General features: G+C 39.2%; 2 protein-coding genes across 2 annotated transcripts; both read right to left on the reverse strand.

Moving 5' to 3' along the window:
• Window positions 1-23,415: 23,415 nt before the first annotated feature.
• Window positions 23,416-24,128, reverse strand: LOC121968415 (filament-like plant protein 5). The gene is made up of 3 exons (XM_042518800.1): window positions 24,025-24,128; window positions 23,620-23,752; window positions 23,416-23,534 (listed from the first exon to the last, which is right to left on the reverse strand). The coding sequence occupies exons 1-3, from the start codon at window positions 24,100-24,102 to the stop codon at window positions 23,422-23,424; spliced, it is 324 nt and encodes a 107-aa protein (XP_042374734.1). The 5' UTR covers window positions 24,103-24,128; the 3' UTR covers window positions 23,416-23,421.
• Window positions 24,129-24,188: 60 nt separating this feature from the next.
• LOC121968416 (G-type lectin S-receptor-like serine/threonine-protein kinase B120) lies at window positions 24,189-25,454 on the reverse strand. The gene is made up of 5 exons (XM_042518801.1): window positions 25,250-25,454; window positions 25,063-25,179; window positions 24,835-24,974; window positions 24,564-24,774; window positions 24,189-24,490 (listed from the first exon to the last, which is right to left on the reverse strand). The coding sequence occupies exons 3-5, from the start codon at window positions 24,907-24,909 to the stop codon at window positions 24,267-24,269; spliced, it is 510 nt and encodes a 169-aa protein (XP_042374735.1). The 5' UTR covers window positions 24,910-24,974; window positions 25,063-25,179; window positions 25,250-25,454; the 3' UTR covers window positions 24,189-24,266.
• Window positions 25,455-52,681: the final 27,227 nt, after the last annotated feature.

Raw genomic sequence — 52,681 nt, forward strand, 5'->3', positions numbered from 1 at the left:
TCAGCGCTTCCCGCCGCCTTTTACTCCATTTCCCGAGGTAGCCGCATGGAATTTTCGATCCTTGAGGCATGGTCCCAATGAGGCATGGTGACATTGTTCTCATATCAACTTCATGATTTCCCTGTCATTTTCATTATAAATGCCACTCATAGGAAGCTAACACGTGTCCCATGAGCTTCCCTTGATATGATGCCTGACGCACGCTTTCTGCACATGGCCCGATGTCGCTTCCTTCCCTTGATCCGACAGCTACCTTGTGCCCCGCTATTTTGATTGCCCAGTTCAAATCCCCGTGTTTGTTAAGAGTTTTGGTTTAAAAACCCTAAAAGCCTCCAACGGTTGTTCATCAGAACTTCGTCTTCCTTCTACCTTTCCTTCTCTACTTGTTTCTGCTCGTTTGCTTTCCTCTTCGTGCATCTCTTTTGTAAGTGCTTCTCCTCCCTCATCTTCTGCTCCATTTTTTTTATTCGATAATGGATGGAGAAACGGTAGTACCGTGGTACACATTCTTTCATTCTGATTTTGATAGAAGTGACCTCAGGTTAGTACAATCTAGCTTGCGGTTTTCGGAAACATACCAGTTCTGCCTTCCGGGACCCGATGACTATCCTCAGCCTCCTCCCACCTACTTCATAACCTTTTTCAAAGATCAGCTTCTCGACGATATCTGCTTTCCTATCTCTTCCTTCTTTTCCTCCTTAAGTCAGTATTTTGATATCCCTTTATCCCAGTTCACCCCCAATGCCTTCCGTGCCATGTGCAGAATGGTAATTCTGTGTTGCCTGTATGAAATTCCTTTGACTCCTCAACTTTTCCACCATTTCTATTCCCTTAATCGATCGGAGCCGGGTGTCTTCATGGTGCAATCCCGGACCGGGTATAATTTTTTCAAGGGAATGCCTTCTTCCAATAAAGGCTAGAAGTCCCATTTTTTTTTATGTCCAGTTGCCTGAGTCCGTGACTTGGCCTATTGAATGGTGCCTCAATCTTCCCTCTCCTTTTGAGTTGAGTGACCATCAGCACTGGCCTGACTGTTTCATGGCTTTTGAGAAATTGGGTGGAGTTTAACTTCGACTCTCTTCTCTGCTACAGGAGAGTGTGTTGTACACTTTCGGGCTGAGCCCCATCCTGACGCCGTTGAGTGCCCCTTTTAGTAAGATTACTCGCATCTTCTTTCATATCTTCACTAACTAAGGTATTTTCTGTTGGTGCAATATCCCTCAGGTCAAGGCTGACCTGGTTGACCAAGCTTGAGTCTTGGTTTGGGTTTCGATATTTGACAATACAAGACTTCGATGATATGGACAAGTGCATGTGCAGTTGTTCATTTGGGGAGATTGTTTGGTGCAATTCCCCTCTGATCAGGGTCTGATCAGGTTGGTTGAAGAAGAGTCAAGTAGGTCAAGGTTGACCAGATACTTGACTAGGAAGTCCTAACTGGGATGTTAGGCAGAAGGAAAATCTTGGTGAGTGAAGTTAGGTGAAAGACCTAGTGAGTGAAGCTAGGCAGTTTGAAAGTCTTGGTGAGTGAAGTCAGGCAGAAGGAAAATCCTGGTGAGTGAAGCCAGGTGAAAGACCTAGTGAGTGAAGCTAGGCAGTGAGGAAATCCTAGTGAGTGAAGCTAGGTGAAAGACCTGGTGAGTGAAGCCAGGCAGAAGAGAAGTCCTAGTGAGTGAAGCTAGGCAGAAGTGAAAGACCTAGTGAGTGAAGCCAGGTAGAAGAGAAGTCCTAGTGAATGAAGCTAGGCAGAAGGGAAGTCCTGGTGAGTGAAGCTAGGCACGAGGAAATCCAGATGGGTCTGGTGCATCTGGTGAAAGTCCAAGTAGGTCAGAGGATTGACTAGATACTTGGCACGAGGAAATCCAGATGGGTCAAGGTTGACCAGACATCTGGTGAAAGTCCAAGTAGGTCAAGGGAGTGACCGGATACTTGGCATGATGAAGAAAAGTCCAAGTGGGTCAAAGGGATTGACCGGACACTTGGTGAGGGAGTTCTAGCAGGTCAAGGGTGACCGGATGCTAGGCATGATGAACCAACAGGTCATGGATTGATCGGATGTTGGTTTGGGGACTTGGGACTTGGTTTTGGGCAAAAACCAATGTCTGGATCGATCAGTCGATCGATTGGCTGATACCCAATCGATCGGCCGATCGATTGGGAAGGTCCCCGCGACAAGCCTCGAGTGGGCAAGTCGCAGAGCGCACAGAACGCCTCTGGATCGATCAGCTGATCGATCCAGAGGTCCCAATCAATCAGTGGATCGATTGGGAAGCTGCGTTTTGTCGCAATAAGCCCTGGATCGATCGGCCGATCGATCCAGGCAAATTCCCAGAACACAGAGTCGCTCTGGATCGATCGGTTGATCGATCCAAAGCCTCCCCGATCGATTGGGAGCAATCCAATCGATCGGGATCCGACCGTTGACGCAGATAAAGGTCGTTGGCGTGCGTCTTCTTCGCAAGAGCTCACACTGTTCATCTCAGATCATCTCAGCAACTCCACAGCTTCTCCACAAAGTTCAGATCGCCAGTTCTTGAACGTTCTTGGAGGTTTTCCAAGTCAAGAGGCAGATCTACAGCTGAAGAAGAAAGCTAGGGTTAGAGTTTCCTTGTAAGCTCGTGCTATATTTTGTTTCCCTTTCCCTTTCTTCTTGTAGTGTGAACTTGTAGGGCTTCTCCGCCTTCGGTAGTTACTAAAAAGGAGTGTTTATTAGTGGAGGTGTGTGTGTGTGCGTGAATCCTTGGACTAGTCACCTCCTTTGGAGGTGGATACCAAGTAAATCTACTTGTTAGCGTTGTGTGTATTATTTCTTGTATATTTCCACTGCACATCTCTGAAGAAACAAGCAACGCCGACCACGAGCACGCGACGAGCTATTCACCCCCCCCCCCTCTATCTACATTTCGGTCCCAACAAGTGGTATCAGAGCGAGGTCGCACTTCACCGGAATCATCGCCGGAAGGGGCAAACAAAACAAGCAAAGCTAGAGGGTGAAGAAGTTGGAGCAAATTCATCAAAGTCAAAGAATTCAAGAAGCTCAACTTCAAGATGCAATTCCAAGATGGACTTGGATTTGACACAAGGGTGACTCCACCGTACATATCTACAAGCTTCGATCTTTGGAAATCAAGGATCGAAAATTTCTTAATGGTGGAGATAGAGCAATGGTTTGCTCTTATGGAAGGTTTCGAAGCTCCAACGAATTCAAAGGGCAAAGTCCTCAAGAGGAGCAAATGGAGCCCGGAGCAAGTCCAAAGGTACGAAGCAAATGACAAGGTAACCAAATTATTGGTTAATTTATTGCCTAGCACAATTCTATGCAAAATTGGACAATATGAAGATGCCAAAGAGCTTTGGAGCAAGTTGGCTAAGCTCCATGAAGAACTCTCCACTGTACCGAATCAAGAGGAATCCAATGTAACGACCACCCTTCTTACTACTACTACTCTCTAAGGATGACCGTTACTTAACTACTAACTCTACTTAACCGGTATGATTAAAAATCACATGGAAACCCTACCGAAAAATTCCGGCAGAGTCTCCCCTGTACCGGTGACCATAATCATTAATACATAACATAATATACATCAGCCACAGGCGGCTGGAACATTTATCAAACAACCACGCAGTTAAATAAGTATCAAACACGCAAATATCTACTTACTAAACTGAACTCATCCTACATGCAATCTAAACAGAATAATCTCAAATGACATGAACTTAAAATACAACTCAAATGTTTACAATAACTAAAATGCGGAAACTAAAATTAAAACTTCTTTCCTAGTCCCAAGGCTTCCATAGTCCTGGCATCACACATCCTTCGACCACCTCCTTGTCGCCTTCCTTTCTATATCTTTTCCTTTCCTGTATCTGCAATAAGAGGAAGTGTAGTCTATAAGCAAAATTTGCTTAGTAAGCGCTATCTAACTCACAAAATCTCGATATGCATGAGGATATACTGAAATCTAAAACTGAATGCTTAAAAGGAAAACTACTCATGCTCATCTACTAGTAAAAGAAAGATACTGAAAGACTAAACATGTAAAGCAAAGCTATATAATCATGCTAGCATAAAGAAAGTTAAACTTACTGAATTCTAAACATCTTCTGAATCTTATTTCACTTGCTTTTAGACTTATTATTTAATACTTATGTGAAACTTCTTTTACTTGTTAAAAAACTTATACTTATAATACTTCAAAATAATAATCAACTTCTTCTTGGGCCCAGGCGTAGTACCATCTTATGCGCGTTCCCTAATAGGTTAGGGTAGCGAGCCACCAATCCTAAAAGAGCAGACCTCGGTCTACCAGGGCCAAGACCTCGGAATTGGACACCTGGATTTGTTTAACGACAACCTCGGAAGTCGGGTACTAGCCTCTTCTTAAAAGTAAAATACTTATAATCTTAATTACTTCTTCTTTAAATGCCTTGGCATTTTAATAGACACCTTGTGTGCCAAAAATCCCTAAAGTCTTGACTTTGGGATCTACTTAAGGCCTCGGCCTTTTCTTTCTTTTCTTTATCTTTCTTTTACTTTTCTTTATCTTTCTTATACTTTTCTTAAACCCAAAATACTGTTAGGGTATCTTTCGTATGAATCTATGAATGAAACTAACTATGTAACGCATAATCATGCATAGAATACAAAAGAAATCTACACATATAATAGTTATCAAAAATCTGTACTAATACTTAACAGAAATCTACATACTAGCTTAATAAAAATCTGCATACTAAGCTTATCTAATCTGCTCACTATACTAACTAACTTCTACATTTGAAAGCCGAATAAAATTCTGCATATTAAGCTTAATAAAAATCTGTTTTATTAAGCTTATCTAAAATCTGCATACTAAGCTTAATCAAATCTGCATACTACTAACTAGGACAAAGCTGCATGCTCATAATACATGTATAGAAACTATGTAAAGCTTAAGCTCATGATCTATGGACTGTTCTTGTAATAACACGCCTCTAATTGCATCCATGCTAAACCTAACTATTCTTAAACTAACTGTTCATGTCAAGTCTGATCATCCTTGATTTACTTGGTTAAATTATATCCATAAAGTATCTTATCAATCTTAACTTACTTAACAAACGATATCAACTTTGGAAATCCACTAACCTGTCCATAGAGAAAGGAAATTCTGAAATCATCAAAATGTGCAGGAGCCTTAGATGAATTCACACTTCACCCTATAGATCTACTACCAAAACTATAACAAAAAAAAAAACTACAAGACCAATTATAAGCCAATCATGCACATTAAGGCTGCACTGCTCATCAATTACAAGCTGATCATGCCTAGAAGAAATAAATATGTTACAGCATGTTCTGAAAGCAAGGAAAAGGACTAAATCCCAACAATACTTCAACTTAGCCTTTCTTAGAGCACAACTACTTAAACAATTATGACTTTCCAACATGAACAATACAACTCAAATCCTCAGATCGCAGTTTAATAAAACTCATCAACCTCATAACATTCCAACTAACAATCCTCTTCTATCGCTTAACCTCACTATCCGAATCTCATACTCAAGTAACTGGAATGTAATTGCAATGCTAATTACAAGGGCTTCATCTATACCATTTAATTATTTTCTTTTCTTTTTCTTTGTGGTTCACGGCAACTAAATCTGTTCGTGCTTGCTAGACATGATAACAAACTAAAATCTGTTCAGGCTAATAAGCATGTAAATCTGGCAGTTTATTTAAGGTCAATAATTCAACACAAAACTACATGCTTAATCTAACCACTTTCCTCCTTTGCAATCCAAAGAAAGAATCAACAAACAGGAATTAAAATCCCTAGCGGCAAGCTTCAAGAATCAACACAGCAGCAAGCTTCGGAAATCATGAACACAAAAAGATCCGAAAACTGAAACCACAAGAAAATTCATGCAAAGCTTCGGAAACAAGAAAAGAACAAGGAATAAAACCTCGGAGCTATCCTACTGCAGGTGAGTAGCAACTTACCTTGGGTTTCTTGGACTTACAGCCGAAGAAGAAAGCTTCCAATGCTTCTAAGGCTTGCGGAGGATCTCGCAAACTCACCCTCTTCCTTGTGCCTACTGTTCCTTCTTGACGAGAGGAGCTCGAATCCGAGAAGAGCTCGCGGAGAAGTCCCCGCTGGCCGGTTGTCGGAGAAGCCCTAGCTGCGGCTTCTGCTTTTTCGCCCGCAACGCCGTCGCGAGAGAGGAGAGAAAGGGTTTCGGGAGAAAATTAATTTCTCTCTTAACTTATCCCTTTTTATAATCTAGGGTTATTTCTGTTATCAACTATACCTTAAATAATTTTACTATCTATTCTTAAACAAAACCGCCCGCAGCACACTTGGTTAGCCAGGTTTTAACCAAGTCAGAGATCTCGGCTTCGATTCCTCAGCTGCGCACTTTTATTTCCAATTTATTTTACTGTTCCTAACTACTACTTAAATATATATCGCTCCATATATGATTAACAAAACATCCGTAGACCAGATGGTTGGGCTGAGTTCGTTAAGACTCGGGTTCGGGTCCGTGATCTTGGGTTCAAAACCCGGCTTCAACATATTTTTTTTTTTTTACTTCTTCCTCTTGGTAAAAATACCAAACGAACTCCAAAAATTACATAAAAATACTCTATAAATTCCTAAAAATCTCTAGAATTTTTTAAAACATTTCTAGATTTTAATAAGGTCTTTTAGAACTCTAAATCATGAAATTTGGGGTGTTACATCCAAAGAGGGCGACTCATTGGAGCAAGACCAAGAGGAGGACTCCGAAGTTGAAAGATGCTCAACTTCCGAAGAAGAAGTCCAAGAAGCTTCATCTTTAGAGGAATGCAATGAAGAGGGCAAGGAGGGAGCATACTCCTTGTTCCATGTACAAGATAATGAAGCCTCCACCTCTAAGATTGAGGGGGAGTGTAGATCATTGACCCCGGAGCAAAAAGAAGTTTCTACATCCGGGTCAAATGGAGAAGAAGAGGATGAAGTAGCTTCCACCTCCACAAGTCAAGCAAAATCAAATGGAGGAGTATCATCTTCAGATCAAGAGGAAGCCTCTACTTCCAAGTCAAATGGAGGAGCAAGTGTCATCCCTACACAAGAAGGTATAAATATTTCAATTAATAATAAAAGTCATATTATATGTTTTGAGTATAGGGAACATGGGCACTACAAGAGCAAGTGTCCCAAATTGACCAAGAAGAAGGGCCAAGTGGCACTAAAGGGCAAGGAGAAGCTCAAGGAGACCATCCCCAATACAAAGAAGAGCAAGGAGCACATTGTGTGATTCTCTTGCAATCAAAAGGGGCATTACCGAAGTTAATGCCCTAAGGGGAAGAAGACGGTCAAGGCTCAAGGAGGAAGCTCAACTCAAGGGAGAGCCTCCAAGGTAAAAAGAAAGGTAACTTTTATTGAGCCTACCCCTTTAAATTATGGTAAAAAGCATGCTAGTTCTAACTTATATCATTTTAATTCTATTTACCATAAGAATAGAGAGCATGGTAACATTAAAGAAAAACATATGGCTCTCCATACTAAGACTACCACACCTAGGGTTAGGAAGATAGGTAAAAGTCTAGGCAAGAACTCTAAGGATTTTAGCTACAAGCCTAGAAACAAAAATGCTCATGGATTTAATGGAAAACCAAAAACTAAGGACTTAGTGATGGAAAATCAAGTCTTGAGGTCAAGACTTGACAAACTAGAAAAGACCCTAAAAAGGATGGACAATATCCTTAAAGGGCAAAATGAGCAAAATCTAGGTTTAGGACAACAAGGGTCATCCAAGGGCCATAGAGGTTTGGGATACAAACCTAAAATCAAAAAGGATGTACCTACTTACCATAGGGTTCCATATAGTTATGGAACCAACCCTAAGTCTAGAAGTCAAGTCAAGGATACAAGGGAAGTTATCCCTAGAAGTATCTTTGCAACAACAAATGTGACTAAGACTTCTAAGAAGTCAAAGAAAGTCACAAAGAAGGTCACAAGGGAAGCAATCCCTAGAGTTGACTTAGAAAAGGTGACCAAGGCTTCTAAGAAGCCAAACAAGGTCACTAGGAAGGTATCTAGAGAAGTTATCCCTAGTGAATACCTAGAGCATCCAAGGAGCACCAATAGGTTTTGGGTTCCTAGGAGCATCTTCTCTACCCTATAGATGGGTTAGAGAGTGTCAACTCTAAGAAGAAGGGTAGTTAACCCAACTTTGAAGAAATTGACACTCAAGGAGCATTTTCAAGGTTATTATTAACCTTTGAAAATGAAATGGATTTATGATTTACTCTTTGAAAGAGTAAAATGTGCCAAATTTGAGAAGTATTGATTTTATTTTAAAATGACACATATTGGGAAAATCATAAGAACTATCAAGTTGGGATTTTGGTATGTTCTTAGGAAATTAAAGGAAATTTAAGCCTTAATTTAAAGTGCAACTCTTGAGGAAATTGGGCAATCTAGGGTTTAAGTTTTAGGATTAGCTATGTGCTTAAGGATACTTAGATAGATAATCTAGGTATATTTTATTTATGCTAAACCTTGCCATGATTGTTTGCCCATTATATGTCATGGCATCATGATTATTTTTGCATTCATACATTATGATGAAAAACACAAAAATACCATGTCATGACATACATACATCATGTAGTTATAGGAAATTTTCTTTTGAAAATTATTTTCTTTTTGATGTATGCCATAACATTATCATGAATTATGTTTATTTCCTTAAAATTAAGGATAAATGGCATTTATCAACAGATGGTATCAACAAGTAACATCCTTGGTGGATGTCTATAATTCAAAAATGCCTAAATAGATATGCATGATCCCTAGATTAGGGCAAAACCAAACTTTACATCTCACAAAGACCTATAAGATGACTTGTATATGTTTTAGTGCACATTAGATACAAGTGAGATGTTAGGATGATGAACAAAACTCAAGATGTTGATTTAGTGCATTCTTTTGAGTTTTAAGTTCATCAAAACACATAGTTATGTGTTTTCCTATCATTGGGAAAGCTAATGTACAAGTCATGTACATTAAGCCCAAGGAACATGGTGGGATATTGGTTTTGAAAATATTTTTAAAATGATTTTGGAAAACCTTGGTGAAGACTATCTTTTGATAGTAATCACCATTGAATAGTTAGACACAAACTTGAAGAAAACACTAAAGTTTTTGTAAGTTTTCAAGTTTGTGTCAATCTTTGAAAATATGAAGTATTTTCTTAGAAAACTATTTTTCCTTGATAGTATATACCTTAAGAAATGTCTACACAAATTTTTATGATTTTTAGAATTTTTTAAAATTTTCTAGGGGTTTCTGAAGTTGACTGAAATGAAATTTCAGCAACTATCAGACCTCAATCGATCACCCGATCGATTGAAGGGTCTCAATCGATCGGCCGATCGATTGAGAGAAAGCTTCTCGCGAACAGAAGCTTCCTGGATCGATCCACTGATCGATCCAGCCCTCCTGAATCGATCAGTGGATCGATTCAGCATGGTCCGATCGATTGGGACCCAACTCCAATCGATCGAAGTTGCTGATTTTGGCTGGGAAAGACTGATTCAGCATTTTTGAACCATGGTTAGTCTAGGTAACCATTCCAAACCCCTCAAAATACATTTGTATACATAATAAGGGTATTTTCATGTTGAAAACAAGGATGGATTGGTTAAGGGAGACTAAGTAGAAGTTTAGGTTGAGGTTTGGTTTCAATATTGAATTTTTGAACCTCAAACTTCTAAATTTAAGTTTCCTAAAGTTTTGGGGATTCCAAGTCATTGTTGGTGCAATGACAGAAGTCACGACCATGTCTTTAGGGGGAGTTACTCTTTAAGGACATGAAAATCTAATTTTCATACACCTTGGAAGGTGGTTAACCTTCTGTCGTGAAAATACTCAAGGTTGAGCATTTGTTTACAATGGAGAGTGGATATCTTCATTGTTTAAGTTAAAAATGCTCGAGGATGGGCATTTGACTACATTGGGGGAGAATGTAGGGTTAAGGATAAATGAAGGGTATGGGACCTTCATTATCGTGTTGATCACAACGAGTGAAGTTGTGAACAACGATGAGCAACTCTTCAGGGGGAGAGTCTCAAAGGGAAGAGGTTTCAACAAGTGAATTTGTTGATGTGTGCCAATAGGGGGAGAATGTAGGGTTTAATTTAGGACTTCATTACCTAGAGAGAGTTTGCCCTCTTAGGAGGAGAATGAAGGGTTTAACTTATGCCTTCATTACCTAGTGGCATGAAGGAGCTTGAGGCTATGGGAATTAGCCTAACTTAAATGTGGTATTGTCAAATATCAAAAAGGGGGAGATTGTTGGTGCAATATCCCTCAGGTCAAGGCTGACCTGGTTGACCAAGCTTGAGTCTTGGTTTGGGTTTCGATGTTTAACAATACAAGACTTCGATGATATGGACAAGTGCAGGTACTGTTGTTCATTTGGGGAGATTGTTTGGTGCAATTCCCCTCTGATCAGGGTCTGATCAGGTTGGTTGAAGAAGAGTCAAGTAGGTCAAGGTTGACCAGATACTTGACTAGGAAGTCCTAACTGGGATGTTAGGCAGAAGGAAAATCCTACTGAGTGAAGTTAGGTGAAAGATCTAGTGAGTGAAGCTAGGCAGTTTGAAAGTCCTGGTGAGTGAAGCCAGGCAGAAGGAAAATCCTGGTGAGTGAAGCCAGGTGAAAGACCTAGTGAGTGAAGCTAGGCAGTGAGGAAATCCTAGTGAGTGAAGCTAGGTGAAAGACCTGGTGAGTGAAGCCAGGCAGAAGAGAAGTCCTAGTGAGTGAAGCTAGGCAGAAGTGAAAGACCTGGTGAGTGAAGCCAGGCAGAAGAGAAGTCCTAGTGAGTGAAGCTAGGCAGAAGGGAAGTCCTGGTGAGTGAAGCCAGACACGAGGAAATCCAGATGGGTCTAGTGCATCTAGTGAAAGTCCAAGTAGGTCAGAGGATTTACTAGATACTTGGCACGAGGAAATCCAGATGGGTCAAGGTTGACCAGACATCTGGTGAAAGTCCAAGTAGGTCAAGGGAGTGACCGGATACTTGGCATGATGAAGAAAAGTCCAAGTGGGTCAAAGGGATTGACCGGACACTTTGTGAGGGAGTTCTAGCAGGTCAAGGGTGACCGGATGCTAGGCATGATGAACCAACAGGTCATGGATTGACCGGATGTTGGTTTGGGGGCTTGGGACTTGGTTTTGGGCAAAAACCAATGTCTGGATCGATCAGCCGATCGATTGGCTGATGCCCAATCGATCGACCGATCGATTGGGAAGGTCCCCGCGACAAGCCTCGAGTGGGAAAGTCGTAGAGCGCACAGAACGCCTCTGGATCGATCAGCTGATCGATCCAGAGGTCCCAATCGATCAGTGGATCGATTGGGAAGCTACGTTTGGTCGCAATAAGCCCTGGATCGATAAGCCGATCGATCCAGGCAAATTCCCAGAGCACAGAGGCGCTCTGGATCGATCGGTTGATCGATCCAAAGCCTCCCCGATTGATTGGGAGCAATCCAATCGATCGGGATCCGACCGTTGGCGCAGATAAAGGCCGTTGGCGTGCGTCTTCTTCGCAAGAGCTCACACTGTTCATCTCAGTAACTCCACAGCTTCTCCACAAAGTTCAGATCGCCAGTTCTTGAAGCTTCTTGGAGGTTTTCCAAGTCAAGAGGCGAATCTACAACTGAAGAAGAAAGCTAGGGTTAGGGTTTCCTTGTAAGCTTGTGCTGTATTTTGTTTCCCTTTCCCTTTCTTTTTGTAGTGTGAACTTGTAGGGCTTCTCCGCCTTCGGTAGTTACTGAAAAGGAGTGTTTATTAGTGGAGGTGTGTGTGTGTGCGTGGATCCTTGGACTAGTCACCTCCTTTGGAGGTGGATACCAAGTAAATCTACTTGTTAGCGTTGTGTGTATTGTTTCTTGTATATTTTCACTGCACATCTCTGAAGAAACAAGCAACGCTGACCACGAGCACTCGACGAGCTATTCACCCCCCCTCTAGCTACATTTCGGTCCCAACATTTTCTTGCCTGCAGAAGTCATCGTGTTCCGAGCCTTTATCCTCGACTCCTCCGCGATGCCCAGCACAATCCTGCGGAAGCGAGGCAGAGAGATTATGTCTGGCCAGGAGGTTCCCCAGGCCAGTGCCTCAGCAGGGGCCTCCTCTCAACAGTCGAGGGACCCTAAGGCCCTTGAAGATGAATCTCTTCCTATCGAGGTAGTGGCCGGTGAGCAGGCTTCTTCTCCAGCTCTCGAGCAGCGCTTGCGCCTTCAACGCAAGAGACGGCGGGTTACTCCATCAGTCCAATCTTCCCCCCAGAGGCCTCCTATATCGCGGGCATCCTCTAAGGCCAAAACTCCCACCCGGGTAAGCACTCCCACTTCGTCGGAGGCTGCAGCCTCCTCTCCTATCCCTATCCTAGTTCAGGAGTAGACAGCCTCCCGAGCAAAAGGCCAGCCCAGAACTTCTACGCCTTCTGCTCCTCCATCCTCAAGCTAGCAACTGCCTTCGTCTCCTGCTTCCTCTTCTCGTCCTAAGAAGCGACTCAAAGGAAGGTATGCCTTCACTTCTTCATTTCAACTGCTATCCCTCCAAGTGTTGGGTCCCATCCCTTCCTCTAGCACTTCTCCCAACTGCGGCAGGTGCAACTCCATGGTGCCCTGGCCTATTCATGGAAGAGCACGACCGACCAGATTTTGGAATACCGCCAACTGGACTTGGCTGAACAGTTCTCCTAACGACTAGTGTCAGTAAGTTTTATCCACTTCCTCTTCATGTCCTTGGAATACAGCTAATCCTGCTCGCGCTCTTTACAAACCTGTGTCATGGAGTTGAGCCTCTCCTAGTATGTAGCCGGTCTTCATCGGGAGAATGAGTCCTTGAGAACTCGAATTCAGGAGATGGTGTCCCCTTTAACCACAAGTCGTGCTTTTGACCTGACGACTCTTGAGAGCCTGATTCAGTCTCACCTATAGATGGTGGAGGAGCAAACTCGAACTGCCCGGGACCTAGCCCATGCAGAGTCGGAGAAGGTGCAGTCCTTGAAGACAGCCTTGAAGAGTCTAGGCTTAAGTCCGAGGGCCTGAGGCGCGTCCAGCTCTTGGCTGATTTGGAGGTGATGGACAAAGAGGTTACCAGCCTTTCCTCCCAACTGCAAGACCTCCAAAAGGCACATGCCTCCTTGCGGATATACCTGATGGCTAAAATAGCAGATCTGTCTGCCAGTACCGATCAGGAAGCCGCCATTCAAAAGCAGGTGGATGCGGCTTAGGCTACCCTCAAGTTTGTGCAGGCAGAACTCTCAATGGCCAAGGCAGAGATAGTAGTTGCTCGCTAAGAGTTGGCTAAGGCACGGGATGACACAGACAAGGCTAAGGAAGAGCTAAAGGACTACCATACGGGCAAGGACTCTCATCTAGCAGCTCACAAGACCTCCTTCCTAGCTTCCAAAGATTTTAGAGCTAAGATAGTTCACCTCATTTCCAGATGTTTTGTTATGGTTTGTTGCAGCTGCAAGAGAAAGGCTTGCTCCAGTCGACTCCTCTTGAAAACTTATTGGACCAAACCCGTCTCCTCGACGAGCTCCCTGACGAAGCCTTCCCTATTTTGAATAGTTTGTGTCCCCTTGTACCTATCTTCGTACATTTTGAATGATGATGTAAGGTTTCACACCTCTCTATGACTTTGAACTTGAAATTTCTTAAAATGTTTTGTAAGTGTTGTGTAAATCAACATGTTACCAGTGTGCAATGTGGTGCTTAAATATCCATTGGGCTCATCCAAGTGTTGTAGTGTATACTAAAAGCCTAGCTTTTATAAACATTTATTTTTGAAATAAAAAAATCACATTGGTCAATATCTACATTTATTTGTTAAATGTAATTGTTCAATTAATTTATATAGTAGACAACATGGTGTGTGGTGTCACATACAGAAGATCATGTTGACGATTCTTTATAAATTATAAACAGTTGCTCACGACTAAGATGGAAAGGAACAAACCATCGGAATAGTCATAGTGTAATTAAGTATTAGTTTATCTTGATTAATAAATTACACTGGTACACTCTAAGTGTATTGAGTAGGACCATTTAGGTAAGTTCTTTTTGTACTGACTTAGTAAAAGAACTAGACCTTAGTTATTATGGAAGTGTGTGCTCTTAATCCTAATATAATAACAAGCACATATATTTAATATTTATTTCTTTGACTTATCAAAGGGTGAGTTTTAGCTCGATAAATCAATATGCCCGATAAATTGGGAAATGATATTACTTATAGTGTGTGTTGATGATTATAGAAGAAATCTGTGTCCTAGTTATCTAGGTTGAGAATGTCCCCAAGAGGAGCTCATAAGGATTGTCATGTTAAACCCTGCAGGTGGACTTAGTCCGACATGACAATGAAGTTGAGTGGTACTACTCTTGGAGCTAGATATTAATTAAGTGAGTTGTCAGTAACTTACTTAATTAGTGGGCATTCGTAATCTTAAACACAGGGAGACTAACACACTCATGATAAGAAGGAGCCCATAATGTAATTTGGGATTGGTGCGGTAGTACGATAATAACTCTCTAGTGGAATGAGTTATTATCGATAAACTTGAGTTGTGTGTTCGGGGCGAACACGGGATACTCAAGCTCATCGGAAGGACAAAATCAATTTCTCCTCTAGGTCCCTGTCGTAGCCTCATTATAGCCTCAAGTCCATCCAAATATAAGCCCATCTTGATGTCCAAGAAGGGGGCCGGTCCAATGCTTGGTGACCAAGCAAGGGTCGGCCATATCCTCTTCTATAGGGGTCGGCCCTTTGCTTGGTGACCAAGCATGTAGGGGTTGGCCACAATAATTCAAATAAGGAGGGGTGTTTTGAATTTTTTAAAATCTTCTCTTTGTAGAAAACTATAAGTTTTAAAAGAGAGATTTTAATTTCAAAAACTTTCCTTATTTGAATTAGGTCACATGTTTTAAAAGAAAGTTTAAAAGATTTTAAAACTTTCCTTTTTTAACCATCCTCATGGTTTAAGAAAAAAAGGAAGATAAGTTTTAAAATTTAAATTTTCTATTACCATGTTAAAAAAGGAAATTTTATAAGAGAAGTTTTAAATTTTAAAATATGGTTTTAATTTTTTAGAACTTTTTTTTTAACTCCAACTTTAGGAAAGAGAGTTTGTAAAATTTTATAAGAGTTTTTCTTCTTGTAAAATTTTATAAAAAAATTATTTCCTTCCTCTTATAGGGGTTGGCCACCCTTGCTTGGTGCCCAAGCAATGTGGCCAGCCAAAACAAAAAAATAAAATCACCATCCAACTAATTTGGTAATTGATTCAATCAAGAGGAAAGAAAAGGAAAAATAAAAGGAAAAATGAAAAACTCTTGGAAGATTTTAATTTTTGTAAAAATTCTTCCCTTATTTGCCTTGGGCAAGTATTATAAAAGAAGGGGTGAGGAGGTTTCATGAGACACAATTCTTATTCTCTTGGAGGAGTCTCTCTTGGTGGTGGTCGGCCCTCTCTCTTCTCCTTTTCCCTTTGCTCTCTTCTCCTTGGTGGTGGTGGTGGCCGGATTTTAGAGGAAGAGGAAGAAAGTTTTGGGTGGTGTTCATCTTGGAGGATTGTTGCCCACACGACGTCCAAGGCGAGGCGAGGAATACGACAGAAGATCTCAAGATCATTAGTTTACAAAGAGAAGGTATAATTAGCAATTGTTTTCCGTATCATGCTAGCTATTTCTTTTTGTAAGAATTCCAAACACAAGAGGCATTAGATCTAGTTTTACGAATTAGTTTTTCGAATTTGTGTTTTCTTCTTTTTTGAATTTGTGATTCGATTGTTCTTTTTGGTTAACCTAGAGTTATTTAAGGAAATTAAATATTAGCTTTCCTTAAAAGGCTTTGTCTAGGCGGTGGTGGTTGCTCCCATATCCAAGAAGGTCATGTGCCTCGCTATGCAGTCCTGGAAGTCAATTTTGGAAATTAATATTTAATGAAATTAATAACATAGGTGGATTTGAATCAATAGTGTTAAGTTCCGCTTGCGATTTAAATCTAAACCATTAAGAACAGATAAGTTAAATTTGGAATCAATGATGTTAAGTTCTGTATGCGATTCCTAATTTAACTTCTAAAGAACACAATATGTTATTTAAGGAAATGTTCGACACTTGTACAAAAAAAATTTGTACAGTGGAACCGGTACGTTTTCCTAGGACTAACCAACAATCGGTATCAGAGCTAGGGTTTGCCTCTGTGTGTTTTGGTTTTCAAATTAATTATGCACATGTCATACATAATTTAGGCAGGATAATAGTAGGATGTGCTAACTTTGTGGTTGCAGACTCCAATTATTATGACTTTTAGATATTGTGTGTGATTGGACCCTTGGACATGTCAAGAGCATTATTTTGTGTGCATGATTGTATGTATCAAATACAGCAGGAGCTGTATTATTTTTAGAATTTTATTTTTTTCGATCTAGAATACATGCACATTCCTTTATGGAATATAGGATCGATATATGTAAAATTCTATATTTGTCGTGGATCGTATCTTTGTGAGGCGTGGTCCTATTGGAGGACCAGAGGCGCAGCGGAATAAGAGGCAAGATAGATGCGACAACTCGACCCGATGGCGGTGGTTAAAGATGACAGCAGCTAGGATTGGAGTATACTGAAGACAGTGATAGAAAAGGTCATAATAGTTGGAAAATTAATTTTCAAATTTATTGCTTTTATTTACTGTGATGTTTATGTGCATGTGATGTATGCTAGCATAGGTTAAAATCCTCATTTTAAATAACTAAGTGGGAGAGGGATTTTAATAATCCCATGGTCTCCATTACTGGTTTGTAAGTGATGCAACAAGCTTGCGTGTTGGCTCTGAGTGCCTCCCTCCACAACGGATGAGTTTGTTGCGGATCACTAGATCAAACTTCCTTTATGGATGATTATAGGAAATTATTTAAGAGCGTGTGATCTTCTCCAACTGAAGGGGCACAATCCTATTTAATGGAGTTAGTATCAAGTAATTGTATACACTTAGACGCATTCAATAGTATCCTCCCCAATGGAGTCACTGCTATTGTTTTGTGTGACCAAAGTGAAACCAACTATTAATTTTATTTGTCATAAAGTTAGGATGACAAGATAATAAAATTAATGGGTCACACCCTCCTCTTACAAATGTTGAATTTGTATACGTCCACAATAACGTGGCATGCAATATTCACGGTGATTTGAGGTGTTGGTTAATTTAAAATAGTATTGTTTGAGGAATCAATATTATTCTAAATTTAGAGTTTTGACCAAAGTTTATTTTTGTGATTCTTAGGATGACTTTCAACCCACTGACCATTATACTGAAAGAAAACAAACTTACTGGTCCCAACTATATTGATTGGAAAAGGAACCTGGACATTGTTCTTACTGCTGAAAGCTATAAGTTTGTACTGATTGAGGCTTGCCCTGATGCACCTGACGGTGACTCTACCCCAGAGGAGATTGAGTATCATAAGAAATGGATAAAAGCAGATGAGATGGCGCGGTGTTACATTTTGGCATCAATGTCAAATGTATTGCAACATCAGCATCAAGATTTACCAACAGCTTATAATATAATGAATAATCTCAAAGAACTCTTTGGGCACCAGAGTCGGACTACTAGGCAAGAGGCAATGAGAAAGTTAATGACAACCACCATGTCTGAGGGAACACCCGTAAGGGATCATATCCTCAAAATGATGGCCTATCTAAACGAAATACAAGTTCTTGGAGGAGAAATCGATGGGGAAACTCAGGTCGATATAATTCTCCAAATGCTACCCAGAAGTTTTGAGCAGTTCCGCCTGAACTATAACATAAACAAAAGAGAGTATATGTTGGCGGAACTTCTGACAGAACTACAGGCAGTAGAAGGTATATTTCGTCAAAGTTCTCAGATTCACTATGCTGAAAATGGTTCTACTTCTAAACCTAAAGGCAAGAAGAAGAAGAAACAGGTCTTTTCAGCAAAGAGAGTGAATAAACCTCAGGGATAAAAAGCTGGAATGAAGAAGCCGAAAGGCAAGTGCTTCATCTGCAAGCAGTCAGGACATTGGAAGGCGGGTTGTCCTCGTAGGAATCAGAACAATAAAGGTATATCTCATGCTCTAGTAGTTGAAACATGTTTAGCGGTGTTATCTACCAGCACCTGGTGTGTAGATACGGGAGCCACTGATCATGTCTGCAATTCTTTGCAGGGGTTCCAGGAAACCCGACGACTATTTGATGGAGAGATAACCTTCTACATATGCAATGCTACTAAGGTGGCGGCTGTTGTAGTGGGAGACGTCTACTTATCTTTTGATAGGAATAGAAATTTGATTTTAAGAAATTGTCTTTATGTACCCAGTTTTAGAAATAATTTAATTTCAGTTTTTAAACTGTATTTAGATGGATATTCCGTTTCCTTTAGTAACAATATAGTTATAAAGAGAAATAAGGTAATTATCTGTTCTGGTGTATTGGTTGACAATTTATACACTTTAAATCTAATTTCTCCCACAAAGTAAAATATGAAAATTAATAACACATCTTCTAACTCTAATAAGAGAAAAGAACCTTCGGAAATGAACCAAACGTTTCTTTGGCATATAAGGCTTGGTCATATTAACTTAAGTAGGATTCAAAGGCTTGTAGCTGATGGACTCTTGGGTTCATTAGAGTTGGAAAACTTTCCAACATGTGAATCATGCTTGGAAGGTAAAATGACCAAGAGACATTTTAAGGCCAAGGGGTATAGAGCCAAAGATGCGTTAGAACTGGTTCATTCTGATTTGTGTGGTCCTATGTCTATCCAGGCAAGAGTTGGTTATGAATACTTCGTCTCCTTTATAGACGATTATTCAAGATACGGATATATTTACCTGATGCGCCGCAAGTCTGAATGCTTTGACAAGTTCAAAGAATATAGGGCTGATGTGGAGAAACGTCTTGGTAAAAGTATCAAGACACTACGGTTTGACCGTGGTGGCGAATACCTCTTTGGAGAGTTTAGAAGTTACTTATCGAAAGTCAGGATTCAATCCCAATTGTCTGCACCTAGTACACCCCAACAGAATGGTGTGACAGAACGAAAGAATAGGACTCTTATGGAAATGGTTAGATCGATGATGAGTTATTCAGAATTACCAAATTCGTTTTGGGGATATGCTCTGGAAACAGCAGTGTACATTCTGAATATGGTACCTTCTAAAACAGTTTCTTCTACTCCCATGGAATTATAGAATGGGCATAAGCCTAGTCTGAATCATATCCGGATATGGGGTAGTCGAGCACATGTGTTGAAGGGAGATACTAACAAGTTGGAATCACATACAGAAGTTTGTCTGTTTGTGGGATATCCTAAGGGAACGAAAGGTGGTTTGTTTTATAATCCTAAAAATCAGAAGATCATTGTTAGCACCAATGCTCGATTTTTAGAAGAAGATTATGTAATGAATCATAAGCCCATGAGTGAAATAGTTCTAGAAGAAATAAGAGAGGACACGTCTACTTTAATACTAACAGTACAAGATGAAGTACCACAAGAAACTGCAACACGTGTCACACATGATACACAACCAGAGATAGTGCCTCGTCGTAGTGGGAGGGTTGTAAGGCAACCTGAGAGATTCATGTTTTTGGGAGAGTCTTCGGACTTGATTCCGGGTAAACATGAAACTGATCCCCGGACATATGACGAAGCACTCCAAGATAAAGATGCAGTATCTTGGCAAAAGGCAATGAATTCAGAAATAGAATCTATGTATTCTAATAAGGTCTGGGAGCTTATAGAACCACCTGATGGTGTAAAAGTCGTTGGATGCAAGTGGATCTACAAAAGGAAAAGAGGGACAGACGGGAAGGTAGAGACCTTCAAAGCAAGGCTTGTTGCGAAAGGGTATACTCAGAAAGAGGGAATCGATTATGAGGAGACTTTTTCGTCGGTAGCTATGCTTAAGTCTATCCGGATATTCTTATCCATTGCCGCTCATATGGATTATGAGATTTGTCAAATGGATGTCAAGACAGCTTTCCTTAACGGAAGTCTTGAAGAAAGCATTCATATGAAGCAACCAGAGGGATTCATTGAAAAAGGCAAAGAGCATCTAATATGCAAGCTGAATCGGTCCATTTATGGACTGAAGCAAGCTTCAAGATCTTGGAACATCCAGTTTAATGAAATAATCCAATCATATGGATTTATTCAGTATCCGGATGAGTCTTGTATATACAAGGAGTGTAACGAAAACGTGGTGGTATTTCTTGTACTATACGTAGATGATATTTTGTTAATTGGCAACAATGTCAAGGTATTATCAGACGTAAGGGTATGGTTGTCCAAACAATTTGATATGAAGGACTTAGGAGAATGTGCACATATTCTTGGGATCAAAGTTATAAGAGATCGCAAGAAAAGAATGGTGTGTCTATCTCAAGCTTCATATATAGACACGATCCTTGCTCGTTTTAGCATGCAGAACTCCAAGAAAGGTTTCTTACCTTTTAGGCATGGAGTATCTTTATCTAAAGAGATGTCTCCAAAGACATCAAAGGAGATGGAGGATATGAAGACACTTCCTTATGCTTCGGCTGTAGGAAGTCTTATGTATGCAATGCTGTGTACGAGACCTGATATTTATTTTGTCGTGGGCATGGTTAGCAGATATCAGAGTAACCCTGGACAAGGACATTGGACTGCTGTAAAGCATATATTAAAGTACCCGAGAAGGACTAGAGATTATATGCTAGTCTACCAAGCAGACGATTTGCTCCCTGTGGGTTACACGGATTCGGATTTTCAATCAGATAGGGACAATAGTAAGTCTACGTCACGCTATGTGTTTACTCTAGGAGGTGGAGCTATTGCATGGAGGAGTGTTAAGCAGAAATGCGTCTCGGACTCAACCATAGAAGCTGAGTATGTGGCAGCCTCTGAGGCAGCCAAAGAAGCTGTATGGCTCAGGAACTTTCTAATGGACTTAGATGTGATTCCTGGTTTGCCCAAGATCATCACAATTTATTGTGATAATAGTGGTGCAATTGCAAACTCGAAGGAACCACGAGCCCATAAGGCAAGTAAACATATAGAGTGCAAGTACCACCTGATACGAGACATCGTCAAGCGAGGAGAAGTTGTCGTCGCCAAGATTGCATCAGCAGATAACCTGGCAGATCCTTTCACTAAGGTCCTTCCGGCGAAAAGCTTTTGATCGGCATGTGGAGGGGATGGGAATAAGATGTATGGCAACAGATATGGCAGCTTAGTCTTTTAGTATAAGTGGGAGATTATTGGAGTGTATACTAAAAGTCTAGCTTTTGTAAACATTTATTTTTGAAATAAAAGAATCACATTGGTCAATATCTACATTTATTTGTTAAATATAATTGTTCAATTAATTTATATAGTAGACAACATGGTGTGTGGTGTCACACACAGAAGATCATATTGACGGTTCTTTATAAATTATAAACAGTTGCTCACGACTAAGATGGAAAGGAACAAATCATCGGAATAGTCATAGTGTAATTAAGTATTAGTTTATCTTGATTAATAAATTATACTGGTACACTCTAAATGTATTGAGTAGGATCATTTAGGTAAGTTCTTTTTGTACTAACTTAGTAAAAGAACTAGACCTTAGTTATTATGGAAGTGTGTGCTCTTAATCCTAATATAATAACAAGCACATATATTTAATATTTATTTCTTTGACTTATCAAAGGGTGAGGTTTAGCTCGATAAATCAATATGCCCGATAAGTTGGGAAATGATATTACTTATAGTATGTGTTGTTGATTATAGAAGAAATCTGTGTCCTAGTCATCTAGGTTGAGAATGTCCCCAAGATGAGCTCATAAGGATTGTCATGTTAAACCCTGCAGGTGGACTTAGTCCGACATGACAATGAAGTTGAGTAGTACTACTCTTGGAGCAAGATATTAATTAAGTAAGTTGTCAGTAACTTACTTAATTAGTCGGCATTCGTAATCTTAAACACAGGGAGACTAACATACTCATGATAAGAAGGAGCCCATATTGTAATTTGGGATTGGTGCGGTAGTGCGATAATAACTCTCTAGTGGAATGAGTTATTATCGATGAACTTGAGTTGTGTGTTCGGGGCGAACACGGGATACTCAAGCTCATCGGAAGGCCAAAACCAATTTCTCCTCTAGGTCCTTGTCGTAGCCTCATTATAGCCTCAAGTTCATCCAAATATAAGCTCATCTTGGTGTCCAAGAAGGGGGTCGGTTCAATGCTTGTTGACCAAGCAATGGCCGGCCACATCCTCTTCTATAGGGATCGTCCCTTTGCTTGGTGACCAAGCATGTAGGGGTCGGCCACAATAATTCAAACAAGGAGGGGTGTTTTGAATTTTTTAAAATCTTCTCTTTATAGAAAACTATAAGTTTTAAAAGAGATATTTTAATTTCAAAAACTTTACTTATTTGAATTAGGTCACATATTTTAAAAGAAAGTTTAAAAGATTTTAAAACTTTCCTTTTTTAACCATTCTCATGGTTTAAGAAAAAAAGGAAGATAAGTTTTAAAATTTAAATTTTCTATCACCATGTTAAAAAAGGAAATTTTATAAGAGAAGTTTTAAATTTTAAAACATGGTTTTAATTTTTTAGAACTTTTTTTTTAACTTCTACTTTAGGAAAGAGAGCTTGTAAAATTTTATAAGAGTTTTTATTCTTGTAAAATTTTATAAACAAATTATTTCCTTCCTCTTATAGGGGTCGGCCACCCTTGCTTGGTGCCCAAGAAATGTGGCCGGCCAAAACAAAAAAATAAAATCATCACTACAACAAAAACCCTCATAGACATCGGTTTTCCACCGGTGTCTATTACATTTTCGACCGATGTCTATGAAGGCGATGTAAAAAGTCTGTCATTTTAGACATCGGTTTAAAACCGGTGTAGTATCACTTAACGACACCGGTGTTCGAATCGGTTATTAACCGGTGTAGTATCACTTAACAACACCGTTTCATCAACGGTGTAAAACCGATGTAATATTATATGTTAATAACACAAGTTTTGGCAGCGGTATACGACCGATGTAATATTAGTTAATAACACCGGTTTTGCAGCGGTGGAAAACTGATGTAATATCAGTATTTTTTAACAGTACAGATTTGATTTTCGAAACAGTAACCAAAAAAATACACAAATATTCACAAATTACACAAATATTCTTCATTCAACAGTATCTATAAAATACATAAATATTCATAAATTACATAAATATTCTTCTTACAACAGTATCCATAAAATACACAAACTAATAAATTAGTTACTTTGATTTTGCAAAGTAACTAATATTCTTCTTACAACAGTATTCTTCTTACAACAGTATTTACAACTAATAAATTAGTTGCTGCCTGAATTCTTATAATTCTGTATCCTGTTCGACTAATCTTTCTTCTGCCATTTTCTTCTGAAGCAAGGCATCATCTAATTGTTTCTGTAAAGCCAGAGCTCGAGCTTCTGCTTTTTCCCATCCTAACAAGTAGATCATGCATGGTTTGTTCTTAAAACAACATAGTTTCTGTGTTGGGAAGAAAATGAAAGGAAAAAAAAATCTAACCTGAAATTGCTTCCTCAGCTACTTTTGCTTGCTTTGCCGAAAGATCATCTTTAGCATTGGACTCGCTGCGGACAGAAGATAGTTGTTCGTTCAAGTTTTCTACAGATTTCTCCAACTCCAGGGTCTTCCCTTTCTGAGAGAAATCATAGGCATTTACAAATTGATTCCCAACATAAGAAGAGACATATGCTCAGTCTAGAAGAGCTAAAAATTTGTTTGGTACTGATGAGTTGTTGCCTTCTTTATTTATAATCCAAAAAATTAACAATAAAAAACCAGTAATAAACAATCAAAATCAGTAATAGAAGATATCGATCTTTGAGTCCGAGAATTGTTTATACTGAAACATTAGTTGTGCAAAAATCAGTAATAAACCATCAAAAAGATGATTTGATTACTGCTAACCTCAATGTTCTTCCCTGTGGACTTCCTATTCCATATCCACGTCTTGCTCTCCATGATTCCCACAAATTGTTGAAACATAGAAAGAGCTTGAATTAAGAGGCCAGTGAAAAAAATGTCTTGTTTAAATTAAGAATGAAATTGAGAAATCCTTTGACTCTTCAACAGTAATATGTCAAATAACTTATACACCACTTGATGCACCAAGTACTACAATTCACGTCACATCTAATTTATTGCGAAGTTCAACTCTTCAGATATTTACAAATATTAGCTCCAAAAATCCTCGCCATACCAAAATCTGATATTTTGGGCATCATTTCTTTATCAAGAAGAACATTACTAGCTTTTAGGTCTCTATGAATAATTTTAAGTCTAGAATCTTGATGAAGGTAAAGAAGTCCTCGAGCAATCCCAAGTATAATGTTTCGACACTTTTTCCAATCCAACAATGCCCTTTTAGCTTCATCTGCATACAAATTCGGAATAACATTAATATGAACCAAATAGGAGAGGGGGGAAAACAGAAGGTATAATCCAACCAAATAGAAAAGCATCCAAGCTTCCATTGGGCATGTACTCATAGACCAAGATCCTTTCTCCTCCTTGAATGCAACAACCAAGAAGTCGAACGAGATTTCGATGTTGCAACTTAGCAATTAGCATGACCTCATTCTTAAACTCGTCGACGCCTTGCGATGATGTTTTGGATAGCCTTTTCACAGCTATTTCTTGTCCTTCAACCAGCCTCCCCTGTAATACATGCCAATCAAATTGATGCTCGATTCATACATTTGTTCAAATACATGATACCTTATATACAGGCCCAAACCCCCCTTGGTCAAGCTTATTGTTCACCGAGAAGTTGTTAGTCGCTTCAGCAATCATGTTCAAATCAAATAACGGCAAATCCAAGTCCTTTCCTTCAGTCTCTTCCTCATCACAATACAGACCTATCATAATGTAAAATATGAAATAAGTGATTCTTCACACCCTGAAAGACTGAAATAAAAGAAAACAAGAACAAGTGGTCATGTTTACTTCTCTTCTTTCTTCTCCAAATCCAGCACGACAAAAGTGAAAGGAGAAAAGCCACAAGTATTACTGAAACAATGATCAATGCTGATGCTCTCCGGAGGAGAGAATTGGTCGATAATCCTGAAAAAACTAGAGATAAAAGACTGAAAGGAATAGTGGAAGGTAAGCAATGGAGGGACTGAAGAAATACCTTTGTTCAAAGGTCTTGATTCTACTTGTCGAACATAGAGATCCTGTCCTGGATCTTCGTTGTCGTATAGCGTGAGATCGTAGAGGTCCGATGTCCAGATCAGGCATCCACTGACATTGCTGCTGAGGTTAGAAGCGGCATAAGCAGTGCAAGAGCATAGCTTCTGTTTTTCATTTTTCTTATTGATAGAATTGAACCCAAATCCATCGCTAAGAATTAATTTGTCTCTAGAGCACAAAAAATTATGAATTTTCATAACCTCAATCAAAGCATTAGTTTGCTTTTTGTTCTAGCATCTAAAGCAAAAGAAAGTACATAAAGGATAGAGGATAAGGAATAACCATGACAAGAAACCAGGAAAATATATAATAACAGTAGTCCTTCAAAGACAATGAAAATAAAGTAACTAACTTAAATCTGAAGGTGATGCGTAAGTTCAAAAATCTTAATAAAATACTTTGAGTGAGGCCATATTGATAACAGGTAGTCGAAGATTGTAAACCTCAAATTTCATTCCCATGCTATGATGAATCAAGGTATAGCAAGATTTTAAAATTTACGAACTACTAAACAAAAATATCATGAGGAAGAATCTATAGAAGTACCTAGACAACATGGGAAAATTCATTAAGAAGTACTTTAAGGCATTTCTAAAAAAACACATAAAGCTTATAAATTATCAGAACGTTTGTTCAAGTTTGCAGACACACTAGCCTCATTAAATTTGCAAATGCACAACACTTGTACATACAGTGAGAAAGGAACTGCAAATTCTATGGGTACATGATTAGAGTGTTAGTCCTTCATTGGCAATAATAGATAAAAGCTCACACACTGATAACCGAAGCTAACAAAATTAAAGATTTTAGTAAAAATTAGAAAAATTAACATATACACTGACCGGGAGAGTGAGGCCACCCAAGATGCCAGCAAGACTAGACAGGAAAGGAAGTGCTACTCCAATGAAGAACGAGATGAAGTCATAAAATACTCGGAAGCCAGATCGAACCCAAATCGAGCAGGGTCGATTTGTTCAGCTTGTATAACCTACTTCAAAGCTGTCAAAAACAGGCATGGAGTATATCTGAAAAGTGCTGAGGCAGTTAAACACAACCAAGAGGAATGTTGTTGCTAGAAGCCCTCTTGGGATATCATGGCTGTGATATATATAAAGGGCATTTAGTATTCCTCCTTGAGGCATCTGTAAAACATATAAAGGTGTAAGAGGCAAATCATAATTCAAAAAATCTTTTAACAAGATGCAATATTCATTATCGACTGGCATACTTACTAGGTTACCATAAGCCCAGAAGCCTCCAATGGCAATAGGGAATAAACACATTGCTATTAGAAGATAGGCGACCTTGGCTCCCCTCCACATTGGAACATGTGCAGGGTGTTTGAAAATTGATGCCATTGTTGCCTGGAAACCAAGATATAACAATTTCTATAAGGCAGTAAAGAGGGTAAAGAATCTGTACCTTTCAATCCCACCACACTTTTACTAAAAAACTAGAAGCAATGTGACTGAAGCAACAAGAGCTCCATCTGTTCAAATGATTACTTGAGATCAGGAACTAAATACCTGGATTTCTAAAGCAAGATTGTGTCCCCTGAATGCAAATCCTATTATTCCAAAAGCATTCAAGATCAAAAAAGCAGCGGAACAAAAGGAAGATGAGGGCAGTGGCTGATAGGAGATGGAAGGGTGTCTTTCTTGGCTAACAGACAGTACCAGGAAAACGAACTCTAGAGGGTGGAATTAGGCATCGAAAACTGAATTAAAAAAAACCCTAGAGGGTGGAAATTAAATTACAAAAACCTGGAGGCGGTGGAGAAGTCGAAGAGCTTGCCGCGGCTGGAGAAGATGATGAGGGACAGTTCGACGTCGCAGAGAACAGAGAGCTCGTAGGCCTTCTTCAGCAGCCCGACCTTCCTCTTAGAGAAGGTCACCTGCCAATTGATCTTGTTCTCTATTATCCTCACCTCAACCCTCCCCCGCCCCATCCTCAACCTTTAGCAATCAGATGATTAAGAAGAATGAAAAGAGGAAACGAGAGGTTTTGAAGATGACCGTGTACCCAGCGAGCGAAGAGGCCGAGAAGGAGAAAATGAAGCACGGAGAGCCCTTTATGCCTGCAATTTTAGGGTTTTAGCAGGCAGACATACTTCGTTATTCTCGTACTGCACTCGATCTCTCTGCTTCAGAAGAAGGAGACCCCTTTACACAAGATCAGAGATCTCGGTGTTGTTCTCTCTTCCTTCGGATTCCCTCACGTTGCCGACCAACCGTGCCATGGTGGTCGTGGGCATCCTCTCGCTGTTCGGATCTCGTCGGCCCCTACCTTAGTCGGGAAGAGCGAAGAGAGGAAGGAGGAGGAGGAAGAGAGGATCGGACGAGGAGGCAGAATGGAACGATTTATGCTGCGATTTTGCTTAGGATCGAAGCAGGTGGTTTTGATCCTAATCGGGAGAGGAAGGGGCGTCGATCCAGGAAGGAGAAGAGGGAGATGAGGCTGAGAGAGATGGTCCGAGGTTTAGGTTTAGGCTGAGAGAAGGGGCGCGATATTGGTTTAGGTTTGGAGGAAACTTTGTGAAGAGTTGTAAATTTTGGCTGGGGGAAAAATTAAATTATTTTTTTTTAGTTCATTAACACCGGATTTTAAAAACCGCTGTTAAAACCGGTGTCTATTAACAAAAAAAAAAAGGCGCTCATAGACATCGGCTAAAAAACCGATGTCTATGAGCGAAAATCTGCGCTCATAGACACCGGTTTTTGGAAAAACTGGTGTAAAATACTCAAAGACATCGGTTTTTGCTTAAAAATGTTGTTGTTCCACCGATGTCTATGAGGGTTTTTCTTGTAGTGCATCATCCAACTAATTTGGTAATTGATTCAATCAAGAGGAAAGAAAAGGAAAAATAAAAGGAAAAACTCTTGGAAGATTTTAATTTTTATAAAAATTCTTCCCTTATTTGCCTTGGGCAAGTATTATAAAAAAAAGGGTGAGGAGGCTTCATGAGACACAATTCTTATTCTCTTGGAGGAGTCTCTCTTGGTGGTGGCCGGCCCTCTCTCTTCTCCTTTTCCCTTTGCTCTCTTCTCCTTGGTGGTGGTGGTGGCCGGATTTTAGAGGAAGAGGAAGAAAGTTTTGGGTGGTGTTCATCTTGGAGGATCGTCGTCCACACTAGATTTTTCCAAGGCGAGGCGAGGAATACGGCAGAAGATCTCGAGGTCATTAGTTTACAAAGAGAAAGTATAATTAGCAATTGTTTTCTGCATCATGCTAGTTATTTCTTTTTGTAAGAATTCCAAACACAAGAGGCATTAAATCTAGTTTTTCGAATTAGTTTTTCGAATTTGTGTTTTCTTCTTTTTCGAATTTGTGATTCGATTGTTCTTTTTGGTTAACCTAGAGTTATTTAAGGAAATTAAATATTAACTTTCCTTAAAAGGCTTTGTCTAGACGGTGGTGGTTGCTCCCATATCCAAGAAGGCCATGTGCCTCACCATGCAGTCCTGGAAGTCAATTTTGGAAATTAATATTTAATGGAATTAATAACATAGGTGGATTTGAATCAATAGTGTTAAGTTCCACTTGCGATTCAAATCTAAACCATTAAGAACAGATAAGTTAAATTTGGAATCAATGATGTTAAGTTCCATCTGCGATTCCTAATTTAACTTCTAAAGAACACAATAGGTTATTTAAGGAAATGTTCGACACTTGTACAAAAAAAAATTTTGTACAGTGGAACCGGTACGTTTTCCTAGGACTAACCAACACCAAGACCCTTATACATTTCACCTTGTCTGCTTAAGTGACCTGTTAAGTGTTTGACCCCTTCGTGGATGCCTGGTTGGCTTATCACCCAGGCAGGCATTAGCAAGGGTCATTTCACTTGCTCGGGCTTTAATCCTTACTTGCCACCCCATCTCCCCAAATGGATTACGTAGTATAACTACTCGATTGGTCGCGATCCATAGTGATTCCAGGGTCCTCTTACTTACCTAAGTAGGGATTATTGTAGCATTGGCTGCCTCCGATGTCATAAAGGCTTCCAACTCCTTTTTACCACGTGTCCTTCAACCCATCTTTTTCTGACAAGACCCTTCTGCACGGTTTTCTAAGGCGATCCAACGACCAACATCACTTACGCGCCTACCCCTATCACCACATACATTGTTTACAGATCACATGATTGGTGTTGATATCGAGATATTTTTTTCAACGCCCCTCCTGACAGCTATAAATAGTCTACTCTACATCTCCTTCAGACTCCTTACTGTTAGCTTGAGCCCTCCCCCCTTCTCTTCTTCCTTCCGTGTTTTTGCCTTCTCACCCTCCTTTTGCACTCCATGGGTTCTTCAATACCTAGGCCCGCGCCTGGCATGTCAACCTTTAGTGGCGTAGATCTAGACGATCTTCGCTTTAACTACGAAGTGTCCATAACCATGCACACTATCATACCCTCCGAGGTCCATCAACTTTCCCAGCCTCCTCAGGGTTATGTGATTTTTTTCAAAGAACAGATTGTAGTTGGCCTCCGTTTTCCTATTCACCCTTTTCTCTCTGAAGTGAGTCGCTGTTTCTGCATTCGCCTTTGTCAACTTACCCCTAATTCCATCCAAATTTTGTGTGGGTTTGTTCTTGTCTGTTAATTATGTGACCTCCGTTAGACCCCCTCGCCTGTTCCACTACTTCTTTTCCCCTCGACACCCTTCCGAGGGCTTTTTTCGCCTCCAGGCTCACCTTAGGACCACTCTTTTCGCTCCCTTACCTTCTTTAGGGCCTGAGTGAAAAGTAAAGTATTTCTTCCTTCACTTTTCCTCTGTCGTAGACTGGCCCACTGAGTGAAGGTCCTCTCTTCCTTCAGCACCTTTCTTGGGCAATTATCACGCAGGCCCTACGTTTATGGAAGTAGAGGCACAACTGGCAGGCAAGCACTTCGACTTACGCGTGCTATTGACGGAGGATGTGCTGCACCTGTTTAGGCTGAGCGTCGTTCCTTCGGAGCTTCCACATTCCCTTGGTAAGTATTACCCTTGTCCTAATTTACTTTTGCCTTCTTATCCTGACCCTTACTTTGCTGCAACAGACACTCTTGTCAAGGCATCTTTGATCAGACCTCTTCCATTGAGCGCTCTGGAAATAAATCATCGAGGGCGAACAATCTTGAGCAGGTGACGCCCCTCGTCTTCCAATCCGAGCGCTCCCGGGATGGCTGCGGATAGTACTTCATCTCATCCTGCCGCCCCTCTCACGACACATCCTGGTAGCTCTATACCTGAACTTTCTCAACAAACTTCTCGTGTTCCTCCTGCTCGTCGCCCTCTTCCTTCGGAAGAGGGGTCAGACTTAGATGATCAGCCGCTTTCGCTTCGGTCGAGGCATAGGCCTGCTGTAGTCTATTCCAAAACCACAATCCCAGGGCAGCCCTTCCATTCCTCCAGACGCTCGACCAGAGCTTGACCGAGGGAAAACCCCTGTCGTTAAGGAAGAGATCGATCCAGAGGGGGATCCATGCTAGCTGCATCGACCGAGCCTTCCTCTCCTTGACCATCCACCTCCAGTAGTCCTACCCCCAGCAGGACCGCTCCTGGACCTTACAGGTCCTAGCAACGGCCTGGAAAGACTCTATGGATCAGATAAATTCTATCCCACTTCATGGCCTGGCAGACATGTTCACGGAAGATGCTACTGCGGTAAGTCCTTGACTTCTTTTATTGTTCCTCCCTTCCAATTCTGATTGTCCTTTTCTACGGCCAGCTCTATGCCATATGATGTTGCACTTGATCAGACATCCGTAGACATGTATCAGCAGAATAAGATCTTGAAGGAGTGCATTGAAGACCTGGAGTCTCATCCTCCTGACTCCTCTCCAGCCATGCTTCAGCTAAAGGTGGAGGTGGCATCCTTAAAAAAGTTGAATGTTTCCCAAGAACAACTCCTCAATGAGGCCTTACTAGAGGCCCGACAGTTAAGGGATGACAAGAAGAAGCTTGAGGCCCTCCATCAATCAGCTGATGCTAAGTATCAGGAGGAGCTAACCCTCAAGGAGAAGGCCCGGTCAGAGTTGGCTCAACAAACTGCAGCCCTAGAGAACTTCAAGCTCATGCATAAACAAGAGATGGACCGCCTGACCAAGGAACTTAACTCCAAGGGCGTGCTCCTCATAAATCATAGAAGGGATCTGGAATCTCAAGCTACAAAGCTGGGCTCCTTTTAGACAGAGTTGTCTCAACCCCGATCTGCCTTGTCTTACTCAACCCAGGCCTTGGAAACTTATAAGGTGGGGAAGAAGGAGTATCGCTTGGTTGATTAGGCAGAGTACCTGCGCTCTCCGAAATTTGGCTCTCAAGTAGGAGATCGCTTCGTCCGATCGCTGGCCTATGGAGCAGTAGGAGCAATCCAACAACTCCAAGAGGGAGGGTACTTGTCGTCCGACCCTCCTGAGAATTTCCTAGATCATCATCGGATAATTAAAGAAATGTTCGATGATGTTTTTTCCGAATTTAAATGATTCCTTGTCTAACAATTTATTGTCCTGTTTTCTTTTTATAGGTGCAGCGGGGACCGGCAAGAGGGGGGTGAATTGCCTGCAAATAAAACTTACCCTCCTCAAAGCTTTTCAACTCTAAAATAAAGCAACACTAAATAGAAAGAGAACTGAAGACAGAATTTTAACCTGGTTACAACCAAGAGGGTTGTTAATCCAGGGCGATGGAAAACGCAGTAAGAAACTCCTTCTTTGAAGGCGGAGAAGTCTTTTACACTTTGACAGCACAGTAGTTGCTAAGAGAATGAGATTACAAGAGTTGAGTTTCGCTCAATTTCGTTGTTCTCTAAAGCTGCCCGAGAGCCACCTTTATATAGGGGTTCTAGAGCTTATCGGATGACCTGATCTTCGGGATCAGGTTTTGACTCGAGAGGGATCGGTCGACCGATCCCCAGGTTCGGTCGACCGAACCTGCTGTACCTGCCCAGCTTTTCCGTCCAGGTGCAGTCTCTGTGGATCGAGCTAAGTTCGGTCGACCAATCTTTTGTTCGGTCGACCGATCGGCCAACGGTCTCCAGCTGAGTTGGTCCGATCAAACTGCTCGACTTGGTCTCTGGATTAGCTTCGGTTCGGTCGACTGATCAAGATGTTCGGTCGATCGATCAGCTTCACCAACGGTCAGCTTCTGACGTGGCATTCGACGTGTCTGCTGCGGTTGGCTTTGGTTAATGAAGGGTTCGGTCGACCGATCAATAGGTTCGGTCGACGGAACCATTGACAAGTCAACTCCAGTTGACTTGCTCCGGTTTGGCTCCTTGGGTGATTGTGGCCATCCGGAATAGGGCTCACCCGAACCCAGTTCCCGGCCTTCTCCTCGAGCAGGCTTCCGTCCAGCTTCTCATCCCTCGAACGTCGCGCACGTTCTTCTCGCTCCACCGGAGTACTCTTCCGCAGCTCTCTCGTCCTTCGGACGCACCGAGCCCGTCGGCTCCCTTCCCGTGCCGTCCTTCTCGCTAGCTGCGTCTTCCGCTCGACTTCCTGCGCTCCTAAGTTCCTGCACACTCAGACACAGGGTTCAGACAAAACGCAGGACCTAACTAACTTGGTTGATCACATCAAAACTACCACGGGGTCCAACAATCTCCCCCTTTTTGATGTGCATCAACCCAAGTTCACGTTAGGGTAAAACAGACACAAAAAGTAATTTTGAAGAAAAATTACTAAACTAGCATTTTAAGCATAAGATTTACACTAAATAAAATTGCAACACTATTTAGAAAAATATTAAAAATTTAAACTTTTAATTTTCCTAACTCCCCCTAAACTTGTACTTTTCTCTCCCCCTTTGATCACAGCAAAAATGGGGAAGCAAGTTCTTAAGATAGAAAAAAAATTTCTAATATGATTTCTTAGAATTTTTCAAAAGGAATTTCTAAGTAAAAATCTATTTTCTAAGTTAAAAAATTTCAAAAAATCTAAAACATAGAAAAGTCACACAAAATGTTTGTACACTTTCAAAGCATTTTAATTCTACTTTTAATGCTTTTTCAGAAAGTTAATTAAACATATTGTTTCAATATTTCAGCTTCCAGGTCGTGGCGAGGCACTAGGCCTTCTTGGTTATTGGAGCAACAACCACTTCCTTAGACAAAGCCTTCATAAGGAAAATGTTTAATTTTCTCTCTATAAAGTTTTTAATTTTATTAGTTTAGCACAGATTTTGGAACCTAATAAAGGTTCCTTCCTACAGGATTAGTCAAAAACTTAGGGGGTATATAATTCTTAGGAATTTTCCTAAGTTGACCCTGATGCTTCCTTATATACCAGTTTAATTTTCCATAAATTTTAAGTTTTGATTTTGGAAAAACATTTATCTTTAAGCATGCATCAGATTTCAATTTTTCAATTTCCAATTTTAAATTTCCATTTTCTGATTTCAAATATTCATTTTCCTTTTCTACTTTATCTAATTCTTTAGAAAGAGCTTTAATAAAACGAAAGGACTGTTTAGGGTTTAGGGCACGTACCTTACTTACCTCATCTTGCGATGCTTCCCCTTCATCACAGCTTTCTTCATCTTCTGTTGTTCCTCCCCCTTCATCTATGCTAATTTCTGAGCTAGACGTTTCTTCTAGCTGATGGTTGGCCATCAGTGCTAGTCCCGAGAATTCTTCGACTTCGGATTCGGAGGATGATGAATCATCCCACGTGGCTTTTAGGTTGTATTTGGGTTGAGCTAGCTTCTTACTCTTTTCTTTACTTTTGCTTTTCAATTTTGGACAATCATCTTTGATATGTCCTTCTTCGTTGCAATTGTAGCAACGAACCACCCTTTTCTTTTGCTGATGCCTCTTTGTCTGCGATCTAAATTTATTAGACTTAAAAAATTTATTGAAGTGTCTTACCAATAGTGCCGCTTCCGATCCGTCGATCGAGGCTTCGGAGTCAGAATCGTTTGTTCTTGCCTTCAAAGTGATGTTCTGACTAATCTTTTCTACTCCATTGGGCTCTACAACTCGAGATTCGTGAAGTTCAAAAGTAGAAAACAAATGTTCTAGAGTACTTACCTCGAAATCCTTAGAGATGTAGTACGCATCTACTAAGGAGGCCCACTCTGAAGTCCTTGGGAAGGCATTGAGCGCGTATCTGATGGAATCCCGGTTGGTTACTTCTTCTCCAAGGTTTGTTAGTTTCGTTATCAGCTCCTTGATTCTCGCTTGGAGTTGCGCTACCTTCTCGTCGTTGTTCATCCGGAGGTTTGTTAGTTGTGTCCGGAGGATGTCGCGCCGCACCAGCTTCGCTTCAGAGGTACCTTCGTGAAGCTCCAGGAATTTCTCCCAGAGATCTTTCGCTGAGTCATAGCTTCCGATCCGACTTACCTCCTGAGGTGGCAGAACACTGAGGAGGTGGAATTTAGCTTTTCCGTTTGCGACGAAATCAGCTTTCTCCTTCTTCGTCCAGGTGTTTCCTCCTTATCTTTCGGAACTGCATAGCCATATTTCATGATTAAAAGAATGTCAAATTCGGTTTTAAAAAATACCTCCATTTTGCCTTCCATGTGGCGAAGTCTCCGTCGAACTTCGGGGGATGAATGTTCGCGCCAGCCATTGTCCTGATCTTTGTGCTTCAGATGGCGGTTAGTCCTTCTGACGCTGTCAGACTCTGATACCAGTTGTAGGTGCAGCGGGGACCGACAAGAGGGGGGTGAATTGCCTGCAAATAAAACTTACCCTCCTCAAAGCTTTTCAACTCTAAAATAAAGCAACACTAAATAGAAAGAGAACTAAAGACAGAATTTTAACCTGGTTACAACTAAGAGGGTTGTTAATCAAGGGCGATGGAAAGCGCAGTAAGAAACTCCTTCTTTGAAGGCGGAGAAGCCTTTTACACTTTGACAGCACAGTAGTTGCTAAGAGAATGAGATTACAAGAGTTGAGTTTCGCACGTTTTTGTTGTTCTCTAAAGCTGCCTGAGAGCCACCTTTATATAGGGGTTCTAGAGCTTATCGGATGACCTGATCTTCGGGATCAGGTTTTGACTCGAGAGGGATCGGTCGACCGATCCCAGGTTCGGTCGACCAAACCTGCTGTACCTGCCCAACTTTTCCGTCCAGGTGCAGTCTCTGTGGACCGAGCTAAGTTTGGTCGACCGATCCTTTTGTTCGGTCGACCGATCGGCCAACGGTCTCCAGCTGAGTTGGCCCGATCAAACTGCTCGACTTGGTCTCTGGATTAGCTTCGGTTCGGTCGACTAATCAGGATGTTTGGTCGACCGATCAGCTTCACCAACGGTCAGCTTCTGACGTGGCATTCGACGTGTCTGCTGCGGTTGGCTTCGGTTAATGAAGGGTTCGGTCGACCGATCAATAGGTTCGGTCGACCGAACCGTTGACAAGTCAACTCCAGTTGACTTGCTCCGGTTCGACTCCTTGGGTGATTGCGGCCATCCGGAATAGGGCTCACCCGAACCCAGTTCTCGGCCTTCTCCTCGAGCAAGCTTTCGTCCGGCTTCTCGTCCCTCGAACGCCACGCACGTTCTTCTCGCTCCACCAGAGTACTCTTCCGCAGCTCTCTCGTCCTTCGGACACACCGAACCCGTCAGCTCCCTTCCCGTGCCGTCCTTCTCGCTAGCTGCGTCTTCCGCTCGACTTCCTGCGCTCCTAAGTTCCTGCACACTCAGACACATGGTTCAGACAAAACGCAGGACCTAACTAACTTGGTTGATCACATCAAAACTACCACAGGGTCCAACACTTTTTACTTTCCCTGTTTATAAAAACTTGTCTATGGTTCCTTAGTTTCTGCCCTCCATTGAGATTTTCTTACTTTTCTAAGGTTGGGTCCGTGTGTGTAAGTGAGGCCCGTGCTCGTTAAGCTAAGAGCCAAAAAAACTTATTGTGAGAGATCTTTTAGATCTTTACCCGTCCTGGCTATGACAGTTAGTCGGGGATTAGAAGAGCTTTGTTCGGGGCTTGCACAGTGACTACAGTAGGACTTAACTAAGTCCTGCGTCTATGACTTGAGGACTTCAGAAGTGCCTCCCTGAAAGAATTAAGCTTGATCCAGGTCAGGATTATCCGACCGAGTTTTTTGTGCATATACCTGTAGTGTTCATTCTCTGGCCTTAGATCTTTCTCTCAAACAACTACTGTTACAAAGAATAACAACCTCAGACATGGTAAGACTGGAGATAATTAGCACTCAATGGACGATCCAATTTTCTACCCTAAGCATGTTAGTAATAGCCATAGTACCAATTATTAGATGATTATAAAGGGCTCATTTTTATATCATATATCATTATTAATAAAAGGCAAAGTTTGTTATTATATTTATTTCAGTTCAGTGCCGATTGAATAATAATGTCCTTGGATAGTAAGTTCTTATCTACAACATATCAATTGGTTGAATTGATAGTGAGATATTGTAGATATACATAGAACACTACTCTTAACTATTCCTAGTCAAGCATTAATATACAAAGATAATATTAATGCACTGAGACTAATATGCAGGTCAACGGATGATTTTATCTCACAAGTCATGGATATGAGATATCAAGTTGACACATAGGTATATATTAGAGAATATGTACTGAATGACCCGCCATGAGAATATTCTATGAATCGTTATATGAGTGTCATAAACGTTCTCATGCGACTATTGGTATGAATAGTCCTTAGACCTGAAGTCACTACGGTTCCCTATATAAAGAGTTGTGTACTTTGGTATCGATAAACGTCACCTGTAACAATATAGACAATAAAGTCAATCACTGGATATGCAATAAATTATGCGGAGGGATGTGAGTGATCTAGACGGGATCTATCCCTTTCATATGACAAAAGCGATATCTGTGGGCCCCTTGATTAGTAGGACACAAGAAAGTATGGGCATGCTCAAATGAGTCAATATGAGATATTGAGTTTATTTGATTGAGTGTGTCTACTTAGAGATCAAGAAACACAAAGGTTGATAAGAGGATTGTTGGTTGCTACTCGGAAAACCTAATGGTTCCACAGTACAAAAATTTTGTACAAAGGTCTGAACCTTTTCCTAGCTACCATGTGTTCTTTTAAATTAAACTTGGATCGCCTGCGGAACTTAACACGTTTGATCCAAAGTTTAATCTATTTGTTCTTTTAGGTTTTGACTTGGATCTCCTGCGAAACTTAACACGTTTGATCCAAATCACCTAGGTTATTAATTTCATTAAATATTAGTTTCCAAAATTGGCTCCCAGTACTGACGTGGCGAGGCACATGGCCTTCTTGGATATGGGAACAACCACCACTGACTACACAAAGCCTTTTAAGGAAAGTTAATATTTAATTTCCTTAAATAACTTTAGGTCAACCGAAAAGAACAATCAAATCACAAGGAAAAGGAAAAACAAAAAGAACACAACATCGAAAATAAATTCGAAATACTATAATCATATGCCTCTTGTATTTAGTATTATTTCCTAAAATAACTAGTATGATGCGGAAAGGAAAAATACTAGTTATACCTTTTAGAAAGACCTCTTGATCTTCTACCGTATTCCTCTTCTAACCTCGGACGTTGTGTGGGCAACGATCTTCCGAGATGAGAAATCACCAAAGCACCTTCTTCTCCTTTCTTCAAGTTTCGGCCAAGCACAATGCTTCCAAAAGATGAAGATCTTTTTCCACCAACCAAGTTCCAAGGGATGTAAGCTTTCTCTCCTTCTTCTCCAAGCTAAAATCCGGCCACCACTTGATCTACAAGGAGGAAGAGAGGTTCGGCCACAAGGATGGAGAGAAGAGAGGGGAAGGGTCGGCCACACCAAGGAAGAAAAGAGGGAGAAAAATAATAGAGTCATTCACCCATGAAGGCACCTCTACTCCCTCTTTTATAATCCTTGGTTTTGGCAAATAAGGAAATTTAAATAAAAACTTCATTAATTCTTTTGCCATGAAAAGGAAATATTTATTTAATTAAAAATAATTTTTCTCTTCTTAATTTACAATGGCCAGCCATATACAAATCTCCAAGCAAATAAAATTTTAAACACAAAATAAAACTTCCTTATTTGCTTCCGGAAATTTATAAAAATTTTCAATAATTTTTATCCCTTCATGATTGGTTAATAAAAAGGAAATTTTATAAATTAAAATTTTTCTTTTAAACATGTGGATAATTTTCCAAAAAGAAAAGTTATCTCTAAAACTTAAAATATCTTTTCAATCTACAAATAAGGAAAGATATCAAATCTTTTCTTAATCTTTTGTAGAAACTAATAAAAGAGAATTTTTAATTTTTAAACTTTCTTTTAAATCATGAACATGATTAAAAAGGAAAGTTTTTACCAAAATTAAAATCAACCTTTTAATCTACAAATAAGGAAAGAGATTTAGCTCTTCTCTTAATCTTTTGTAGAATCTTATAAAAGGAAAGATTTAAATTTTTAAACTCTCTTTTAAATCATGTTATCCACATAAGAAAAAATTTTAAAAATAAAAATCCTTTTATTTTAATTTGGGCCGGCCACACCAAGCTTGCCACCTTGAAGCACCCATGAACCACACTTTGGCCGGCCCTAGCTAGGTCTCCAAGCTAGCTTGGCCGACCCCCTATGGGATGGGTAAGAAGGTGGGTATAGTACTCTATAATTAAGAGGCTACGATATGGACCGAGAGGAGGAATTGGTTTTGGTCTCCCGATAAAATTAAACATCCCGTGTTCACCCCGAACACACAACTTAATTTTATCAATAATAATTCATTCCACTAGAGAACTATTATTGAACTACCGCACCAATCCCAAATTACATTTTGGGCTCCTTATTATGAGTGTGTTAGTCTCCCTGTGTTTAAGATGTCGAATGTCCACTAATTAAGTGAGTTACTGGCAACTCATTTAATTAATATCTTAGTCCAAGAGTATTACCACTCAACCTTATCATCATGTCGGACTAAGTCCACCTGAACGGTTTAACATGACAATCCTTATAAGCTCCTCTTGGGGACATTCTCAACCTAGATTACTAGGACACAGTTTCCTTCTATAATCAACAACACCACTATAAGTGATATCATTTCCCAACTTATCGGGCTTATTGATTTATCGAACTAAATCTCACCCATTGATAAATTAAAGAAATAAATATCAAATATATGTGCTTGTTATTATATTAGGATTAAGAGTACACACTTCCATAATAACTGAGGTCTTTATTCCTTTATAAAGTCAGTATAAAAGAAACGACCTCTAATGGTCCTACTCAATACACTCTAAGTGTACTAGTGTAATTATATAGTTAAGATAAACTAATACCTAATTACACTACGACCTTCCAATGGTTTGTTCCTTTCCATTTTGGTCGTGAGCTACTGTTTATAATTTATAAGGTACTGATAACATGATCCTCTGTGTGTGACACCACACACCATGTTATCTACAATATAAATTAATTGAACAACTACATTTATCATAAATGTAGACATTTGACCAATGTGATTCTTATTTCTAGATAAATGTTTATACCAAAAGCTAGGCTTTTAGTATACATCCTAACAATCTCCCACTTATACTAAAAGACTAAGTTGTCATATCTGCTGCCATACATCTGAATCTCAACCCTTCAACATGCCCATCAAAAGCTCTTGCCTTAAGGGTCTTAGTGAAAAGATCTATAGGTCATCATCTGATGCAATCTAGGCAGCAACAACTTCTCCTCATTTATACGATTTCTCGTATTGGGTGGTACTTGTGCTCTATTGTGTTTACTTGCCTTATAGACTCATGGTTTCTTCGAGTTTGCTACTGCACCTCTATTATTACAATAAATTGTAATAATCTTTGGACAAACCAGAAATCATATCTAAGTCTATCTTGAGGTTATTGAGTCATTCAGCTTTTATGGCTACCTCAGAGGCTTGCTATATACTCAGCTTCTATGGTGGAGTCCAAAAAAATACCTATGCTTATCACTCTTCCATAGTTATGACTTTACCTCCTAAAGTAAACACAAAACCCCGAGGTTGACTTAATATTGTCTCTATCCGATTGGAAGTCAAAATCCGTGCAACCCCCAGGGACCAAATTAACTGCCTTGTAAGCTAGCATATAATCTCTAGTGCCTCTAAGGTACTTTAATATATGCTTTACTGCAGTCCAATGTCCTTGTCCAGGGTTACTTTGATATCTGCTAACTATGCCCTTGGCAAAACAGATTTCTGATCTCGTGCATAGCATACATTAGGCTTCCGACAGTCGAAGCATAAAGAACTGCCTTCATTTCCTCTATCTCCTTTGATGTCTTCGAAGACATCTCTTTAGATAAAGCTACTCCAAGCCCAAAAGGTAAGAAACCTTTCTTTGGAGTTCTGTATGCTTAAAACGAGCAAGGATTTTTTCGATATATGAAGCTTGGGATAAGTAAAATATTCTTTTCTTGCGATCCCTTATTACTTTGATCCCAAGAATATATTCATTCTCCTAAGTCCTTCATATCGAATTGTTTAAACAACCATACCCTTACTTCTGACAACATTTTGATATTGTTTCCAACTACCAAAAATATTATCTACGTATAGTACAAGAAATATCACCACGTTTCCATCACACCTTTTGTATACACAAGACTTATCCGGTTACTAAATAAATCCATAGGTCAGGATTCCTTTGATAAACCGGATGTTCCAAGACCTTGAAGCTTTGCCTCAGTCCATAGACTGATTGAGCTTGCACACAAAATGATCTTTGCCCTTTGCAATGAACCCTTTTGGTTGTTTTGTATGGATGCTTTCTTCAAGACTTCCATTAAGGAATGCTGTCTTGACATCCACTTGTCAAATAGATAAAAGAATCCGGATAGACTTAAGCATGGCTACCAGTGAAAAAGTTTCTTTTTCATCAAGCCTTGCTTTGAAAGTTTCCACTTTCCTGTCTATCCATCTTTTCCTATTGTAGACCTATTTTTATCCAATGGATTTTACACCATCTGGTGGTTCTACAAGCTTCCAGATTAGAATACATATATTCTAATTCTGTATTCATTGTTCTTTGCCAAAATGCTGCATCTTTATCTTGGCGTGCTTCATCATATGTCCGGGATCAGGCTCATGTTCATTTGGGATCAAGTCCAAAGACTCTCCCAAAATATGAATCTCTTAGGTTGCTTGACAACCCTCCCACTACAATGAGGCACTATCTGTAATTGTGTATCATTTATGATATGTGTTGTAGTTTCTTGTGATATTTCATCTTGTACAGTTGGTACTAGATTAGACATGTCCTTTATTATTTCCTTAAGAACAAATTTACTAATGGGCACGTGGTTTATTACATAGTCCTTTTCTAAAAATCGATCATTGATGCTAACAATGACCTTCTGATTTTTAAGACTATAAACCTACTTTCATTTCTCTAGGATAACTTACAAACAAGTGAATTCCTGTCCAACTTATCATTGTCTCTCTTCAGCATATGTGCTGGACTACCCGAATCCGAATATGCTTCAAAATAGGCTTATGCCTATTTAGCAATTCTATATGAGTAGAGAGTTCTGACTTTGGAAGGTACTATGTTCACTTCCATTTCCAGAGTATATCCTTAAAATGAATTTGGTAATTTTCCAAATAACTCATCATCAATCTACTTATTTCCATAAGAGTCCTATACCTTCCTTTTTCTACACCATTCTGTAGGGGTGTACCAGGTGCAGTTAGTTGGATTGAATCCCTACTTCTGATAAGTGACTCCTAAATTCTCCCAAGAGGTACTTGCCACTACGATCTCACCGTAGTGTCTTGATACTTTTACTTTGACGTTTCTCCGCATCAGCCTTGTACTCTTTGAACTAATCAAAGTACTTAGTCTTGCGGCACATTAAGTAAATGTATATGTATCTTGAATAGTTATCTATAAAATAGATGAAATATTCGATACTACCTCTTGCCTGGATAGTCATAGGATCACACAAATCAGAATGAACTAATTCCAACATATCTTTGGCTCCATACCCCTTAGACTTAAAAGCTTCTTGGTTGTTTTTCCTTCCAAGTAAGACTCGCAGGTTGGAAAGATTTCCACTACTAATGAACCCAAAAGTTCATCAGCTACCAATGAATCCTACTTAAGTTAATACAACCTAGCTTTAGATGCCAAAGATATAATTGGTTCATTTCTGAAGGTTGCTTTCTCTTAAAGTTAGAAGATGTGTTACTAATTTCCATTTGTTGCATCGTGGGAGTTATTAGATTATAAATTGTCAACCAACATACCAGAATAGATAACTTCCCTATTTTTCTTGATAACAACTTTGTTATCAAAATAGACACAATATCTATTCTATAATAGTTTAGAAACTGAAATCAGGTTCTTTCTAAACTTAGTATGTAAAGACAATTTCTAATAATCCATATTTTATTCCTATTAGAGAATAAACCTCTCCCACTGCAACAGCTGCTACTTTTGCAGTAATGCCCATGTGGATGGTGTTTTTATTTTCATTTAGTTGTCGGATTTCCTGGAACCCTGTAATGAATTGCAGACATGATTAATGGCATCTGTATCTACACTCCAGGTTCTGGTAGATAACACCACTAGACATGTTTCAACTAATGAATTAAATACACCTAAATTGTTCTTAGTTCTAAGAAGACAGTCTACCTTAATGTCCAAGTCCTATTTACAATCATTACAATCGGGACTACTAAGTCTTTTCTATAGTATAACAACTAGGGAATTGACAAACATTTTAAATCCTAAGAATCACAAAAATATTTGGTCAAGATCAATTCCTTAAAATCCCCATGAATTTTGTATGCCACGATAGTGTGGACGTATATAAAATCAAAGAAAAGATTTTATCCATTAATTTTATTATCTCGTCAACTTTACTTTATAACAAATAAAATTAATAGTTGATCTTTTTTTGATCAAATATTTGGTCAAAACTTTTGAATTTAAAATAACATTGATTCCTCAAACAATATTATTTAAATTCACCAACACCTCAAACACCGTGAATTTTGCATGCCACGATAGTGTGGACGTATACAAAATTTAAACATTTGTAAGAGGAGGGGTTTACCCATTAATTATCTTGTCAATAAAATTACCTCAAACATCGTGAATTTTGTATGCCACGATAGTGTGGACGTATACAAAATCAAACATTTGTAAGAGGGGTTTTTAATTTTATTATCTTGTCAACTTATTTATTTGACAAATCAATATTTGGTTTTCTTCAGTCACACAGATAATAGCAGTGACTCCGATGGGGAGGATACTATTAGACGTGCCTAAGTGTATACCATTACTTGACACTAAGTTCGTTAATAAGATTGTGTCCCTTCCGATTGGGAAGATCACACGCTCTTAATTAACTTCCTATAGTCATCCAAAATGGAAGTTTAAGCTAGTGATCTGCAAACAAGCTCATCCGATATGGAAGAAGGCACTCAGAGCCAACGCGCAAGCTTGTTGCATCACTTATAAACCAGTAATGGAGACCGTGAAATTTATTTAAAAATAAATCCCTCTCCCACTTAGTTATTTAAAGTGAGGAATTTTGACTATGCTAGTCTACTTAACATGCATACTAACAAGCACACACAGTCTCAGCATAAAAAGCAATAAACAGAAAAACTAATTTTCAACTATTATGGCTTTTATCTATTGCTGTCCTCCGTGTGTCGCCAACCCTAGCTGCTGCCATCTTTGGCCACCGCCACCGGGTCTAGTTGTCGCATCCATCTTGCTCCTTGTTCCGCTGCGCCTCTGGTCCTCAAAAGGTTCCACGCCTTGCAAGATTCGATCCGCGACATAAATAGAATTTTACATTTTTCGATCCTATATTCCTCGAAGGAATGTACATGTAAACTAGATCGAACATAAAATAAAATTTACATCCATCGATCCTATATTCCATAAAAGGAATGTACATGTAACTAGATCAAAAATAAAATCCTAATAAAACTAAATACAGCTCCTGCTGTATTTTATAATACAATCATGCACACACAATAAAATGCCCTTGACATGTCCAAGGGTCCAATCACACACACAATATCTATAAGCCATAATAGTTGGATCCTGCATCCACAAAGTTAGCACATCCTACTATTATTCTGCCAAAATTATGTATGACATGTGCATAATTAAACTAATACCAAATACACAGAGGCAAAATCCTAGCTCTGATACCAATTGTTGGTTGCTACTCAGAAAACCTAATGGTTCCACTGTACAAAAATTTTGTACAAAGGTCTGAACCTTTTCCTAGCTACCATGTGTTCTTTTAAATTAAACTTGGATCGCCTACGGAACTTAACATGTTTGATCCAAAGTTTAATCTATTTGTTCTTTTAGGTTTTGACTTGGATCTCCTGCGGAACTTAACACGTTTGATCCAAATCACTAGGTTATTAATTTCATTAAATATTAGTTTTCAAAATTGGCTCCCAGTACTGACGTGGCGAGGCACATGGCCTTCTTGGATATGGGAACAACCACCACCGACTAGACAAAGCCTTTTAAGGAAAGTTAATATTTAATTTCCTTAAATAACTTTAGGTCAACCGAAAAGAACAATCAAATCACAAGGAAAAGGAAAAACAAAAAGAACACAACATCGAAAACAAATTCGAAATACTAGAATCGTATGCCTCTTGTATTTAGTATTATTTCCTAAAATAACTAGTATGATGCGGAAAGGAAAAATACTAGTTATACCTTTTAGAAAGACCTCTTGATCTTCTACCGTATTCCTCTTCTAACCTCGGACGTTGTGTGGGCAACGATCTTCCGAGATGATAAATCACCAAAGCACCTTCTTCTCCTTTCTTCAAGTTTCGGCCAAGCACAATGCTTCCAAAAGATGAAGATCTTTTTCCACCACCTAAGCTCCAAGGGATGTAAGCTTTCTCTCCTTCTTCTCCAAGCTAAAATCCGGCCACCACTTGATCTCCAAGGAGGAAGAGAGGTTCGGCCACAAGGATGGAGAGAAGAGAAGGGGAAGGGCCGGCCACACCAAGGAAGAAAAGAGGGAGAAAAATAATAGAGTCGTTCACCCATGAAGGCACCTCTACTCTCTCTTTTATAATCCTTGGTCTTGGCAAATAAGGAAATTTAAATAAAAACTTCCTTAATTCTTTTGCCATGAAAAGAAAATATTTATTTAATTAAAAATAATTTTTCTCTTCTCAATTTACAATGGTCGGCCATATACAAATCTCCAAGCAAATAAAATTTTAAACACAAAATAAAACTTCCTTATTTGCTTCCGGAAATTTATAAAAATTTTCAATAATTTTTATCCCTTCATGATTGGTTAATAAAAAGGAAATTTTATAAATTAAAATTTTTCTTTTAAACATGTGGATAATTTTCCAAAAAGAAAAGTTATCTCTAAAAATTAAAATCTCTTTTCAATCTACAAATAAGGAAAGATATCAAATCTTTTCTTAATCTTTTGTAGAAACTAATAAAAGAGAATTTTTAATTTTTAAACTTTCTTTTAAATCATGAACATGATTAAAAAAGAAAGTTTTTACCAAAATTAAAATCAACCTTTTAATCTACAAATAAGGAAAGAGATTTAGCTCTTCTCTTAATCTTTTGTAGAATCTTATAAAAGGAAAGATTTAAATTTTTAAACTCTCTTTTAAATCATGTTATATACATAAGAAAAATTTTTAAAAATAAAAATCCTTTTATTTTAATTTGGGCCGGCCACACCAAGCTTGAACCCAAGCTAGGGCCGGCCACCTTGAAGCACCCATGAACCACACTTTGGCCGGCCCTAGCTTGGTCTCCAAGCTAGCTTGGCCGGCCCCCTATGGGATGGGTAAGAAGGTGGGTATAGGTGGGTATAGTACTCTATAATTAAGAGGCTACGATAGGGACCGAGAGGAGGAATTGGTTTTGGTCTCCCGATAAAATTAAGCATCCCGTGTTCGCCCGAACACAAAAATCAAATAGACACCACTAGAGAACTAATGTCTATGAATTTTTGTTGGCTCCTTATTATGAGTGTGTTAGTCTCCCTGTGTTTAAGATGTCGAATGTCTACTAATTAAGTGAGTTACTGACAACTCATTTAATTAATATCTTAGTCCAAGAGTAGTACCACTCAACCTTATCATCATGTCGGACTAAGTCCACCTGCAGGGTTTAACATGACAATCCTTATGAGCTCCTCTTGGGGACATTCTCAACCTAGATTACTAGGACACAGTTTCCTTCTATAATCAACAACACTCACTATAAGTGATATCATTTCCCAACTTATCGGGCTTATTGATTTATCGAACTAAATCTCACCCATTGATAAATTAAAGAAATAAATATCAAATATATGTGCTTGTTATTATATTAGGATTAAGAGTACACACTTCCATAATAACTGAGGTCTTTATTCCTTTATAAAGCCAGTATAAAAGAAACGACCTCTGATGGTCCTTCTCAATACACTCTAAGTGTACTAGTGTAATTATATAGTTAAGATAAACTAATACCTAATTACACTACGACCTTCCAATGGTTTGTTCCTTTCCATTTTGGTCGTGAGCTACTATTTATAATTTATAAGGTACTGATAACATGATCCTCTGTGTGTGACACCACACACCATGTTATCTATAATATAAATTAATTGAACAACTACATTTATCATAAATGTAGACATTTGACCAATGTGATTCTTATTTCTAGATAAATGTTTATACCAAAAGCTAGGCTTTTAGTATACATCCTAACAAGGATGACACGGTCTATACCTCATTGATCAATCTAAATATCAAGGATAGAGGGACCAAGTCATATAAGATAATAGTCACGGACAGGTTAGGTCGGATCTCGACTTTCTCGTCACTTGGGTAGCAATGATGTCTTGCTAAATGTCACTCATTGCTTATGTATCTAAATGTTGATTTTACATTGCCAACGTTATGAGAACCTATTGGGTCACACATAAAGAATAAGTACATTTGGAGATTGGTTCATATGATGAATCATTGGATTAAGGCTAATCCGAATTGAACTTATTGAGTTAGACTCAATTGGATCTAATTATTAGATTGAGTCCAATTCAAACTAGACTTAAGGAGTCAATTTGAATTAATGAAATAGTGATTCATTGGATTCAAAATTGTACGAGATTAATTGAGTTAGACTCAAGTGAATCCAACCATATGGATTCAATAAAATCCGAATTAGACTTGAGTTAGACTCAAGTGAATTCATTCACTAAAGATGATTATGGAGATTAATTCATTCACTTGAATTAGAAGAATTTCAAAATTAATTATTCATTCAATTTTAAAATTCAATTCAAAATAAAGAGTTCAAAGGTGGTCTTTAATGGATTGTTAATGCTCATTAAGGCTCATTAATTGAATTAATGCTCATTATTCATTGGATAAAGTACAAAAGCATTTTTCTCTCATTTTGAAAGTGGGGATCCTTCTTCTTCCTCTTTTTCTCTTGCATTGGCTGAAACTCACCTTCTTGGTTGCTAGCACAACCTTAGGTAGTTGTCCTTCTCCACTTTTTGAGTTTGTGAGACAAACGGGGACACTTATTCGTGTGGATACCAAAAGAGGCACGGGCGCTTGATCGTGTTGAGATCCGAGCTATCGGGAAATCGTGTGCACGCATCAAAGGTATAACCTTCTTATGATGTAAAACTTAGTATATATTGTTATTTTCTTTCCCTTCGGATGGATCTTCTAGAGGAACTAGATGTTTTCCACTGCATTTTAGCGTGTTTAGCACTCTAGTTCCTTACAGTAGTATCAGAGCCACTTGCGAAGGCATATACTAAGTTGTAGTTAGAATTTTATGTGTGATATAAAATTTGCATGATAGATTTGCTATGCTTTCACGATTATGAGATTTTTGTCTCTATTGGGAACGAAACAATGAGTATATGTGCAAACTAAAGGATATAGCATCTTCATACATGTTATGAACAAGTGCTATTACCCATTTTGTTTGATGGATATCTATTTCTAAGTTTCAGACCAAGAGAAGTTGTGAGTAACAAGGTGGTCTCGGCCAAAATGTTGTGAATAACATGGGCTCATAATTTGTTGTTGAAATCATAGTAAATTTATGTCATAAGGATATTGTGAATACAAATGACATAGTGCATGGTTATGACTCTTTAACCCCAATGTAATTATGTAATGTTGTAATTCATAATACGGCCTGTGTGTCGTGTCTTCATCTTTTTCATTCTAGTTGTAATTTTAGACTACACTCGAATGTAACTCGAGTTTCTTTAGATTTTGTAATGTACAAACTAGAAAGGAGTTAGTATACTTGATGACGGGTGAAAAGAAAGGAAGGACAACAACACACAACAACCAAGGAAGCACTTAAAGAAGCTGCTTTGACTTAGGTTAACTTATCGCTCTTCTCATTGGATTGAGAATATCGTAGTTTATGGGGGTCATAACCATGTCACATTTTATTTATGCATATATGTGATGTGTGCCTTGGTTGTATCCGATACATGTTTAGTTTAACCATAATTAGGTCCATTTAATATATGTCTACCAAAGTTTAGTACTCACTTCTAGCTCGATCAATTGTAGTTAGGTTTTGCCAAAGCAAAATGACACGATTTATCTTGCTAGAGTGCAACAGGACAATTGTGATATCCCACTATTAAACTTTGGGTGCGATTTAACTAAGTTGTCTCACTTGGATTGAGAGCTTAGAGGCATATCACATAAGATGAAATTCAAATTATACTAATTTTGGGTGATTAGTCAAAGCTAACTCAAGATAAGCTATAATATGGATTTCATAAGATGGGAAAATGAATAAATAGTATTGTTCATCTAGATAGACAAGAGTTGCATTTGATGCAATTGGTATATGATGCCTACCTACATTATACGAGTCTTGGGCGATTAGCCAAAACTAACTCAAGATGAGCTATAATATGGATTTCATAAGATGGGCAAATGAATAAATAGTATTGTTCATCTAGCTATACAAGAGTTGCATTTGATGCAATTGGTATATGACGCTTACCTACATTATATGAGTCTTGGGTGATTAGTCAAAGCTAACTCAAGATGAGGTATAATATGAATCTTGTCCCACATGAATGTCATTGAGATTAGATTTGGAGCTAGTAGTGTGGGTAAAACCATAACCATGACTTGCTCCTACCAAACTTTACAATTCAGTGAGAGAATCATTTAATTAAAGACCTAATTAAATTATTGATATATGATACTCATTTATGCATTATGTCGTTGTAGATTACCATGTCGTCAAATACGTCGAACACTCTCTCTCTCTCCGATCTGTCCCTGATAAGGACAAGCTCAATGGAGCTAACTTCCTAGAATGGTACAAAAACTAGATAATAGTTCTCAAGCAAGAACGAAAACTGTATATCCTAGAGCAGCTCATTCCTAAAGCACCACCCACTACTACCACTAGAGCTGATAGGAATGCTTACAAGAAGCATCAAGATGATGCATTAGATGTGTTATGCCTTATGCTCGCCACCATGAACTTTGAGTTTCAGAAGCAACATGAGAACATGGATGCTTATGATATGGTTGAACATCTTAGACAACTATATCAAGGACAAGCAAAGCATGAGAGATTTGAGATCTCTAAGGCTCTGTTTCAATGCAGAATGCAAGAAGGAAATCCCGTAAGGCCTTATGTGCTCAAGTTGATCGGGTATGTGGAGAATCTACAAAGGTTGGGATTCTCACTAAGCCAAGAATTGGCCACTGACCTTATTCTACAGTTATTGTCTGATAGCTATAGTCAATTTGTCATGAACTACAACATGAATGAAATAGACAAACCACTGCCTGAGATGTTGAGCATGTTGAGAATTGCTGAACTCAACCTTAAGAAGGCAAAGCCTAGTACCATTTTGATGGTGCCTAAGGGCAAAGGCAAGTGGAAGCCTAAAGGTAAGGGTAAGACCCAAACTAAAGGCAAGGGCAAGACTCATGCACTGAAACCCAAAGGCGGAGTTGCTAAGGAAGGAACCTGCTTCCACTGTGGTGAAACCAGACACTGGAAGAGGAAATGCAAAGTGTACCCAAAGGAACTGAAACGAAAGAAAAAGTGAGACTTCTGCCTCAGGTATATATGTTATAGAAGTCAATCTATCTATTTCTTCTTCATGGGTATTAGATATCGGATGTGCATCTCACATTTGTACTAATATGAAGGGGTTGAGAAATAGTAGAACGTTGACAAAGGGCAAAGCGGACCTACGAGTAGGCAATGGTGCAAGAGTTGTTGTTGTTGCTATAGGAACGTATTCCTTATTTTTGCCCACTGAGCTTATTTTAGAACGGGAAGAGTGCTATTATGTGTCTGCTTTGACTAAGAGCATTATCTCTATTTCTTTTTTGGACAAGAAAGGTTTTTTATTTATAATAAAGGATAAATATTGTTTCATTTATTTCAATGACATATTCTATTGCAGTGCACCTCTTATAAATGGCCTCTATGTTCTAGACTTTGAAAACCCAATGTATAACATAAATACCAAACGGTTTAAGTCTAATGATTTGAATCAAACATATTTTTTGCATTGTCGCTTGGGTCACATAAATGAGAGTCGCATATCCCAACTCCATAAGGATGGACTTTTGGACTCATTTGATTTTGAATCATATGATGCATGTGAATCTTGTCTTCAAGGCAAGATGACAAAGACTTCATTTAGTGGGCACGGTGAAAGGGCTAATGATCTGTTAGGACTCATATATACTAATATATGCGGCCCTTTTAGAATAGTAGCCAGAGGAGGCTATCATTACTTCATTTCTTTCACTGATGATTTCAGTAGATACGGTTATGTGTATCTGATGAGACACAAGTAAGAATCTTTTGAAAAGTTCAAAGAATTCAAGAATGAAGTACAAAACTAACTTGAAAAGAATATTAAGATGCTTCGATCAGATCGAAATGGGGAATACCTCAGCCAAGAGTTTCATAATCATCTCGTTGAGTGTGGGATCAAATCTCAACTCACTCCATCTGAAACACCACAATAGAATGGTGTATCAGAAAGGAGAAATCATACTTTATTAGATATGGTACGATCGATGATGAGTCAAATAGATTTTCCTACTTCCTTCTGGGGACATGCTCTAGAGACGACCGCTTTCACACTTAACTGTGTTCCATCTAAGGCCTCATAAAGACACCATATACGATACGGACTAGGAAGAGTCCCAAGATATCTTTTATAAAGCTTTGGGGTTGTGAGGTTTATGTTCGACGATAAGTCTCAAATAAACTAGGAACCAAATCAGACAAATGCTACTTTGTAGGATATCCCAAAGGAAACAAATGGATATTACTTTTATAATCCCACACAAGGCAAGGTGTTTGTTGTCAAAACTGGTGTCTTTCAATAAAAGGAATTTCTTTCTAGAAAAACTAGTGGAAGTGAAGTCAATCTTGAAGAAACTCAAGATACACAAACTAGCATCGAAACCTTGATAGACATTGAACAGGTACCACAAGATGATGTGGATCAGGATTTTGTTACACCGCAAGAAGTTGTGGAGCAACAACCTGTTCAAATAGCACAAGCTCTACGCAGATCTGATAGGACCCGTCGTCAACCTGAGAGAAGCTGGAATCTTCGATTCGATGATGCGATTAAAACGTTTGGTTTCATCAAGAATAAAGATGAACCTTGTGTCTACAAGAAGGTTAGTGGGAGTACAGTTATCTTTCTCATATTGTATGTAGATGGCATACTTCTCATTGAAAATGATATCCCTACTCTTTAGTCAGTGAAGACTTGACTTGGGAATGATTTTTCAATGAAAGACTTAGGTTAGACAGTCTATATTTTAGGCATTAAGATCTATAGAGATAGATCTAAAAGTTTGCTTGTCCTAAACTAGAGTGCATACATTGACAAGGTGCTTAAATATTTTGCCATGGAGAATTCTAGGAAGGGATTCCTGTCGATGTCACATAGTGTGAGTCTTTCGAAAACTCAATGCCCTTCTTCTAAGGAAGAAAGGGACTGCATGGATCAGATTCCTTATGCATCTGCTATAGGGTTTATCATGTACACCATGCCTTATACTCGCCCAAATGTCTTGTATGCATTAAGCATGACGAACAAATACCAGTCAGGTCCAGGTGAAGGTCACTGGATAGCAGTCAAAAATATTCTTAAGTACTTGAGATGGACTAAAGATTATTTCTTGATCTTTGGAGGCGATGAAGAGCTTGTTGTAAAGGGCTACACCGATGTTAGCTTTCAAACTGACAAGGATGATTACAGATCGCAGTCAGGGTATGTGTTTTTCTTAAATGGTGGTACTGTGAGATAGAAGATTTCAAAGCATGACACAGTCACTGACTCTACAACAGAAGCCGAGTACATTGCTGCTTCAACTGCAGCAAAGGAGGCTGTTTGGATTAGGAAGTTTATTGCAGAGCT

This window comes from Zingiber officinale, chromosome 3B, assembly GCF_018446385.1.
Source record: "Zingiber officinale cultivar Zhangliang chromosome 3B, Zo_v1.1, whole genome shotgun sequence".
Lineage (NCBI taxonomy): Eukaryota > Viridiplantae > Streptophyta > Magnoliopsida > Zingiberales > Zingiberaceae > Zingiber > Zingiber officinale.

What these genes read in the sequence shown, in the direction of transcription:
- LOC121968416 (XM_042518801.1), bottom strand. Translation starts at nt 24,909, where the DNA reads ATGATTGCTGAAGCGACTAACAACTTCTCGGTGAACAATAAGCTTGAC. An exon ending in GGTTTGGGCCTGTATATAAG is followed by an intron (nt 24,775 to 24,834) that starts GTATCATGTATT and finishes CATGTATTACAG; the next exon opens with GGGAGGCTGGTTGAAGGACA. An exon ending in CTTGGATGCTTTTCTATTTG is followed by an intron (nt 24,491 to 24,563) that starts GTTGGATTATAC and finishes ATTTGTATGCAG; the next exon opens with ATGAAGCTAAAAGGGCATTG.
- LOC121968415 (XM_042518800.1), bottom strand. Translation starts at nt 24,102, where the DNA reads ATGTTTCAACAATTTGTGGGAATCATGGAGAGCAAGACGTGGATATGG. An exon ending in CCACAGGGAAGAACATTGAG is followed by an intron (nt 23,753 to 24,024) that starts GTTAGCAGTAAT and finishes GATTTCTCTCAG; the next exon opens with AAAGGGAAGACCCTGGAGTT. An exon ending in AGCTGAGGAAGCAATTTCAG is followed by an intron (nt 23,535 to 23,619) that starts GTTAGATTTTTT and finishes TCTACTTGTTAG; the next exon opens with GATGGGAAAAAGCAGAAGCT.